General features: G+C 42.1%; 3 protein-coding genes across 3 annotated transcripts in view; 1 reads left to right on the forward strand and 2 right to left on the reverse strand.

Moving 5' to 3' along the window:
* Positions 1–3,080, reverse strand: part of LOC104263610 (interferon alpha-inducible protein 6-like) — a 5,735-nt gene extending 2,655 nt beyond the window's left edge. The window contains exon 1 of the mRNA XM_059815642.1: positions 2,933–3,080. Coding sequence (XP_059671625.1) covers positions 2,933–3,080 — 148 coding nt within the window. The remainder of the gene's footprint in view (positions 1–2,932) is intronic.
* A 25,432-nt stretch (positions 3,081–28,512) lies between these two features.
* Positions 28,513–29,997, reverse strand: ALG2 (ALG2 alpha-1,3/1,6-mannosyltransferase). Its single transcript, XM_059815610.1, has 2 exons — positions 29,901–29,997; positions 28,513–29,433 (listed from the first exon to the last, which is right to left on the reverse strand). The coding sequence occupies exons 1-2, from the start codon at positions 29,967–29,969 to the stop codon at positions 28,531–28,533; spliced, it is 972 nt and encodes a 323-aa protein (XP_059671593.1). The 5' UTR covers positions 29,970–29,997; the 3' UTR covers positions 28,513–28,530.
* Positions 29,998–30,644: 647 nt separating this feature from the next.
* Positions 30,645–35,730, forward strand: SEC61B (SEC61 translocon subunit beta). The gene is made up of 4 exons (XM_059815717.1): positions 30,645–30,662; positions 30,763–30,860; positions 31,243–31,344; positions 35,403–35,730. Exons 1-4 carry the CDS (start codon positions 30,660–30,662, stop codon positions 35,488–35,490), a joined length of 291 nt encoding a protein of 96 aa, XP_059671700.1. The 5' UTR covers positions 30,645–30,659; the 3' UTR covers positions 35,491–35,730.
* The last annotated feature ends 36,130 nt before the right edge of the window (positions 35,731–71,860 follow it).

Raw genomic sequence — 71,860 nt, forward strand, 5'->3', positions numbered from 1 at the left:
ATTATGGAGCAGATCGTCTTGAGTGCCATCATGCGGCACGTACAGGACAACCAGGCGATCAGGCCCAGTCAGCATGGGTTTATGAAAGGCAGGTCCTGCTTGACTAACCTGATCTCCTTCTATGACAAAGTGACCCACTTAGTGGATGAGGGAAAGGCTGGGGATATAGTCTACCTAGACTTCAGTAAAGCCTTTCACACCATTTCCCACAGCATTCTCCTGGAGAAACTGACTGCTCATGGCTTGGACGGGTGCACTCTTCGCTGGGTAAAAAACTGGCTGGATGGCCGAGCCCAGAGAGTTGTGGTGAATGGAGTTAAATCCAGTTGGCGGCCGCTCACAAGTGGTGTCCCCCAGGGCTCGGTACTGGGGCCAGTTCTGTTCAATATTTTTATCAATGATCTAGATGAGGGGATTGAGTGCTCCCTCAGCAAGTTTGCAGATGACACCAAGTTGGGAGGGAGTGTTGATCTGCTCGAGGGTTGGAAGGCTCTACAGAGGGATCTGGACAGGCTGGATCGATGGGCCGAGGCCAATTGGATGAGGTTCAACAAGGCCAAGTGCCGGGTCCTGCACTTTGGCCACAACAACCCCATGCAACGCTACAGGCTTGGGGAAGAGTGGCTGGAAAGCTGCCCGGCAGAGAAGGACCTGGGGGTGCTGGTTGACAGCCAGCTGAATATGAGCCAGCAGTGAGCCCAGGTGGCCAAGAAGGCCAACGGCATCCTGGCCTGTACCAGAAATAGTGTGGCCAGCAGGAGTAGGGAGGTGATCGTGCCCCTGTACTCGGCGCTGGTGAGGCCGCACCTCGAATCCTGTGTTCAGTTTTGGGCCCCTCACTACAAGAAAGACATTGAGGTGCTGGAGCGTGTCCAGAGAAGGGCGATGAAGCTGGTGAGGGGTCAGGAGCACAAGTCTTATGAGGAGCGGCTGAGGGAACTGGGGTTGTTTAGCCTGGAGAAGAGGAGGCTGAGGGGAGACGTTATCACTCTCTACAACTACCTGAAAGGAAGTTGTAGAGAGGTGGGTGTTGGTCTCTTCTCCCAAGTGATGAGTGATAGGACAAGATGAAATGGCCTCAAGTTGTGCCAGGGGAGGTTTATACTGGATATTAGGAAAAATTTCTTCACCAAAAGTGTTGTCAGACACTGGAACAGGCTGCCCAGGGAGGTGGTTGAGTCACCATCCCTGGAGGTATTTAAAAGACGTGTGCATAAGGCGCTTAGGGACATGGTTTAGTGGTGGACTTAGCAGGATTAGGTTTGCGGTTGGACTTGATGATCTTGAAGGTCTTTTCCAACCTAAATGAGTCTATAATTCTATGATTCTAAGTCTTTACTCTTTTAGAACTGCAACTTCATCTCTATAGGGCATCACTAATGAAGATATGGGTGTGCTGAGTACTGCTGTACCACCCTTATCTATAACAGAAGGCAAGATTTTGCAGCTGACTCTCTCTAATGTACGATTAGCCTAAGTAACTGGCATCTCCTGTGTACCAGGATCTCTGCTGCTAATGCAGCTTGGTGCCTGAGAGCAGCTCTTCCTGCTATTCACTCTCTTGGTCCTCCTTCTCTCCTGACTGTCTCTCATATTCTGTCCCTCTGCTGCTACCATCCCTTAAGCTCTTTGCTATTGAATATTCAATAAACACTCTATTCAGTAACCTAAACTGACTGATCAAATCACAGAGAGTAAAAACTAAAAAATGCCTCACAGGGGTCACAAGCAGTATCTCTCTAAATGACCCTATGTCACTTCTTCCCTCACTGTCTAGAGAGACTCATGCTATGAATAATATTGGCAGCAATGTAAAATATATCTTAAAAAAAACAACTTACTTCCTCTCAACCAAGCTTATTGCATTTTTTTACTATTAAAAGATGTCCCAAATCTGGACCCTGGCCAGCTCACCTGCTGAGCCACCCATTTTATGGCTGGGAGTCAGGTTCAGCTCCATCCTTCAGTAGACTTCTAGCTGCTTACTACGAAAGGAGTAGACCAGCAGTTGACCAGTATGGAAGAGAGCCCCACCTGTAACCTGCCTGCAGCCTGCTGCTCAGCACACTCCTGACACATGGGAGATGTGGGTGCAAGACTCCTAAGGGTTTTGAAGCCTTTTTCCAAGGTCAGCCTGCTAACTACTGTGCTGTTGGGTAAAGCAGGATTACATGGGGCACTCTTCTGTGGGGTTATGCCTGCTTAGAGGATGCCTGCTGAATCAGGTCACATAGGCAGGACTGTCAGGGAGAATATCTTGTGCAGGAAACCCATGGGATCTGGGGTTAAACAAGTGCCAAGCTGCTTAGAGTCGTCAGGTCAGGGATTGCTCTGTGCATGCAACAGAAAAGCAAGCACCTGCAGTGTTAGCTCATGTGAAAGCCAGATATGCCTAATTTTAGTACTTAGATAGGTGCTGTCAGGGATGTGTATATATTACCTTCGTGAATTCAGCTCTTGGACTGCAGCTGATTTCCCTCTGCTATAGCATTTGCATAAGGTTTTATGGGTTCCCTCTGTATGTATGTGTGTGAGAAAAGAGCAAGGGAAATCCGATAATTGATATGAAATATAGGTACACAGATCATGTTCTTGCATAAGTGTATTGTTGCTTATTGCTACCATGACTTTCCACATTATTGATGACTCCTAGCGGAATGGAAAGATAGCACAAACTTCAAAGAAACACTGTCTTGAATCTCATGAATACCACATATGTATATGTATATTCATGCATACGTACATACACAGAAAACACCCTTAATACCATCCCACTCATAACAAGCAGTTAAATATAGGAATCTTTTGTTTTGAGTGCAATATGGGAATGTAGGAGAGAAGAGATTACTTGGCAAGCTTATTTTCAAGGAAAAAAGTTCTTTGACTCTATGCACTAAACCACAAAACCACACACACACAAAATTGTTCATACCCATTTCTTGGAGAGTAGCAGTAGGGCCTCCAGCACGCACGCCTCCCCCAGACGCTCTTGCTTCCTGGGACATCAATGAAGAAGCAAGCGACCCTCCTGTGATCCCGGAGGAAGTGAAACCAGCGTTGCGGACATTTTGGTCAGACATTTCTCTTTCTGATGGTGTGGAATCCACTGAAGCATTGCGAGGCTCAGCCAGTCTTTTTATACACTGCTTAGCTAACAGTCTTTCCAGCAAAGAAATGAAACTGCTACCACGATAAGAAAGAAAAGAAACCAAAACTTATCCTCATCCAGGAAATATAAACTGAACTTTATGAAGATGACTTTTTATTGCTGTTGTAAGGGTGAAGTTTAGGCAAACCAACTAATTTCCTCTGATGATACTAAACCAAATTAGTAGCATATGAATCATTGATTGGCAACTGATGGGGCTGAGAGCTTTGCTCCTTCTTTCTTTTGCATTGCACTCTATTGTACTGAATTGCAACTGTAGAAGATAGCTCCTTGTTTTAAGAATTAATACAACTCTGCGTAAAGACAATAGGCAGCAAAGTGGTGGTCATGTGGAAACCGCATCTTGAGTTGGTTGTAGCACCCAGAATTCCGCTGTGGTACAGCTACCCACAAAAAAACTGGTTTACAGAGAGCTGGAAATCAGAACTCAATTAACAATGGATCATTGAAATTAATTTCTTTATGGAAGGAACTGTTAGGGCACCTTGCATCATACAAGCAGATTGACACAGGTGTTTTGTTCTTCTGCATGCAAATCCTGCTAAAGCAGAGCCTCCATCTTTAATGAACAGGCCTTTGCAAATGGCACACACCGCTTTATCGCAGTTTTTCTTAGCCAGTAGTTTATATAAGGCTGTTTAAAAATCCATCGGCCTCCTCCCTTAGGTAAAGAGGAATATCTGATTAGGTCACACTGCCACAGGCATGGGTCTCAAAGTAGAAATACACAGAATAAAAATATAGCATTTTCACGGTTGTATAACATCTATACCTTGTACGTGGTGGGTTACAGAACAAAGGATACAAAGTCCATTCCTCTCTTCTTACATGTGCTATTTATCTGAGCAGTGGGATATCTGGCCCATGTACCCCTGGGCAGCACTGCTCTTTTAACTCTTTTCTTTCATTCAATTTTTCTTTAATTAATATATGTTAGTTTTCTTTAATTCTAATGTTTGTTATTTCTATTTTTCATTCTGCTTGCATTAGGGCTTCTGTAATTATGATGCATCTTTATCCCCATAATTTCTCCAGTCTCTCATTTATAATTTTGAATTACTCAATGTTATAAAACATCTAAAGTTGCAGCTTAAATGCAAGTAAAATTCCATGTAAGAATAGGACAATTAATGCTATAGGACCTCTTCAAAGTGACAATAAAACCAAAAATGTCACTTTCTTTGCACATATTGCTACAGATCCCTCCTTCAAAACTGATAAAATCTTTTGGTGCTTTGTTAGTATCATTTATTTAGTATTCCAAACAGCCCATCAGGAAGTGATGATAAAGTCTGGCAAAGCCACAGGGAATGAAGGCTTCACAAAGTTGCAGAGACTCTCTATGTGATGACCTTTTACTCAATCCTAAAACACAATCCATAATGGAGACACACAAAGTAGTTTAATGAAAAATAGTTAAAATTAGATAAAATAAAAGTTTTATTGCAAGCAAAATGCCTCAAGGCAATACATGATTGGCAGAGACATCAGTGAATAAACAGGGAGAGGAGAAATTAATAGTAGTTTATCAAAATAAGGTGAAGAAACCCAATGTAATAAGGAGAGGGAAGCCACCAAAGGGATTCAAGGGAAGCCTCTGTTTACAAGTGTGGGATGGACCTAGTCAGCCAGGAGGTGGCTCTAAAATCTGCTATGTGGTTGTAGTGAGTTGGATGAGGAACATGTGAGTACGGTACAGATGACACGTTGCTAAAAACAGCTGAGCTTTGCCTACCTTCATGCTCTTGTTACTGTAGTGGCATGGGAAATGTAAGTTATGGAGAAGTTCTGACCTGGAAGAGGTTTGCTTTTACTTGTTTTCAGCTTATTATGAAAACTTGGGACAATCTCTTGTATGAAAATGAATGAAAACAAGGTTGATCTCTTGGACCTGTGTCAGGGCTGAGTCCACTATTAGTTCTTAACAGCCCTGACCACTCTCCCCTGGGCCTTCAGTCCCTGCCTGAGCGATGCTGTAGGTGCACCTCTCTGCAGCTCCATCACAGCCATACCTCATTGATCCAGACTGAGCTGCAGCCTGTCTTCATGGCTTGACCTTGGACCTGCCTGGTTAGCAAGCATAGGCTTGCCCAGCAATCACTGGGACTGTGTTCACACGGACTGTGACTGACCCTGGCTACCATCACCTGACCTGAACCTGATTTGTTGACTTATGTTTCTGGCTTGAGCTTGGACTTGCCTTATCACTACAAACTTCCCTGATGATTTGGACTCTTGGTTCAATCTACCTATCATCTCTGGGTCTGCTGTGTTCACCTTGCTTGGGCTGGTGGGACAGGGCCTTGTTGTGCCCTGGCAACATATGACATGACCAACATCACAGCCTCCATTTAAAAAAGACCCTGTGTCACTGCTGAAGTGGCATTGGGAACAAGAACTCAGTCGCTGAGCCCACTGCTTCCAGAGGTCCTCTCCCTCCACTGATCCATCCAGAAAGATGTGCTTCTCCTCTCACCTGCCAGCTTTGTGCGAGACATTTTCCTACCTTTTTTGCTTTGTTTTACTGGTATTTCTGGTTAGAAAGTGTATCTTCCAAGATGTTAGGCAACCGTAGTTGATGTCCAGCTGAGTTTGCAGGGATGCTGACACAGAAGCACTAAGGCAGTTGTAAGTCTTTGTGGACTGTTTGCCAAAAATCCAAGCAGTGATAATTTAAGAGCCAAACTGATGCAACTTCTAGTTAAAGTATGGAATGAAAGAGAAAATAACTCATTTGTATCACCGAGCCTGACATTATAACAGTAAATTGGATCTGGGAGAATATCTGAGTAATTTTCCTACTCCGGAAGCGAAAAATCTGAGGAGAGGAGATGGGTGGTGTCAGCTGACCTGAAAAGCATCCAGTGGCACTTCTAAGCCTCAGAGAAGAGAGAGTCAAAGCCATGAATACCAAGAGTATGACTGCCTTTATTTTCAGCGTCACTACAATTTCAGTAGCCTTAGGTGCTGAAGCATTTATACATGTAGCTAACATAGTTTGATGTTTTAACTCTCTGGGTTTCAGGTTCAAATGAAATCCTTAAGTGTCAAAAATCATGTGCTGTCTGGACTGTGTGCTCTCTGAAAGGAACTGGAAAACTAGAAGCTTGAGAAAATTTGAGCCGTGGGCATCCTTTCCTTCTTCAGTTAAAAAAAAAAAGAAAAAAGCATGCTAAGCTGAAAACACCAAACAAATCAACACAAACAGATGTGCATGCAACTCTTCTATATTTTGCTTGGGAATGACCTTACTCACTTACGTCTGTGGATATAAACTGCTGTGTCTCTTCCGTATGTTTTCCTTGAAATCCTCACTAGTGTGCCACTTAGAGATATTTTCCTCAGGGTGAAGCTGGGCAGCTGATCACAGACATTAATCTCTGCATAGCCTGCTTTTGGTAGTCACCTTTTTCATTCCAATAACATGTTCATTGAAGTCACTTTTTCATAAACATTTTCCCATAAACCTCTGTTTCAAAAGAGATTATTCAAACAGCTTTTAAACAATTACTCTTTTGAAGGGTCTAATTGAAGGAAATAAACCTGTAGAGAATCTGACTGAACCAAAGATCTCCAGCATCCAAGATTATCTATCTGTCACCCTGTGACCTATTTCCTTCACACTACTTTTTAATTTTTGTAGCAATTATAGTGTATATGGATAATACCTATTAGCATATTTATGGTCATTGCTTCATATTTATTGTCTGCACAACTCATTAATCTTCATCTAGTGTGTGAGGCTGACAGCTCAATCTATTTTGCAATCTCTGGGCAGCAGCCATATCCAGAAAGCTTTTGTTTCGCTGTAAATAAACTGTGTTCAGGACCAGAGGACAATGGTACATCATGCAGTGATTGACACAAGCCATGGCTGCTAATCAAAAGTAGATTTTATTACCAGCTGAGTCAAGTGCATTATGGGGCCATTGTTCTAGTGCTGTCAGGGCAAGAGCATACGTAGTCAGTCACCTTCTCAAGATGGGTTGATTGTTCTCCAAGATTAGACAGAGTTGCCTTATTATCCATCCTAGACAACAAGGCATCTCACCCAAACAGACGCCTTTACAGAAACTGCCTGTACATTGAATTGATTTGAATTGCTAATGCATAATCTGTCCAGCACAGATGTGCAATGAATATTTGGATGTTGTTTTGCATGTCAGTTGAGAAGGCTGAATGATGAGGTGATGATCATTCCGTGATGGGTACTGGACATTTGCCAACAATTGAGTTTGAGCACTTTCCCTGACAGTAATCAGATCAGCTTCCAAAACGTCTTTTCTTCAATTCACTGACAATTTATGTTAGAAGATAATGCAACTCTCTCACAGTTAACACAGTTGGCAGCAATTTGCATTTTTTTCATATAATTAAATTTTTCATTTCACCCAAGAAGAAATACATACAAGCCGCATATAACTGATATACATATTCCAAGACACTTCCAAAGTAACTCCAGTTGAATAAGAGGCCACCTAGATAAGTGAAAAACATTGAAACTCTCCATAATACAGGTGGCACTAGTTTTATTATTTATAAAGCTACATTTGCTGTGAAAAATTAGGAACCTTGTTATGAAGCTGTATTAGGTAAGCTCTCCAAAAAAATCAATTAATGTAATAAGTATTTAACATATGACCATGGTCATGCTTACAGTAGGTCAGCAAACACAATGTTCTGATTTAAAAATTTTCAGTCTCTGTCAGGTTTGACAAAGTATAAAATAGGAACAGAAATTAACTCCACAAGACTAATATTATGACATCAAGGGACTGATATGAGCTCACACAATGATATCATATGATTCATGTGAATGTGAAAGCGGTCTTTATGTAGTCATAATCATAGAATCATACGAAAATTTAGGTTGGAAGGAAGCTCCGGAGATCATCCAGTCTAGCCAGGGACTTACCCTGTAACTTGCTCAGAGATACACTTGGTTGAGTTCGAAGTATCTCCAAGGATGGAGATTCCACATCCTCTCTCGGCAACTTGCTCCAGTATTTGACCACCCCTACAGCGATTTTTGTTCCCTGTATATCTAGTCAGAATTCTGCAACTTACGTCTGTTGTCTGTTGTCCTTTCTCTGTGCACCTCTGAGGAGATTATCCATCTTCTTTATATCCCTCATTATTTCAGATCTAAAAAGCACTGTTAAAACCCTACCTTTAGGACATAAGTAGTGAAAGAGCTACTGATAGCTTAGAAAATCAGGGGCTCATGGGGACACTTCTGATACCTAAAAAATTTTACCTTCTAACTTTATTTAGGTATGTGTCTAGTGTATCTCTAATCATATAGTGAAAAATTTTCCCTCAGAAATAAATAATAATGCTCCTCAATAACTTCTAAAGCTCTTTTGAGAGTAGACACTAATTAGTGCAGGTTTGTTATCTGTCTTTCTAAGGTGAAGATGAGTACTCATGAGCGTGTGATAGAGGGAAGAATCACTTCCTTTAACGTTCCAGTCTTCCTACTAGTGAAATTTACTATAGCTAGGAAAACAGTGGGAAGTGATTGAGCCAGAAGTTTTACAACCAAGGTCAAGAAGGAGCTTACAGGTAAGTCTGATTTTTCCATATGTCAGCCTTGTTCAGGGTTAGGCCAAGTGGGTCTCATTTGGATTTTTATTATCATTTTCTTCTGTCAAAAGAAAGTCATCATTATCCCTGCATTACAGATGAAACAAATCACAAAGTTGCACTGCTGGCTTTTGGGGAGAAGACAATTCCAATTTTGGATGCTTTAATTTTGTGTGCTATTAAAAAGAGATCTACAGACGTGTAACATCTGTACGCACTGCATAGTCATAGTATCAGCTGAAATTCCATGGATTTTCCAGCTAGAAATCCAGAAAAAAAGCCTTTGAATAAGTGGCCTGAGAAGACTAAATTTAGACTTCGAATGGAGTTAGATAGCAAAATCTTACCAGATGTCCACTTCACACATCTGAATTCCAGCCTGCACTCCTCAGAGCTCCCCCCAGCTGGATCCTACCCCACACTGACACCTCTGCTTTTGACCTTAATATTATGGTGGTGAGCATAGTCAGTCTTGATGTTGTAGTTTATGCCAGGACTTTGCTCCATAATCCAAATATATCAGATGAGGTCCTGCTCAAAACAGACTCTGCAAAAGAGGGAGTGGTCCTGCCTTGAATGCTCAAGCTCAGAGGATTCACTCAGATTAGGACTCAGCCCTTTGAGAGCGGCACCGTAGGAACTGGGAGTAGAAGCACCACTCAGCCATGGAGTCATGTTCCCATTTGTTCTCTGTCTCCAAGGAAGTCTTTGTTATTTCATTGGGCTTCCAACTGATCCTTTCATTTCCCATCCTGAGCTAGCACATGTTTTTCAGACACTGAAATGAAAGCCTGGGCATCATTCTCAAGGCTGTTAGTTTCTGCTCCAAGGAGAGTGGTACTTGAAAGATGTTGTGGAATAGCCAGTGCTTAATGTTATGGTTAATTTTTTATCCCAAAGACATTTAACACAAGCCATTATTCCTGCACTGAAGGATCCTTTCCTTAGGGCTAAAAGTCTTATTTTCCAAAGCATGGAAAGTTACTTCAGCTGACAAATAAATGTCAGCAGCGTGGTCTTTTATTCTTTGAGCCTGAAAATGGAGGTAAAGATAAAGACGAATTGTTCCCTTATATATTATTCTGTTAAAGAAACACATAGATAAGTGGTAAAACTGTGTCATCTGCTGAGTAAAAGTTCCATTTGATCTTGAGGCTGCAGTCTTCCCATGTACGGTTATATTAACAAAGCCTCAGAACACAGGAATACAGACTATTCTAGACTGTAGGAAGGAAAAGAGTATTAATCATTCCATGCAGTCTTCAAGATGTGTAGACGTGAGGGAGAATTGTAAGTCTTTCTGGAACTTAGGAAGCAGATTCATGAAGGCAATAGACCAAGTATATAAGGCACTAATTGGTTATACCTCTCCCTTAAGAGAATATAAGGTGCTTTTTTTTTTCTGAAAGAAATATGGTGAAAACAAAAATAAAAGGTGAAGAAATGGAATTAATGGTCCAAGTACTATTTTTAACAACACTGAGCTCCCACTGCTATTCAAATGTAATCACAATTGCTGGCTTAATAAAGCCATTTCAAAATACACCATCTACAAACATTAGGTAAGCATATATAAGCGTAGGAACCTTTTCTAGTTCATGGGCACCACATGGATAAGCCCATGCATGGCACAGTATGTACTCCGGGGTAAGTGCTAAGCAGTTCAGAATGGCTCCGGTCCCTCAGGGCAGCTGCTTCCTCAGCCAGGGAACCTGATCCAGCAGATGCTCCTAGGGCAGGCCTGGTAGGTCCAGTTCCACCTAGAAGCAGCTCACAGAAAAGGAGGCTGTGATGCCTCCTGTCTACAGCTCGAGTCAGAGGACATGAGTTCACTTGTGGTCTCTGCTATGCGGCTTGTCAGCTCTCTTCCTCATCTCCCATACTGCAGTTTCTGTGTCCAAGGAGTCCACTCTAATCACGTGTGTCTGCAATCAGCGTTGCAGGGTCCAAGGGACTGAAATGAAGCCCTGTTGTCAGAAATGAAAGGGCAAGTCTTGTCAGAAGACGAAAGCTGAGCACAGAGAGCTTAAAACATATGAACCTCTCCTTGCCCGTAAATTGAAGGTAATATTATTTTCCTATTCCCAGGAGATTTCTGAGGCCACATACATTATGCTACACAGGTATTATGGTAATAAGCATAGTATAAACATTTAATGTAGAAAAGGAGGTTTCAAATGCTAATACAAGTGAGTATCTATGAAAGCATAAGTGGTGGAAGTGCCTTTATGAGTGCTTTGAAAAGCTACTAATGATGAAGTGGCTAATCTGTTACATGGGCAAGGGGTCTGAAGACCAGATGGCCTGATTTACTTCTCAGCTCCACCTGCAAGATGTGTGGATAGGTTTCAGGTCAGGTTTACAAAGAACTGAGAGGTTTCCTTGGAAGAGCAGTAAGAGTGGCTGGTTCTTTTAGACTCTTCTAGGCCCTAACAGCCTGTTTCAATGAGGAGAAACCTCTTATTTTATGTTTCTTGGCAAGTGTTCGCATCTGAAGGATGTTTGGATTTGGCATTAGTCTTTTCTGTTTTGAGAATGCAGGCTACATGTTTATATGACTTACACTGTTATGCTGGAGATTGAGCACCATCTGATTGAAGGTGGTGGGTGTGCTTACTGTCATTGTTACAAATAAATGTAATATAGCATCTGATATATTGTAAAGGGTAGACAATTATAGCAGCATGAATAAGGATGAAGTACAGTGAGAAAAGCACACAGTGAAAGTCCTCCCTGGAAAGATTATGGAGCATGTCCTCTTGGCACCCATACCTGAGCATCTGAAGGATGACAAAGCAATCAGGAATACTCAACACAGATTTGCCAAGGGCACATCGTGTATGGCCAACCTGACTGCCCTCTGTGTCAAAATGCCTGATATCCCAAGTGCTGTGGAAGCTTCCGTAACAGAAAAAAAAAATTCTCAGCAAAAGCTGTTTGTAAAGACGGTTGCAACTGTAAACAAAAGAAACAACTTCCTCATCTCTACAGTATTTAGGGAAACATGTCTGCCTGTGAAGGCTGGACATGGATAGATGCCTTGAATCAATAGTGCCTTCAGCAATTAGGTAACTTTCCTCAAACCAGAGGTGCCTGTAAACTTATGAACATCACCCATTTATGACAACAGAACGCAAGCCATACAAAAAGGTTCATCAAGCAGATGTGAATTCTTGTGGCTAGTTCTTAAATGGGAAAGTGCTTCTCTATTTATAATGCTAACGCTGCTGGGCAAGACACAGTGGAAGACTTAAATTAAATGTCAGCTCATGAGGTACTAACAATAAATAATGGAGGGAGTTCTGTTGCCTTTGGTGGCTGCAGATAAGCCACTGGATAAACTATTTACTGCAGGTAGGTTGTGCAGTCCTAGATGGATCATTCTGTCCTAGATGGATCATCTATGTGTTTTGTTGCTTGGATGAGAGAGCAGACTGGTGTGATCCTGTGCTGCCCACATCTCTACTGTCCTGAAACGCTTCACTGCTTGCTAAGTCTGATAATCCATGCTGGAGCCTGTCCTGAGGAAGGCTGTGCCTGGTTTGGGGTAGCTGTCAGAGCATGGTTAGAGATGTGGAAAAACCTTTCCAGGAAAAGGGTGACTGAGCAGAAGGAGACTTTCACCTCCACACAAGGAGCAAGGCATTGACAGAGGAAAAGGCACAACACGGATGCTTGTGTAACACGTGTTACTTCTTGAGAAATAATAACTACAGTCCTTCCAGGTCATAGTGGTTCTGCTTTCTGAGACTGTCTCCCCCACTCCCTCAGCCACACTCAGTTTGCAGACCTGGTGCCTGTCATAGCACCTGGGCTGAGTGGCAGGGATGAGAGCTGTCAGGAGGCACCACCCATGGCTGCAGTTGCAGTGAGTGGCTATGAGGAAACCACTCTGTGGTGTGGTTTGTCTCTACGCAGCAGCATCAGGAAGACACTATTCTGGAAAAAAATAGGCTATAGGACCTCATTAGTTGCAAGAGGTCACTATATGTCCTGGTGTATACTTATTATGTGACTGCAAGGGGAAAGAAGCTGCTGGAAATTTCACAGAATCACTGAATCGTTAAGGTTGGCAAAGACCTGTAAGATCATCAAGTCCAATCATCAACCCAACACCACCATGCCCACTAAACCATGTCCCACAATGCCTCGTCCACACATTTTTTGAACACCTCCAGTGATGGTGACTCCACCACCTCCCTGGGCAGCCTGTTCCAATGCTTCACCACTCACAGTAAAGAAAGTTTTCCTAATATCCAGTCTAAACCTCCCCTGCCACAACTTGAGGCCATTTCCTCTTGTCCTATCACTCGTCACTTGGGAGAAGAGACCAACACCCACCTCTCTGCAACCTCCTGTCAGGGAATTGTAGAGAGCAATAAGGTCTCCCCTCAGCCTCCTCTTCTCCAGACTGAACAACCCCAGTTCCCTCAGCCGCTCCTCATAAGACTTGTGCTCCAGACCCCTCACCAGATTTGTCACCCTTCTCTGGACACACTCCAGCACCTCAATGTCCTTCTTGTAGTGAAGGGCCCAAAACTGAACACAGGATTCGAGGTGCGGCCTCACCAGCGCCGAGTACAGGGGCACGATCACCTCCCTGCTCCTGCTGGCCACACTGTTTCTGATACAGGCCAGGATGCCATTGGCCTTCTTGGCCACCTGGGCACACTGCTGGCTCATATTCAGCTGGCTGTCGATCAACACCCCCAGGTCCTTTTCTGCGGGGGAGCTTTCCAGCCACTCGTCCCCAAACCTGTAGCGTTGCATGGGGTTGTGGTGGCCAAAGTGCAGGACCCGGCACTTGGCCTTGTTGAACCTCATCCAATTGGCCTCAGCCCATCGATCCAGCCTGTCCAGATCCCTCTGCAGAGCCTTCCGACCCTCGAGCAGATCAACACTCCCGCCCAACTTGGTGTCATCTGCAGACTTGCTGAGGGAGCACTCAATCCCCTCATCCAGATCATCGATAAATCTATTAAACAAGACCGGCCCCAAAACTGAGCCCTGGGGGACTCCACTTGTGTCTGGCCGCCAACTGGATTTAACTCCTTTCACCACAACTCTCTGGCCTAGGCCGTACCCCTGTTTGCACCCAGACACCATGATCTATTGACACCTAGATCTATCTGTTTCTTACCAGTATCTGTCCTTTGTGCTCAGGTCCACACTTGTTGGTCTGTTCCATTGTCATTGTCTGTTCCATCATCACACACTGTGGTGTGTGATGAGAGCATTGGAAAAAGGGAATGAGAGATGTTCTGGCCTGTGAAGAAAATCATTCCTTGGTCTCCTGGTCAACACAAGGGGTTGCTTCTTGGGCTCAAGAATCTGCACAGAAACCCCAATCCTGATGGCAGAGCATCCAGTAACTCTTTATTCCCCACAGTAGAGTGATACTTAGAAACGTGTCCCACACCAATGGGAAAGCCATGAAAAGTTCCGTTTAAATATCAGCAGCTACTCTAAGTGAAAGCATCAATTGGACATGCTTATAGAGTGCCAATGAAGCCGCTGAGAGGAGTTAGTGCCATGGGAAAAAGCAGAATAAATGTGTAATATTTGCTGGCTTTTCTTCAGTACAGAGGGATAGGACTTGAAATCTTATTTGTTCGGCAAGATTTTGACACTTGTCAGTTCCTGCCATGGTTATGTCACAACTCATGTGAAAGTGAGTTTCATCAGCTTAAATGAGATGTCGTCTGAAAGTCTATGGATAACTTTCTGGCTGCAGGCCCACCTCCATCCATTTCTCCTGCTCTTTCCCACTGTAGGGGTTGGAATATTCTTTGCAATTAGCAAAGGAAGTCTGTTACTGGGAGAATGCAAACAACATTGCAAAGGGGAAAAACTATTTTTATCCTTCCTGACGCTGTCCACTAAGACCAGCACCACAGTCTAACGGGCAATTTGACTTGGGGAGCTGAGAGTTTCAAATCTGAACTTAGTTACTTTGCTCAGCTTGTAAAGGCCTGGCACGAGCGTGGCATAGCCTGTCATTTTGCAAGCACCTTAGCAATCAATTGCTTGGCCTTTTGTGCATTAGTTCCCAACAGCACAGTTCTAGGGTGAACTTTGAGCCTACAATCACTATGGTGGAGGGAACATGTAGAGTCCTATGAAAAGGAAACACTTGTCTTGAAACGCACTGTGGGAGTCTATTGACATAATAGGACATCCTGCCTGAGTTTCATCTGTTTAATGCTCATGAAGTTTTTTTAACTCACTGAAACTACAGCCTTTGTTATTTGTTCTAATCAACTTTCTATTGCCATTGTAAATGACCTTGCTCTTTGCCTGGGTGAGAGAATCTGATATAAAAGGGTCCTAAAGAAGGAAGGTGAAAACTAGAAGTCCTGCAGGCAAGAGAAAGGAGATTTGAATTAAGTTGTAAAAGGAGTTGATCTTCTTGCCTGTTTATCATCTGCTTATTATCCAGAGGAGTTTCTGTCCAAGCAGCTGCAATATCGCAGCGACTGTGTACCGCTATCTGAGCACCACAGATCTTTTTTTCCACATTCATACCATGGTCATTGGAAGAGTCTCACAGATCCCAGTGTGTTGTAGATTTAATCTTTCTTTCACTCTTCTATACAGCTTTCACATGCTCCTAAGAGAATAGCATCTCTGTGCCACGTACAATTACATGAAGCATTAATCACAATAGGCAGCACTTCTGTTCCTTTCTTCTTTCATGTGGTAACCATGCAGGCCATTCTAGGATGAAACTGTCTGAGATGAGAACAGCTTCCTGAGTATTTTGTAATAAGCAGGTGCCTCTTGTATCATAATAATAAAGAGATAAAGAGATGGAGGAAATGAAACTTGATAAAAGCAAACAGTACGTGTATTGCACAGAAGGGGAGAGAGCAAGAAAGAGGGAACACAGGGTATCGATGTCAATATAACCACTGCTTATCACAGTGTGACTCTGGACTTGAGGTGTGGCTGCTCGCAGCACAATACAGCTTGTTTGCAGTCAGGTTCTTCCTCTCTTCTGGACCACTCTTCAACGGGCACAAAACACTTACAATGTTGCTCCCACATAAAAATTATTTCATGGTTGGCAATTGAAGTGATGTTATATCAGGTTCTAGATGAAGATATGAAGAATATTACTGTATCCATCTGAGTTCATAAGAAGATCTTATCTTAAATATTTTATTAAATCAGAACATATTTATCTACTTGGAATTTAGGTGAAGAGGCTGTGCCTTCCTCCAGTTCATTAAAATAAATCAAATGTATGTGCACACATGTATATAAATTCTGATTTGTATTACTGTGAGGAAAATTATATGTAATTTCTTAGATATGTAAACTCACTGCTGTTACTCTAAGTTTTGTTCTTTAAGAAATGCATGTAGTTAGGGCCTATTTTATGTCTGATTGAGAAAAATGCCCTTCAGGAGACTGGTTCAAGGAGGAAGCCACCTACTATGAGAAAAGCACATTTGTTGCTGAAAATCCTGCCATTGTTATGATCTCCTGTGGAAGTCTTGGTTTCCCCTGAGTCTCAGTTCGAAGAAGATCCTGGCACAGAGTGTTTTATCTCAGGCCATTCCACATCTTTCCAATCCTTTTTATTAACCATTTATTTTAATACTTTTTGTGATCGCTTTGTGCTCAGTGGATCCTCTTCTTCAAAATGAACCTTTACTCTTCAAAATCTGCTGCTCTTCTGTGTATAGTGGTCTCAGGATTCACTCTCTCTTGCCCTTTTATAAAGATTAGCAGAACAATGAATAATTTCTTGGTAACTGCAATATCGGGAGCATATGAAACAGCCTCCTTTGCTCAACTACAGAATTTTTCTTTAAGTTACTTTTGGGGACAATATTCATGCTTGGAACCAAATAAAAATCAAGGAATCTTCTACAAATCTAGGTACCAGCTTCTTTGCACTTTAAAGGAAGGAATGTTAATGCTTAATCATTCCTATCAGATTGATGCATGTTCTCTAATCCTAAGAGGTTGCCATCTATTAAACTTTAAAATCTGCCTCTACAATCCTTGTTGAGGTGCTTTGTTTGAGATGACCACAGTTGGTATTTTTCAAATTATATTTTAGGGAGCTTGTTCCCCTGCATGAGTCAGAGTTTGTTTTGCCTAATTTTGGTTAAACTGATACATATCAAAATTTAGTTAAACTGGTACATAATCAAAATCTCTTTCCCTTGTCAAATACAGAAGTTTGTTAGAGCTGTAGGGTTAGACTACCATGTTAGATTGATGGCAAGTGCCTTTACTCCCTACAGAGAATATTTTAAATTTAATTCTAATTAATATCTGTTTCAGTCTCTAGAAATGTAGTCTCACTAATAACCCCACAACCCCCAAGTTCTAAGAACTGACTTCCCTTTAAGAATATATAGGCAGAAAGAAAACTTACATGAGCATTTTTATCTCTGTGGGGGACAGCCTGGACTGGGCCTCTCTCACTGAAAAGATCAGAACTCCACAGTGGGTTTGTATATATACGAAGTATTTTGAGACTTGAGCATCCCAGATTATTTATGAAATATAGCAGGGAATTTTACCCTGTCACCTACCATGAACCTTCATATAGCTTTAGTGATCAAAAATTCATTGATGATGTTTTGCAATACTATTCACTTTATTCACAGTGAGTCACAGCTTAATTTAGAAGTGCCAATTTCTTGTCTTGAATTCATGCTGAAGTGTTAGAAAAATACCTCTGTGCAAAAAATTAGATGCTGCTGAAATAGGTGACAAAGCATCCTCTCCTTTAAGTATTATTAAAGCAGACACTAGCACTGGATGAATTAAACATCCCCTCTCAGCAGAATTCTTTCGGTGTATTGCTGTTTATGACAATGCATAGATTCTTCCTGGGACAGGAACAGTTTCAGGAAGGGAGTTGTCTATTTTCATGTCCTTTAAGCACTGCGTGTGCTTTTTGGGTACCTTCTTAATCCATTTTTCCATGGTTTGGGATACTTACTTAGAGAGTTAGAGAGTTTTAAGAACAGAAGAGGTCCGAATACATATCAAAGATCAGATTGGATTTATATTCTGTTTTCAGCAGTGCCTGAAAGCAGATGCTTATGTCTAGTATTATTTGTGCATTATCTAATATAGTTTCCAGCTCCTAATCACCAGTTATTGATGGACTTTCTAAGCAATGACTGTATTTGGACCGTCACTTTTTAACTCGACCTATTTGCCTAACTCTTTTCTGAATCTATTTTTGGCTCTTAGTGTTATTTTTGGAAAAGAGTTCCCACAATGTAACTGTGCTGTGAGGAAAAAGGCTATGGTTTTGGTTTTACTCTGCAGTAAGCCTGTAGAACCCGCAGTCTAGTACTAATATTAAACCAGTGTCATCATGCAGAGGAGAAAGCAGCATAATCAACAGAACCAGAAAAAATATTTTGTATTTTCCTATTTAGCATTTCTTTTTTTGCAGCTAGGTATCTGCACAAGCACAAGATTAACACAGAAGTGTGACACTGGGTTTGCTACATCTAAAGCTAAGGAACAGACTGAAACCTGGGAAGCAGTAGCAAATAATTTCCATTCATACAGTGACATCCAGTGGGTCCCTCCAGAGGCTTTCCTTCACATTTTGTTCCCATCCTTCAAGCAGGAATAAATAGTCCTGTGAGTATCACTTTCAGATCACAATTTCTGACCACTGGGACTTCTCACAGTGTCAGAATATAACCCTCATAGATAAATGGAATTAACTGGTTGCTCAATAGCTGTGGACAGTGCACATGGAAGAGGTGTTTAGGTTTTTTTAAAATTCACTAGACAGCTCCTCCCAAGCCAGTCAGACCCCAGCCTGTACTGCTGCTTGGGATTATTCTGTCCCTAGTGTGGGGCTTTACATTTATCTTTGCTATCTTCAATTCTTCTTGTCTCAGTCTTCCAGACTGTCCAGACTTCTGTGTATGATGTCTCTACTTTCCAGCATATATAACTCTCTTCCCAGCCTGGTGTCACATGCAAACTTGGTGACGGCGCTTTCAATACCATCATCCAGATGTTGTTCACAAAGATGTTGAATACTATTGGACCCAATAGTGACTTCTGAGGTACTCCAGTCATACTCTCTAGCCAGAGTCCAACCTCCTGCTCAAAGAAGGGACAGCTATGAGATCAGACCAGGCTGCTCAAGACTTAATTATTGAGTCAGGTCATGAAAACCTCCAAAGATGGAGACTGTGCTACCTGTCTGGGCAGCTGGTTTCATGGCTTGTCTGTTCTCACAGTGACCAGAAGTTTTTCCTTATATCCAATTGGAACCTTCCTTGATTTGATATATGCCCTTTGTCTCTTGTCATCCCACTAGGTACCAGGGTGAAGAGCCTTGCTCCTTCTCTCCAGCAACCCCTTACAAGAACTGGAAGGCTGCTGTTAATAAGCCCGCTTCCCTCAGCCTCCCCTCACAGAGCAAATGCTACTCTGACCAGGTTCTTTATGTATTCCATGCATGAAAGATTTAATGTTTAACACCAAGCCTACTGTTCTTTTAAGTTAGCTTATGTTACATGGGATTTTGATCTATCAGAGTGATACAGCAATGTACTTAAATCACAATACAGGTACAAATCATACTTAGGAGAGTATCACAACTGTAATATGCAGTTGAGTCACAATACAAATGTGATTTCCATTACTAATCTCTGTAATATATTCACTGTCATGATGCTGAGTGTTCCCAGCCTCTGGGAAGGAATATGTGGGTTGAAACCCACTCAAACCCAAAGGTCTCTTCAGAGTTCTTCCTGTTTGTTGTTTGTATTTTATACTCTACATTGGGCTGAGCCGTGCTGGTATATTTGCATTATTTTGATTAATTCTGGGACCAACAGCTACACAGCCAGTTCATTCACTCAGCTGATACAGCTGTTTGCCTAGAGCAAAGGTTACCTTCTGGTCCCATTTCTGCTGAGGTATGTTCACAGCTGCACAACAGCTATGCTCGGTAATTCACACATCCTGCCATCCGCAGGCCTGCCCTGCTCACCTTGCCTGCATACTGTGGGATGCCCACCCTGTTATTACACACTGCTCCTGGCTCCCCACCACTTAGTGACCAAATGGCCCTTGCTGCTCCCTGGCAGCCTAACTCTATCCTGACTGGATCTGGACAGGTGGTGAGAGGTAAGAGAAAGGGTTGGCTGGAGGGAAACTGAGATAGCTGGGGATTGAGGTGGTCCTGGATTTCTTCCTGCCCTATTTGAATGCTGTTTTCTTTGTTAGCACCAAAGATGGCTTCATTCTTCCTGACCACTGATAAGCCCCCACTAGAACATAGGCATCTTCATTCAGCTGCTGCATTACTTGTGCTGCTCCTGCAGGAGCTCTGCTTGGACCTCTCTCACCTTGGTGGAAGGTCAAATGCCCTGCTAGGCTCCAGTCACTAGGTCCCTCTGAGCATTCCTTTGCCATGTTCATCTTCTTGGGTTTCACTTTGTTAAGAAAAGTTTTTTCAAAAGGGGGATGCAGGAGGCAAATGATCTGTCTCATGTGCCAGGTGCTAGAAGAGGGGTGCCAATGAGAGATAACATTCCTACTAGGTTTTATGCTTCCCTAGTTCTCTGTCCTCTTGTCCTAGAGGAGGTGATGGTCAGGATCTCTTCCTGCAATCAATCATTACAAGGTTTAATGTTTGTTACTACACATAGTAGCTTGTTCAGCTGTAGGTTTGTTTACAGGGCTAATCCTAGGCCAGGATCAAGATTAAAAAAGAGTAAATCAGACAAGGTGTGATGCTCCTATGATTTGTTTTGCACACTTGTAAATACTTAGTGACAGAATCAAGAATTATGCTTCTTTTTTTTTCACTTTTGCCTGGGAATAACTGAAGAGGGCTTCTTAATTTTTTGTCTGTTACAAATCTTGCTATACAGTGCAGGAGTTCTATGTGTAATTGTGAGGGGAAAAGTTCCTTAAATTAATATATGGTATGTGCCTGTAGTTGTAGGGTAGGTTGTTTGAAGGCTAATTTCCCTGTGATTGATTACCTTATGCAAGACTTTTAAAACTTAGCAACTCTTGTTCCCTTTCTCCATGTAAAACAACTCCAGATGATTTCTATTTTCATTTTCTCAGTCATTAAATTTTTCTTCTCTTCCAGTGCACAGGAATTTGAGTCATAAAGATACCATAATGTTGATAGTTTTGTCTCAGAGTTCATGAAGTCAGACTTGTTGGCCTTCCCATATGACTAACAGTGCAAAAACCTGGAATCAACTCAGTTAATCTTGGGCATAAAATAACCAGCACTGAAGAATTGCACATCCATAAATCAATAGAGACTAACCTCTGATTTATTTCTTTCTGGGTCACACATTCTACTTTCATCATAAAAGTAGATAAAGGTAACTATATTTAAAATGTCTATTTGCTTCTCTACTATTCGTGTTACCATTCATGCTATTGAATATACCCCTTTCATAATACTATATTTTTTCAGTATTCTATGGTTATTGTTTCATTAAAAATACCCCTGTGATATTAACTGTATAATAAATTACAATTCAAAATAAAATATCAGCCATTTCATCCATGAGAGAGAATAATAAAGCTATAATAAAAAGGAATAAAGTTTAGCAATATGATAATGTAGCATGAGGTTTTTATAGACTCCATGTAAATGTTAAAATCTATAAATTTTTTATATTGTGTAAAATTGTAAAAAATAGTAATGAAGGGAGTGGGGAGAAGGGAAAAATGCCAACATTAGCAGGCTGGTTTACTGAAATTGCTGTTATTCCAATTTCTTTTTATAGTCTAAAAAGAGTGTACAAAAATTATGTGTATGAAATTATTTGTTTGTGGCTTATCTTATTTACTGTAGGTATTAAAGGTAAATTGCAGAAGGAAAACTATGGGTTTACACTTTCCAGCCCACAGTATTGGCAAGTGAAGAAACTCTAAAGCCTAATCACCTCTCTTCTTGCCTTTCTTTGTTCACATCTAGTATCCCTGTACATACTCTGCCCTTATTTTTCCAACTATGCTTTAAAAAAATTCTGTATTTGGCTTCTTTTTATATATTTGGGTTCTAACTGAAGGTAGAAGGATGTGCCAGTATAGGAAGGAGCGGATAGGACACGAATTCCTCCTTGCAACCATTTTCTTCTTGTTGCATCATCCTTCACACCACACAGGTGGGATATGAATTTAAAACCTTCAATTTCTTGTAGGCTAATGATAATTTATTTAATTGTACTAGTCCAATACTTAATATTTCTTTTGACAGCAGATTGCACAAGGCATTTGCAATTTGATTTAAACAAAACTCTCTTAAATAAATTTTTGTTTAAATAAAGGAGAAAGGAGGAAAGATATACACGCACAGAGTATGGATTTCTAAAACAGGTTCAATGCAGGTACAAATAATTATTGCTTTAAAGACCTGCCATTTTGGAGACTCAACACTGCTCAGCTTTGTTTTCTTGTATTGTGTTGGTCTAAAGACAGCACAACAAAATGTACTTGATATCCCCTAGAACGTGCTGACTTGTAAAATATGGGGGCACTTACTGTCCTCTCATGATGGAGATGCTTCTATTTAATTGACAGGTGGCTCGTCACTGACAAGGACATCATGCATTCTACTTGCATAATCAAGATTCTTGTTGGATTTCCAAAAAGGAGGAGAGTAAGTAGAGAGGAAACAAAGCTACACTGGCATAAAATAAGGAACTGACTGAGCGCTTGGACTTCCGAAACAAAAAGTTTCTTTCTTCTGTAAACCTAAAACTTTGTTTGCATTGTGGGTCTTTAGAACAGCAGTAGTGAAAGGACAGTATGGGACTAGATGAAGACGTGCTCAAGAGAACATATCAATATGAGACACTGCATAATCCGAAAACATTTAAGGACAACCACAGCTTTAATCTCAAAGGTTACAGCTCTGAGACACTGTGTAGTATTAGAACATAGTTAGCTTTCCTCACACACAGCAGTAACACTCAACAGTTTAAGACAGAAAATTAAGATAAATACTGGACACAGCAAAAAGTCCTGAGGCAATTTTTACAGACGTAATGTTATTCTTCAAGCTGCAATCCACCCAGGATTACTGAGGATTACTGAACCTAAACCACAAAGAGCCAAAGAGGAGTTGATTTGTGCCTCCCCTGTCAAAAGGTAACCTAGGGCAGATTAATTAAACAAGAAAAAACCCCATCGTCTTTATAGCTCCTGCCTTACCAAGGAGGTGGGCTCTGGGGGAGGCAGCATAGAGTTCCCCTCCAGCAGGAGAAAGTGAGAAGGGATAGCAAAGAGGAAGGCCTTTGCAACTATACTGCAGTTATGAACGGTGTGGAGAAGAGGGATAGGGTTTAGTTGTTCACTGTTTCTTCTAAAGGAAAAATTAAGAGGCCTAAAATGAAGCAAGTAGGAGGTACGTTCAAAACAGTCGAAGAAGGTTGTCTTCATGCAATGGGGAGTTAAACTGTGGAAGTCCTTGTAGTTGGGTGTTAGGAATTTGAACGTTTCCATGAATTTCAAGGGAAAATGGAAAAAGTAATGGAGGAGAAAGCCATTCAAAGAACACAAAGAAACCACAACTGGCTCAAGAAGTCCCTCAGCTGTCAGGGAGCCACAAGAGTGAGGGTGCTCCACAAGGGCACGTAAGTCAGGAGCCGAGGGTTATCCCAGCACACGGGGCAGTGACCTCTCCAACTGGGGTACAGTTCTGCTGTACCCAAGCAGCTTGGTGGCAGTGACAGGGTCTCTCAACAGTCCAGCAACCATTAAACCAACAGGCCTTACTGGCCCTGACCAGCCCCACCTGGGGCCTCCACCCACACCCACTGCTCATGGGTGCAAAGGCTCAATTTATGCTCAGGCCAAGGCCTTCAGTTTCTGCGTGAACTGTGTTGTAGGGGTGCCTCTTTCTAGTCCTGTCCTTGAGCTGTTTGGCTTTCCTGGTTTGAATCTGGACCTGACATGTTACCCTGTTTCTGCCTGATGACCAATGAACTGTTGATAGGACCTTCTTTTGATACCACCCCTTCTCTAGTTGCCCAGTCCAAGAGCTGTGGGACTGCACCTTCTCAGTGAGACCATTGCCCAGCCTTTGCTGTGGTCATCCTTGGCTCCTGGCTTGTGCTCTGTTGTAGTGGAGTCTTGCTCTTGCTGCTTCCTGGCTGTTAGCTCAGACCTTCTCAGGCCCTGTGCCGAGTATCATGAGTCTGGCCTTCAGGTTAAGCCATGGCTTGCCCCCATAGCCTCCCTGCACGTAGGTGTCATGAGATTTGACCCCATGGCCACCCTGCAGTTTCTGTTTTGACCCCAAGCCCCACAGGGAACTGTGATCAGTATGCAAAGGCAGATCACAGCCCTGTAGGCTTCTCTAACCTCCCCTGCACCCAGTGACACCCCCAGCCCACCAACTCCTTCAGTGCCTTTTGGGAGCATCTAGGCTTTGTCATGCTCCAAATCAGCAGCCCTCAAGGAGCATCTCAAGGACAATCTGGTATGTGGGTTGTTCTGCCCCTCTACCTCCACTGCCAGTGCCCCATATTTTTTGTCAAAAAGAAGCATGGGGGTTTCTGACCCTTCATAGAAGGAGCCTGCTAACTGAAGGTGGCTTCAGCCTACCTGGGATCCACATGCCAGCAGTTGGGGTTCACCAGGTACCCCAGGAACTCCACCCTGTGCTGTTGAAAAGAGCTAATCTCTGGGGTTTGACATGGAGCCACTACTGCGCAAGTGACTGAGGACTTCCCTGGCATAGTCTGTGTGCCTGTTGAGCATCAGAGAACATGAAGATGTCAAGAATGCCACTATATAGTTATCAAGCAGGCTGTGCAGGACACCACTTACAAAACGATGAAAGCTGGTCAGAGCACAAAAGAGACCAAATGGTATCGCAAGATCCTCATAGTGTCTGTATCTGGTTCAGAATGCAGTTTTCCACTCCTTCCCTTCTAGCAAGCAGGGACTGCAGAGTTTCTTAGAATTTGCCAACTTCTTTTGATGACTTGTAACAGGGTTTTCCAGTATCACGGCTCCTATAACAGCACCTACTTGAAGGGACCTCACTTTCTATGGGCATAAGAAGCACATGCAGCTTCTGAGGAACTGGAACAGGCATTCCCATAGCCTGCCTCACAGTCTTGCCCAGGCTCTGGCTGGCATTTCATTGTGGAAGCAGATGCTTCTGTGTCATAGGGGCCATACTCTCCCAGAAGCTGGCCCAAAGCAGGACCCAGGACCCTAAGTCTATTTCTCTAGACAGCTCACCCCCACTGAGAGGAATTATGACATCTGGGACAAGCAGCACCTGAAAATCAAAGCTGCCTCTGAGGAGTGGTAGCACGTTCTTGAGGTAGCAGAAGAACCAACAGAGGTGCTGACCTACCACCAGAACCTGCAATACAATTGAGGGATGAGTTGCTTCTCTCCCCACCTTGTCTGCCAGGCTTCTCTCTCTCCACACTTCACTAACCGTGTATTTGTCACTGACTTCTGTATTTGTCACTGACTTCTGTACTTCAGTTTCCAACCCAAAAGTCTGCCAGCCACACCAGCTGCCTCACATGTACCTGCACCAAGTGACTGTCAGAGGAGGGGGTTTGTTGGTGCAACTGACAACACGGTTGCCATTCCTACCACAGTAAAAGCAATCTCCTTTTCTCCATCTGTGTTCTCATTCTTGGGATGAGGGGTAAGGTAGATGGCACCTATGTCCATGGGCTCTTCCTCTGGGGATAGTAAGGAAGGTGAGCAAAACATGGTGGAGGTCTGCGTATGCTCTTCCTGGCAGAGCCAGGTTCTTCTCCAGTGATAGGCCTATCTGACAGGCTGCCCCAGGCTCTGGGGTAAGCCAGTCCTGGCCATCTCATTTTTGAGGGCCTCAGACAGCCCTAGACTTTAGAGGGCCATAAGGGCTTGGCTCTTCACACTCCGTTTCCCCAATAAACTCCATGAATTGAATTGCGTAGTTAGTGGCCAACTACTCCCCCTGCTGGAGCTCCAGCAAGACAGCCTTGGTCACTGCAACAGCTGCAATCCCCCCAAAACTGCTCCAAATCAATGAACAAGTCACCAGGTTTTTGGAGCATAGGGCCATTGTCTTCCACATGGTCCAAATCCACTCTTAGGTTGCCCTGAGAGCTGGGAGATTATTACTCCTGAGCATCTAATGTCCCTTAGGATATACAGCCCCTGGATAGGCTGTAAAGATTAGCCACAGCTAACTAATAAATCCTAATACCATTGTCCAAGTCCCCACTGAATGGCTTTAGAAGCTGGGGAGCAAGAGATGCTGAAGCAGTCTGAAAGGCTGTGCCGTGCCTCTCCATGCTGATCAGAGCTTACCGCAGGATTCTGAAGTTAACCTGCAGCTGATGGGCAGCCTGAAGGCCAGGCTCTGTGACAGCTCAGGGCCTGAGATGGCCTGAGCTACCTGTCAGGAAGCAGCAAGACGGAGGCTGCTCTGCAAAGGATGACTGTCAAAAGCTGAGGGAGACCATATCACAGAGGGACACTGATCTCACCAACCAGGGCACAGCACCCAAGCAGGGCAGCCTAGTAACAGTAACAAATTCTGTTGACAGTCCAGTGATCACCAGGTAAATGTGAGATGGCAGGTCAAGTCCAAGTGCAATTCACAAAATCCTGTCAAAAGGAGCTGCAGGGCACAGGGCTAGGCACACACCTGCCATCAGCACAGCTCAGGAAAGGGCTGGAGTCCAAGGTTTGAGCATAAATGGAGCTAACCCCACAGCTATGCTGGCAAGTGCACGCTGGTGTGTACCTTAGGCTCCAGGTTAACTCCAGTGCTACCTGGAGAGGAGAATGTAACATGAACTAAGCAGCCACAGGAATTGGCTCCAACCATCTTGCACCTTCTAACTGCAGCTTAAAACCCAAGCCAAATACGTCTTGAAGGTGTTTACATCAATCACTACAGATTATTTTCACGCTCTCTCTCCAGGCCCTTCAGTCACTCATCGCTACACCCATCCTGAAAAAGTTGCACAAAGATTTAGGAAAACTTTTTAAGTGGCGGGGAAGGAGAACAAATGCAGGAAGAGGCAAGAGAGACGATAGATTCAGGCTTACCAGTTCTTCTGACACAAACAGAAATCTTGCAAATAGGGCCTGTGAGACCACCCACTCCCAATCCACAATGAATAAACATTATAGCATCCCAACTTCCTGATTAAAGACAAGGACAGGATTTGTTTGGGGATTTTCGTTTGTTTTACTTTAAATAAAAGCCTTATACTGAGACCTAGGTTGCAATTCTAAGCAACAGAAAGACTGGTCTCTGTGTTGTGAAGTACTAAATGCGAAAATGCCTGAAACTTTATCTTAAATACAAATTGCAGAATTTGGACTACAAAATTGTATTTTATAGATAAAACTGGATTTCAGTGAATGAGGAAATTGTATAGTTACTCAATCCATTTTCAGACTTAAAATGCAACTGTACACATTGTGTGTTATTGGAAAACAAACAGAACAACCAACTAATAAAGATGCGCTAGAAAGAGAGGTAAATAAGAAAACCAGATATTCCTTGACCAAAACCAGGTATTACACTTGAAAAAAAAGTCAAATCACTGTCACATGTGCAGTCACTGCATCAGGAGAAAAGTATCCCCCAGCTAAACTATTCAGAAAAATTATACTGAAAAGTTACCACTAAAACAGGCAAAATAAAATGTCTTTATCGCCTGTTCCAGAATATCACCTTTTTTGAAAGTGTGCTGTCATTTAGAATGAAATGTTAAATAAAGGGCGATATCATTTAAGTCTCTACAAACCAGAAACTCTTAAAAGTAAAATTACATCCTTAAGCACTGCAGGTATCTGCATAGACACTGAATTTCAGGACTAACATGTTTGCCTGAGGTAGTCCCCTGTCCTTGGTTTTACTGCTCAGTCTTTTCTCCCACGTAACAAGTGATAGGACAAGAGGAAGTGGCCTCAAATTGCGCCGGGGAGGTTTAGATTGGATATTAGGAAAAATTTCTTCACTGAAAGGGTTGTCAAGCATTGGAACAGGCTGCCCAGGGAGGTGGTTGAGTCACCATCCCTGGAGGTATTTAAAAGACACTTGGATGAAGTGCTCAGGGACATGGTTTAGTGGGACTTGACAGTCCTAGGTTAACTGTTGGACTTCCATGATCTTAAAGGTCTTTTCCAACCTGAACGATTCTACAATTCTGATTCTAGCCTCAGCTTCCTTCTGTTCACACACCTGTAAGCTTGTTTATGACACCCAGTGTGACTACATGACGCAATTTAAGAAGTACAGTAAAAGGTCCATCATTTTAAAACCATACCATTCGTATCCCCAATGGTGGTGTCTTTTTAAACGTGCAGTTGGTGGGACTGTGCAATTCTCTCCATACTTCAGCTGAGATAGCTCTTTTACTTAAAATTACTGATGAACATTTCAAATACATAAAAATAAAGCTGCACTTGTCTTACCTGTACAAATCCACATTTTATAAATTGAATCAGCTATACCGTACCGTATTGAAGTAAAATGTGCAGTAATTTCCTAGTAAGTTACTGCCATTTTTCTAAGGCACAGTACACAAAAGAACTCCTACAATGGTGGATCAGCCTACCATATGAAAATTTTAACCTTTTAATGAGACAGTGGGACACGTTTTGCTTGTTCTTTGTATCGAGCGACACAAGGCAGAACAAGAAGCATAACAAGGAAATTCAGATGTCTCCAGTTCTTCATCATAGTCACACCGAATACTGGTCCCCTATACAAATGAGAGATACAAAGCTGTAAAATATAAGATAGGAACATAATTTTATTGTGTTAATCTGCATATGTATTGGTACAGCTGTTCTGTGAATGCTTCTGAGGAAAATTTTTCTGTAACTCTGGCTCTCCCAGCTGCTCCCATTGTGTCCTTTAAGAGAGGATCTCTGACAATTTTTTCCATGGCCTCAGAGAATTGCGTTGGCAGAGGATCACACAAAAATCCTGTAACATTATGCAAGATTGATTCTAAAGGACCACCTGAATTAACAGCTATAACTGGACATCTCATATACATTGCCTCCAGAGGAACAATGCCAAAATGTTCATTGCTTGGTGTATAAAGCACACATACAGAGTTACTAAAAAGAGAGATTTTCTGTTCATCAGAGAATGATCTCAGAAAAGTGACATGGTCATTAACACTAAGTTTGGCTGCAAGTCTCTTCAGCTCTTCATAGTGCTCCACATTTTCCAGAACTCGTTTATCATAACCACCTGCCATAACCAGGTGAACTTCATTCCACTCATGAGAATCAAGTCTTCCTCGAAGCTCATGCAAAGCTTCAAGAGCCAGTGCTAGATTCTTTTTTCTCTCATACCTATTAATGGAAAGAAACAAGAACTTTTTTTTTTGGGGTATCAGGTCAGCTATGTCCGTAGGAACTACCGTTTCAAAGCTACTGATATTGAGTGATGGGTAGAGGACATCTGGGTTTATGTGAGATAAGGACTTAAATGTGTCCTTGAACACACTGGCAGTGAACCTGCTGTTCACAACAATACAGTCTGCCATGCCAGTTGTGTACTCTTCCAGCCAGTCGAGCGGTAATCTGTAGATGCGCTTTAGGAGAGATTCTCTCTTGGTCAGAAGCTGATCAGGAAAGTGACAGTAAAACAAAACCTTCTTACGGGTTCTGGCCAGTCTAAGTACAGGAATGCAAGCAGAGACCTAGTGCAACCAGGAAAAACAGGACAGGAAGAAGCATCCGTTATCTGCGTTAACACTACTGGCACGTACATGCGATTTCAAAGCCCTGCCCTGAGAGCCAGTCCCTTGCAAGCCAAATACCTGCTCTCTCTCCCCTCCACAAGCGCAACAAGCTGCACTCCCTCGTCGAGGACCTCTTGCTGCGGCTCTGGGTTTCCTCCCTTACCTCGGCCTGCGAGGCCACCAAGACCCCGTCTCTGCCAAGACTCCTTCCCGCCCAGGCCCCATCAAGCCGCGGGGCTTCCCCATGCGCCTCCTCCTGCCAAGGCCCACCCCCAAGGGAGACCTGCGAAAGGAGCCCAAGCGGCAGCGGCTTCCGCTCCCCCAGCTGCCCCGGAGCCCGCCAGCACCCCGCCTCCCCTCGGGCCTCCCCCCGCAGCAGCAGCGCAGCCCCAAATGGCGGCGGCGCCCCCCGCCCGGCCCCGCACCTGGTCGCAGACGAAGGCGTCCGCCCGCTCGCCGCTGAGCAGCAGGACGTACAGCGCCACGAAGGCCATGCGCAGGGCGGCGCACAGCGCGTGCCCGCGGCCCCACAGGCTGCGCGGCAGCCACCCGCCGGCCCGCCGCACCGACAGCCCCCGCGTCTCCGCAAAGCAGCGCGCCGTGTCATAGTGCGCCGTCCAGATCTGCACCCGGCAGCCCCGCGCCTGCAGCGCCAGCGCCGCGTCCACCACGAGCCGCTCCGCCCCGCCTAGCCCCAGGTCCGGGTGCAGGAACAGGACGGACGGGCCCTCCCCAGCCGCCGCCATGGCTGCCGCGGGGGGAACAGGGGCCCACCCGCCGGCCACGTACCGGGCAGCAGCGCGCATGCGTAGCCCAGTGGCCACCGCAGGACACGTCAGCCTTCCTCCCGGGCCTTCCCTTTCGCCCCACCTACCGGGCGGCCCAGGCGCTGCCCGGGACCGCGTCCGTCGCGTTCCCTGCTCGGCCGCCGTGGCCCGGCCGCTGGTGAGGGAGCGGATGCGACCGAGGCGTCGCGCGGAGTCAGCTCCCTCGGAGAGCGGCCGCTGAGGGAGCGAGGGAGGGAAAAGAGGCCGGCGCTGCTCAGGCATCGTCCCGGGCAGCCGCGAGGCCCCGGGAGGCGCGGAGCGGGGGCGGGGCCTGCTGCGGGCAGGGACGTGGCCGGAGCGGCTGTGCAGGAGCCTGTGTGAGGCCGTGCCGACTCGCGAGCCAGTGCCGCCGTCGCCATGGTGAGGTTCTGCCTGGGGCAGAGGCTGGCTGAGGTGCTCCTTCTCCCCTGGCCGTGTCCGTCGCCTCTCACCCCCTCCCGGTTCTCTTCTCTCTCCGCAGCCCGGGCCCAACCCCAGCGCCACGAGCGTCGGCTCCTCCGGCCGCTCCCCCAGCAAGGCCGTGGCTCCCCGCGCGGCGGGCTCCACCGTCCGGCAGAGGTAGGTGCTCGCGGCGTCTTCGTAGTGGGGGCAACCTTTTCCCCCCGTGTTCTTTGTACTGGGTGGCTGGGCAGCCCTAGCGGGGGGCAGGGGGATGGTGCAGACGGGCTGAGCTGGGCGCTTTCGTGGGGTGTGCGGGCAGGGCTCCTGTGGGTCTAACTCGCCGGCCCTCCGTGCGCCTGGCTGGAGCCCCAGGCGGTGCTGTGCCAGCCGTCGTGCCCTCTGCTTGCCTGGCTGCATAGGCTGATGCCCTCTGCTTGCCTGGCTGTACAGGCTGATGCAAGTGTCTTGCTTGTGCAGAGTCTCTTGGGGTGCTGAGTGCTAGAAGCTGGCGGACTGCTAACATATTTTGGTCTTTGTTTCATTCTGTTATCCCCTAAAGGAAGAATGCCAGCTGTGGGACAAGAAGTGCAGGCCGTGCCACTTCCACAGGTACTGGTGGGATGTGGCGATTCTACACTGAGGACTCTCCAGGGCTCAAAGTGTAAGTTGGATATATGGGTGGTGGCAGGCATGGGGAATATATATTTCACTTGCTTATGTAATCTTTCAGTCTTTGAATTGAGAGATCAATGTTCTGATCTACATGGGAAAACATGCTGAATTGATGGCTGCTGAGATAGTTTTGGCACAAGATATTTTATTTTATCTGTAAATCTGGAGAGATAATGTTTCAAGTTACAGTGGCTTAAAACAGGTAGGTATAAGTTATATTTTGTAATTGCCTGGACTTACCTTAAGTGGTCTTTGAAGACTGCAAGCAATCCCTCTGAAGTTGAGAAAGATTACTTCTCACAGTGAACTTAAGCATCTACATGCATGTTTTTGTTCTCTTTAATTAAACTTTTGTTTTTTCTTTATTAATAGATATGTTGTGATCCTGCATGTGCCCCCCCCCCCCCCACCTTGAAAACATAATATAACTGATAGAACATGCTTGCAGAATCTCAGGTGTTTTTCTTAAAAAAAATTATTAAAAATTATTTTAGCTAAGCTTGCAAAGCGAATAGCATTCCGATACCTTGTATATCTCTGTTTTTACAAGGTAAATATTCTAAGATTATGGTCAAATACCTGGTGGCAGTATCCCTTAAGCTGTAAATAGAGCCTAAGTTTTTACTTTTTGGCCAGTTTGAGTCATTCAGATCAGTTTCCCAAACAAGCTTTGTAGCCTAATACTTGGGTAACAAAAGTGGAAGGTGTATTTCAGCTGATTGGTGCATGCTAAGTCATACCTTGAGTGCGAGTTTGTGCTTCTTGTGGAGTTAAACTTCATAGTCTCTTGGTCTTACTGGGTTGAAGAGACTCAAGACACTCATTCCCTATTGCTTTTTTCTAGAATCCATTAGTATTTTATTTTGGAGCCTTTTAAGAGGGCTGCTGCTGGCTGCACAAACAGAACATTTGGGGAAGGGCTCATGATAGTCTAGTTAGTGATTGTTCCATGAGTAATCCTTCCTCTGAAGTTGTCTTACGTGTTTTTATTTTCATATGTGTTTGACACCTTAAAAACAAAAACTATACAGCAAACCGTCAAAGTAGTGGTGTTCTGCTACTGCAGGTCTTGCTTTCTCGATTCTGAATCCAGAGAGGAGACAAGGCAAAGAAAAGAAAAAGGCAATGAGCAACAATAGTGTTCTAGAGCAAATCTATGCAGATAAGCAAGGCAACTATTTTCAGTGTAGTTTCGTTTCCTAAAGCTCAATTAAAAAAATTAATAAAACCAAACTGAGGAAAAACAGAAGTGTGTTCTACCATTAGGTTACTTCTTTTTCAATAGACTTGCAATACAAGCTGTCAAAACAGCTTTACCAATTTCAGTAAGTTTCCTCATGAATCCTTTGGTTTCACTTTTGATGTTGAATGGCCAACTCAATTGTTCTAATCTTCAATACAAGCAGGTCAGTAGATAGATTTTTCCCCTCTATTTATGTTACAACAACACTGGAAGTGGGTGAGTTTTTTTGGTTTTTTTGCAAGCTACTGTGGGTAGCTGTATGGTCAGGCTTTTAATGGGAGAAGCAAATCTGTAAAAGTGAGTTGGTTTTACAAATCACCGGCATGCTAGACCTAACATGTTCTGGACCATGGCTTGGGAGCAACTTACTTGCTTACAGCTTTCCATGTGTTTTTGTATGCATGTTTTTTTTCCATAACAACCAGTTGTTATGATCTCTGTCCTGTTCAGTAGGCTTAAAAATGAAAATGGGTTATAGGGGGGTTGTGGTTGCCTCAGTAAAGTGCTTCAGCCAAAGTTGTTTTTAAAAATGGTTGTGATCACTACTGCATAATGCAGTGTGAAAGTTTAGCCTGGTGGTTGGGGTTTCTTTCTGTTTTCTCACGTTGTTTAAAATATGAGCTTTTAAAATGACTATGAAAAAATACATGAAAACACCTAAGAACAAGTTATTTCATGCTAGCTATGATCAGGAGAATTCCGCTCTAGATCAAAAGTTTTGTATTTTATATTGTGCATAATTATACCTCTTATGCTTCAGGTATTTAGTATTTGTACTCAACATCAGAAATAATAAGTATGTTGGATAAGCAAGTTTGGTTCGTCTCAGGAAAGTACATTTATCTGTAGTATGGGATGCTACAAAATATATGTCTTTAAAAACAACATTAGCAAAAGGAAGCTGTGGGGGATCTGGTTGAGAGTGGGATGTGATATTTTTCTCTTTAAAACTCAGATCAAGCATCGCATACTTTGAAAAGAAGACTAAACCCAAACTTGTTGCTCTTCCTGTGGCACTTGGTACCTGTGGTTCTGTATCTTGTCTTGAGCTTTCTTGCTTAAAGAGCTATAGGCGGTGTTTCCTGTGGAGCCGTGAGAGAATAGAGAATCAAATTGGTATAATGTGGTATAATATGTAGCCTTATAAAAGACATTCTGAGAATGCACAGTACCAAATCTGTAGAGGTGCCTGAATCATTTTTTAAATTTATTTATTTAAACTGGTGGTGGGCTGAGAAGATTCAGGTGTATGGAGGAGAATTGCAGGGTTTCAGCAGGTTGTCTTTGGGACTGGAGGAAATGAGATCCACATGTCAGTATTGGAAAGCTGATTATTCTGTAGAGGGATCAATGTCATCTGCATGTTTAAAAAAAACCACCAAACACGCAAACAATCCCCCCCTGTTTATTTCCATGTTGCTCTGTTCTGGTTAGTGGTGCTCCTCTATTCCTCTGTGCCTTTGTCAAAGAGTAGCTTACATATTACTACTAAAGGCTCAAATGAATTAAATAGTAATTCAGATACAGTGTAAGGACTTTGTGCATCTGATATCACTACGATTTATATTATGGAGGACATAAACTTCACATACGTATAAAACACTGGGTATTGAGAAGTACATTCTGTTGCTGTGTGAAAGATATCCCATGATAGGGGTTGCTTATGTAGTCAATGTGTGTGTGGACGACTTTTATTTTGCACATTTTGTCATTAGTTTATTTGCTAAACGCTTTATGTCTGTCTTCAGGGTTCTCCATACCCAAGTAAGTCCAAGTATGATAGATAATAATTGAGTTTTAAAACTCAATGTAAGATTATAGTTACGAATATTTGAAGTACATGAACGATGATCTCGTAGAAAAATGTTAGTAAATTGTTTCAATCTTTTTTTTTTTTTACTTTGTATTCAAGTAACATTTACCTGCTTATAAACAGTAAACTGGAGGGTAATCCAGGGATGGGTAACAGAATGCATGGTGTTTCTCCCAACAGCAGGCTGAAAACCAGAAATGAGATTGTGTGAAGTGAGTGGTATGAAGCAGTGTTGAGTGTGTGTAATTATGTAATAGTGTGCGTAATTGTTGTGTCTTGGAACAGTGTGAAACAGCTGATGTAGTCTCTCAACATGCACCCTAAGATTAAACTGTTTTTTAAAAAAATCACTATACAATTTCTAAACAATGTATAAAAGTTGGAAGGAAAAAAAGTTAAGAAATTTGTTAGTTTGTACATTTTAGGTAGTGATTTAATGATGGAGTTAACTTTGACGTTGTGTATCTTTTTCAAGAAGACAGAAGTCCCTGTCTCTCACCCACTGCTGCCATTGTTTTCAAATGGAATAAAACCTCTGAAAAAACAGCTAATGCAAATTTTATGCCAAAATTTTACTAGCCGCTAGAGGACTCTCTTGGGTTTTGTATTTTATTACATCTCTGATGAGGTGGCTATCTGAGTAGTAAATACCGATGATAATTTTCCGGAGATTGTTTTCACAACAATGAGTAATAACGAACCGTTAATTACTTTTTAAATAAATGGGGGGGGTTTGTTATTATATTCTGCTTTATAGTTACTTAACATTTAGGGTGTGTAAAACTGTATCTTTAAAAAACTTAGGGGCAGCAGCAGTTTTTGATAGAGATGGCTATCTCATTTCTGTGTACTTTAAGGTATTTCTATGGGAATGGAGTAAGAGTTTTCTTGTACAATTGCTTGTGAACTGATGAGTTCACTTGGCTGATAATGACTGGCCTTTGGACAAAGCAAACTTTTTTTGTTAATGCATTTTTTTCTTTATTTTTAGTGGGCCCGTTCCAGTTTTGGTCATGAGTCTTCTTTTTATTGCTTCTGTGTTTATGCTGCACATCTGGGGTAAATATACTCGTTCATAGACTCAGCTGCCAACTTAAAGCATACATCTTGGACCAAAAATGTGGTGGATCCTGATTGTTCTTGGAGAGAGACTGGGGAAGCTTCCTATGACCTGTTGAAGTCCTGTCAACTTTGGCTCTAATACCGAATGAATTTCTCAGTTCGCTATTTGGGCAGGTTTAAAGTCTGTCATGGGTCATTTTATATTTGTATCTGTACTCTTAGAATACAGGTATTGCAATAAAAGTTGTATATGGAAATAGAAACAGTCCTAACTGTATTTTTTCCTCCTATTCCAACATACTACAACTAAAAGATTATACTTGTGGTTTTCATATATAACCATGTTTCTGAGTAAATGCCATTTGACAGTTCAAACCAGATTCTAATATACTGTACATTGCTATATAATTTTATGCAAGAAGATTTTTTTTGTGAATGGGAGAGGCAAAATCAGGTGCACAAACATGTGAAGGTAACAAACATGTTTGTTGAAATAAAGCTGAGGTACTCTAGCTGAGCTGCTGATGTTCTTCTGTTAACTCCAGAAAAATAGCTGAATTTATTTAATTTATTTCCTAAATGCAAGTTAAACATTACTCAGTGCTCATTATACATAAAAGTATGTAAGTATGCTTGTTTTTCAGACTGTACTTGAGGAACAACATGAACTGGTACGTAACTGATTTTAAAAATAATAATTGCATGGCTGTCAAAGACGTGTTTCTTCTGCAGGTCCAGTTTCTTTCAAGGAGACTTAGGGAGGAAAATGGAATGGGAGGACTGGAAAAGCAATGGCTGCATTTTAAATAACAGGATATGCAAATAGGCTGAGATACAGCTAAGTACCTCTTCAGATAATCACTCCAGTTTCCTTCTGGGTGTTGTTCTTTATTTTCCTTTTGAACAGTCAGACAGCTCTTCCGACTAATTTTAAAGGTACATACATATTGGTGCATTAGCGTTTCAGTTGTTTCTCACTGCTGATGTGGTCTTGAGATTCAGGTAATCAAATCAGGCCTTTCCACGCAGTTGGATAGAATTATTTTAGCCTGTTGTTCATGTTACGATTCCTGTTTCAGTATCGGCTTGTAGTGGGAGAACAATATTCTTGGTTATGCAGCCTTGATACAAGTGTTGACTGCTGACATGTTGTAGAAGCAGCCTCTGTTATGAACCACATTCCTTTAAAGCATTTCTTAAAGTAGGATTACTTCTGAAAAGAAGAAACTGTTCAGAACAAAAACAAGAATAAGGAATGTGGTCTCAGGATTATAAGGATAATTGCTTTGAGCTGTGCTTATGCCATAATACCTAGTGTAAATGTAAAGATAGAAGACTTGGAGCAGAAACTGAAAATTGTCTTACAAAATGTAATGGTAGGATGATTATGTTTTCAGAGGATTGAAATCTGAGGAACAGGGAATTCTGGTGACTCAAAGGCAGTAGGGTAGCAGAATAGACTAAAGCGGTGGAAACTGAGGCAAATAAATCATGTATCAAAGGGAAAAGGATCCACAAAGCACTTACCGCTATGCATATGGAAGGGAACTAAAAACACAAGGGAAAATAAAACAAATGGGGGGAATTAGCTCACCACTTCAAAAAGCAGAGATAAGGATTTCTTACTTAAATGCTTTGCCTAGCAAGAAAATAAAATCTGTACAGTCAGTGATTTCATTTTAAGGCAAGAAAGAAAATGCTAAGAAAAGACCAAATGCCAAGTCAGTTGTTCTACTGACCGTGTGGGCAGACTGTGCCACTGACTTTGTTTGTGGTACTCAAAGGGATGGAATAATGTAATTTGAAACAGTGTAAGGGAAAGGAATAATGGATAACAGTATTATTTAAGTAGGTAACCTCTTCTTTACTCTTGATACAGTTTTCTAACAGCAGGAAACAATTTTCTTCGAAACACTTCCAGTCCCTAAAAGCTGTTTTGCCATGTCAAATAATTCTATTTAAAGCCTTCCATGTTTTTGCTTGTCTGGTATTTTGCTGCTTCTAAAGACCAAAATCAGCTATGAACTCAGAAAAAGAAAAGGGGTGGGGGGAAAGCTTACTGTTGTACAGCCTACATTTAATTCAACCGAGTATAAAAACGTTGACTATTTTGGCAGTGCTGTCCTTGATTAAATATTTTTTTTTCTAGAATGGCCTGTAGCATAGTTTCTTGCATACATTCTCAAAGAGTCTAATGTCTCTAGTTTTGCACAAATTACTTCCTACCCCTTCTTGGCTTTGTATTTCAGAAGTGTGAGCTTTCCTATGGTTTAAAAAAACCTTGCTGCTTTAATTAATGAAAGAAGTGATACTTTAGTTGGATGCAGCTCGCTGAAACATCCATGGCTTTGTTTGGCGTTCCTTGTATGTGATAAAAAGACAGACTTCTCTATCGTATGTTTTCAATTTGTGATCATTTTAATGATTAGCATAAAAGTGTTAGATATTCATGCTTATATTTTTAGCATTTTGTGTACATGAGCCATAGTGGATTCTTGCATTTGATGTTTATCAAAACTTCAGCTCCACAGAAGTACAGATAAAGAAATGCAGTTGCAAAGACTTACCAGAAGTTTGGATAATATTGAATGTGAAATTCTGTTTGGCCTTGGTGAATAAATTATGACCATGCTGATAAACAGTAGCTAATCTGTAATACAGAAAACTAGTCTTTCAGTAATAGGTGGAAAAGAAGAAAGGATGGTAATTTGCAAAGCTTCGTATCAGACAACTAAGAATTAGTAAGGCTTTGGATTTTTATGCCTACTTGTATGTGATTGAAATACAAGCTTGACTGAGCTGACTTAGAAATTGTAAATATCTTTACAGTTTACTTAAGTGCTGCAGAAGGCTCTAGGTCCACAAAGATCTTTACTTTGTCTCCTTAATCATAAAGGTTCAGAAATCTGGAAGAACTTGTATTTCCGTAGAAGGTATGACAAAGTACTAGAATATTTTATTCTTTACTTAAAAAAAAAAAAAAATTGCAACCTTAGGCTCCATTATTCTTCAAGTGAAGAAAGGGTTTTATAAGGAAACGGTCCTTTTGTACATGAGTATGCCTGTATCACTTAAGCTTTCCCTCCCTCCCCCAGCAATAGATCTGTTTATGTGAGCCAACTTCAGTCAAATTGAGCAGAGGAGTAGAAGCTGAAAGACACTATTCTTGAGGGTTGGATGGAACAGGTAGCTGGTGGAAGAGGAAGCCTGTAGAAGTTCCCTCTGAGCAAAAGACTTTCACTTTTAACTTGTTACCTAGGGAGAACAGGGGGAGAGCTGGACTTCTTAAATGCCTTTATGATAGGAAAAGCTTTAATCTTCACTCTTGCACCTTTTTGCACATTGAAGTCAATCACCCACAAGCTATGGATCTGTAGGTATGTGGGATTCATTAGTTCTGATGTTTCAGAAGTACCTTTTACTTTTGCTGTCTGTATGGAAGCCAGCTCTACTACCCAAAAACAACCTTTTTTTTTTTTTTTTCCCCTCCCTCTCTAGGCTTCACTGTTTGCTGGTATCCAGTTGGTTACATCCAGGCCAACCTTTCTAGCAGTGTGCAGATAGCATGTGAACTCCTCCCATCTTTTGCCTTCTGTCATGATAAATACAATGTTTCTCATTCTTGAAGGGACCAAGGGGAAGGGCAGTTGTTCAAGTGCGTAATTCATGACAGTCCCATACTTACACAGCTCTTTTGCAGCAGCAGGATTTTTTTTTTTCCTTTTATCACATCAGACTCTGAATTTACCCTCCAAGAAGAAACTGTGAGCTCTTTCCAAGGTCTCATCTATCTCCACCTATTTCTTAAGCTCTCTGAGCCTATCAGGCATAACATCAACTAACGTAAACTCTCTTCAGTACTGTTCACAGTAAGTTATAATGCCTTTACTACAGGCATATATATATATGTATCTGTAAAGATACATGCATACACATGTGTATGGTCACTTTATCAGTTTAGAACTGCAAAAGGATGTGTCTGAAAATGTAAGATGGTACGCCCTTATTAGACTGCACTGTGACAGCAGTGTGAAGAAGCAAACAGAACAGCTTGTGTTCTCTTCCTCATCTGTGTTAGCTAGAGGTGAGTGGATGCTGTACTGAGATGTGGTCAGGGCTAAATGATTTTGTAAATATATTAATGGATTCTGTGCGGGGCTTGGTAGAAATTTTTTAATTTTTTTTGTCTGGAAAAAGAGATGCCTCTTGTTTCTTCAAAGGCTAACTTGTTATATACTTCCAGCTTTGATAATAAGGCTGCATTGGCATCCTCGTATTAGCTGTTTATCTAAATGTGTTTCATAGAAGGCTGTTTTGTGGACTTGGCACTGTTAGTAATATATTAAGAGTATTAATGATTCTTAACTGGAGATGTGAGCTATAAGAGGTGACTGTCTGCCTTTTGGCTTTTTTTTTGAGGGGAAAATTGTATAGCATTTCTGATTCCTGCTTTGATTTCAGAAGTTGGTGAAAAGAAAGGCAGGCAAAACCAGAGCAGGCGTGAAGTTACTGAGTACACCTCATCCCTGACATGTATTGTGACCTTCTCTTCATCCTTCTATGTCCTAGTTGTCTCTTTTTTCTCTGGAGACTGCTGATTATACTGAATTGTGCCATGCAGTAGGATAATGCTCTGATGCAGAGATGTGGCAGGTAGTAACAATAGTGAACAGAACAGACCTGTTTCACTTACGATAAAATCCAAGTTTAGATGTGGATCACCACAGATTTGACACCTTTATCTCACATTTGGCTGCAGGTTGCAAATAATTATCCTTGTTTCTTATTTTGAAGGATTTTTCATACAACTGCCTTCCAGAATAGTGTGTGCGATTTTTTTGAGCAACGAGAAATGGAGGAATTCTTTGAGGTTACACTATCATTTCATAAAACAGAACTGAACAAAACTTGTGATGCATTGCCTTCTCCAAAGAACTGTTTGTCTTAATAGTAAGAAAGTGAAATTTTAGGTAGTTTAATGTGATTTTTTTTTTTTTTTTAGTTTAAGTATTTATCACTGAGTAAATACACTGACCTGTTTTCCTCCTCTGATACTACAGAGGGATACCAAATATATTTACAAATACTGCAGAGATAAGACATTATCTCAGTGAAATGCTTCCAAAATAAAATCAGAACTAAATTTTCAGTCAGTATGCTCCAGTTTCAGAGGGGCTGCATCCCCAACATCTATTAAATATCAAACACCATTCTGTGAGACCTTTTTCCAAGTTTATTAGCTACTGTTCTGATTGTTTTTCTGGTAAGGTAATATGAAAAGAACCTGAAGCGCGATGTTGCCTTACATTCCCAAATTTGGCTGGTAGGTAATGTTACTCCTTTCTTGCATGAAAGTACCATGCAGTTAGAGTACGGTATATGTTGTAATCAGTGGAGGAGAGCATATGTGTTCCTCACCTCAGGAAGACATATGTGAGGGAAAAAACGTAACAGCGTGATACAAACTACTGAGAAGTTTGCGAAGGACCAAGCTATTGCTATTGAGTATGAATCTGAACCTGCTGCAGTTGTGGGGCTTGGTAGCCCTAGCTTTCCCATTTTGTTCCATTGTTGTTTCCATGCTCCTTGCTGAAAAGCTTTTTTAAATTGCCTTTTGTGGCATTTGGACATGATTTAAAAAACAAACAAAAACTTTATGGAAGGTTGAAGACTCATGCATGGAGGAACTCACAGTGGTGGATAGTAGAATTAGAGCCTTTCTCTCCTCTGTTCCAGGTGGAATTAAATAATACTAATCTCCCTGGTGTCTGCAGGCAAAATTACATAATAATAGAATTGCCTTCACTGAATGAAAGAATTTGTGGAGTGAGATTATCTCCCTGTTTCTGAACAGAGAAAGAACCTCACAACACCTGTGGGAAGAAGAAAAATGTTTTGGCCAGTTCGGTTTGCAAGAATATTTTCCACCTCCAGGCTGAAATTATTTCTAACCACTTTCTGCCCCATGGCAAACTCAAGAACAGAAGAGCATCAGATAGGGCCTTCTGTTTTGGAACACTGCATAAAGATTGACCACTTTGGGGGAAAATTTTTCAGCAAAATAACTTCTTGCAGCAAACCAAGACACCAACCTGTATCTCAGTTGTTTAGGCTGTTGTGGCTATGGCAGTGTAGCTTCTCTGAAAAAGCATCTGTGTTCTGCAGAAAGTGGAGGTCTTTTATTTGTCCTGGTGTCCGAGCAAGGTAGTTCACCTGCAGCTGTTTCTTCCTGATATTTACGGAATGCCACTACTTCATCCAGTGATAGGCCTTTCTCTCCACTTTTTCCTGGCTTTTCTTGAGGATGGGTAACTTGAACTCCTTTTCTCTGTGTGAATGACACAGAAATCTCGTTTCTCTAAGGTAAGATTTAACTTTAGATAAGTTAACTTTCGATTTCCACAATGCAGCTGCTAGTAGTTTCGTGCCTTTTGTAGTCACTGGTGACGAACCTGCATTTCTAGGGGTTAGTTCTGCTAACCTATTCTAGCGTCAGGTGAAAAGGTGCTGTGTTGCTCCAGGCAGTTGAAGAACTGTGGACAGCAACGCAGAGTAGTGGGAGCATTTGTCAACTTTGTGTGTGCCAGATTGTTAGAGATGAAATCCGACCCTGCATCCCAGCTGCTGCTCACAGAGCTACTGATCTTTAACTTCATTTTGGTGAGGAAATAATCTGAGAGTGTACAGTGGTGATGAAAGGCAAAAACCCCATGAAGTCATACTTGGCAGGTCACAGTCATCAACAAAGACTTTCTAAAGAGCAAAAATTTTAGCAGCACTGTGATCCTTGAAGAAAAAATAATTGGCAATTCAGGAAAGCACTTAAAAAAGACAGTACGTCAGTAGGTGCTGCTGGAGCGTTGTTTTTCCACAAGGGTATCACTGAACCATTTAATTTTAACTTGCTTCATGTTGGTTGTGCCAACACAGAGTTAGAGACTTTCTGCTAGTGCCTTGCCATTGCTAGGCAGCATTTTGTGCTACTTATGGCAACTGAGTCACCCCTATGCACTGAGAAAAACCAAATTGAATGGACATAAATTTTGACTAGTTTTAGTCTTGTATCAAAATAATTGTGTAACCAATGAGGAATAAAAAGAAAACCTCTTAGAGAAATGTTAGGAAACTTTTGTGTGTGTGTGATGGGCTTCACTGTCTCATAGTGAAGCTAATGGGAAGGCTGCTAAGCATCTGTGTGAGGAAGATGAGGCAGTTGTGGGTTTGTGTCAAAAAGGAAATTTAAGACTTTTTCTGTTCACTTTCTAAGCTTGTTCTTTACTGTAAACCTGAAATGAATACGCAGGAGCAATACTGATGATGAAATTCAATTTGATTAGAAAAATAGACCCTCCTTGTATTTAAGGTTAGGAATGAGCTGTAAAACTATGTGCTTCCTCCAAAAGATTGCCTTTTTAATTTTTTAATTTTTTATTTTTTTATATTTGGAGCATTACAGAGACTAGGAGCAAGAATATATTTGGTTGAAGTTGCAGGCACTGGGCATATTGTGACAAGAGTTTATGGTATGTGTGGTCTTAATGCTGTAACACTGTCAAAGCTGGGTCCCAGACAAAATTGTGATCCTACACTTTTGAAATATGCCACAAGTGACCTGGTAGAAAGGTTCACTTCAGAAGTTACATGATACTTGTACCTGATGACATCAGAAAGTTTTTAGAAATGTGAGTGCTTTGGGAGCTTAAGACGTGACCTTGACATTCAGAAATATTGGAGTATTTCTAAAACTCTCACAGCCTTTCTTAGCATGTCCTGTGATGTTTTCACTCTTTTTTTTCACAGACCAGTAAAAAAAATGCCATACCATAACGTTTGGAAATATATCTGTAGCTTGCCTGTGGGGTGGACTTCTGCCCAAATACCAGAGGTAGGTGAGTAGACCACAGGTCACCAGCGTGGCCATGCATGGAAAGGGTAGGCAGTGCAGCTTTGGGTAGGTGTGCTGGCAACCCTGTGGGATGGAAGGAGGAGGAAATCAAATGATGGAAGCAGAAGTCACTGCTCTACCTCCTCCATACTCCATTGATAGCAGAGATGTTGTTTGTGTGCTTTTGTTGTCAGCAGACTTCAGCAAATGTATCTAGCAAGTAGTTCCATTCTAGAAGCTCAGCACTGGTTTCTTCTGACCACATGTACTAGCATTTTGACTTTTTAGTTAGCTGTGTTCAAATATATGGATGTGTATTTGTCTGTATGGCATTAGACTATTTGAGGAACTAGTAAATTCTCTAACTAGGCAATTCCTCTCGCCTCCATATACCATCAGGAGGAAGAAATTGTGAATGCTGCCGATTTGCCCCTGCGCAGCAGGTCAAAATCTGCCCTGTTAAGTCAGCTTAAGTACTGTCTTCAGTGAAGCTGGTGTTTCAGCACTATGACCTCTTCTTTAGCTCAGTTCCTTGCAGCCCTTCTTTTCCAGCTGTTCATAGAATCATTTAGGTTGGAAAAGACCCTTAAGATCATCTAGTCCAACCCTAAACCTAACACTGCCAAGTCCACCACTAAACCATGTCCCTGAGCACCACATCTACACATCTTTTAAGTATCTCCAGGGATGGTGACTCAACCACTTCTCTGGGCAGCCTGTTCCAATGCTTGATAACCCTTTCAGTAAAGAAATTTTTCCTAATATCCAACCTAAACCTTCCTTCAGGCTGTGGAAGAACTGGGTTCCAGCGTAGTTTTATGCTTTGGGGTAATGGATCTTGAGACGCAAATGGAGCAATGGCCATAAGCTGTGGTGCATCACACCAGATCTGGCTGCAGTGCAGTATGGCTCTCTCCTTGACTTCTAAGGTCTGCCAGCAAGGCAACAGAATAAGCTCTGCAGACCTCAAGAACAGTTTTGGTGAAACCAGGCAGCTTTCAGAAGTGACTTGGCAGGAAAAGAAAGATGGCGGTAGGTGTCCCTTTCTGCTTTCTGAGGGTGTAAATAAAGACTGAAAGCTGGTTTTTTTCTTAACCTCCCCCCACCCCTTTCAACCTCTGGAATCTGCTTTTCATCTGCATTAGAAACTAAGGCCTCTTTAGCCAGGCCTTTTCACTGGAGAAGTAGAGAAATTATGAAATCACAAAGAGTTGAGGGAAAATGGAGCAGTTCTGTCCAGAAGGATAACGAGAAGATGTTTTCTTCCTTAAAAAAAAGCTATTTAAATCAACAGCTAATTAACATCTTGATGAAGGATGTTTTCATGTTCAATAGCCTCAGCTTTTCATGTCTCTACTACATTCTCAATAAGTAGCCATGAAAACATAGAAGGTAGTTTGCTGCAACTTACAGTATATGGTAGATAGAAATAAAATAAGCCACATCTTCCCCCAGAGCATGTTCACATATAAAAAAAACCCCAAGTCTTCGTCCTAAACAACAAAGTTACCATTTATGAAGATCTGATGCTGTTATAAATTCATGATCTTTTCAAAAAGTAATCTATGAATAAAAATCATTACATTTAATATTAAAAATACATTTTAAAATCAATATGCATAACTTTCTATAATCTCAAAACAATTATTTTTTAACATTATTTTTTAAAAAAAATTTTTGTTTTGGTCAAAATTAAACTGAAAAGTAATTACAAAATGTCAACATTTTCCATGAACTGGAAATTCAAATTGGAACGAGAACTTAACACTAGGTAGCTATGGCAATGTGAAATAATATTGGAAATATTACTTATTTGACCATCCTTACAAAAAACTGGTATGTCTGGGCTTGTTTGCAAGGCTGGCATTGAGATACTCGATTTCACATAAGAGCAGGCTCTAGCCCCATGCTCTACTTTGCATGGAGGATGTGAGTGAAAACTCAGACGTGCTTGAGAGTGCCTTCCCAAAATTCACTAGGCACTGTTCCCAGGCCTTCTGCTTGTTCATTTCTCACTCACCACCTGTGCATTCAGATCTATTTGTTGGCTCATAAACCGATTTATATAAAGTTCTTACTTCTCAATAGCCTACACCATTTCTGTTATGTGTAGGTCTCACACAGACCATCCTAGAAGGTGCCTACAACATGCAATAGGTGGCCAGAGCAACACACGGAAGTTAATTCCTGGTATGATTTCAGTAAAAAAAGTGTGCTTTTCTGAATTTCTCCTCAGCATTCCCAGTGATCCCAGTAGAAGGGAGAAAACTTCTAAATATATACTCACCCTTTATTCTTTCTTCCCTTGAACTAATTCTCTGAAAGGAAAAGGGGCTCTAGGAATACAACTGTAACGATTCTGTCAGGCGTTTCTTTGCCAATGAAAAAGGGTTCAGTCTCTAGGATATCTCCCTAAAATGAGTTAAAGCCACTACAAGCTGATATCTGTGTGTCTAAGTGCTCTGTTTGGTGGACAGCTACTCTTCCCTTTGTCTCCACAGAAACAGATTTTTAGATAACTTCACCAGTGGCCCTGTCCCCTATCCCTCTTGCCTGCTCTCTGGCTTAAGAGCCTCTGGCAGGTTCATTGTCTTTTGGGATGAAAATCCCGGTTCTTTCTCTTGGGAGCATTTGTCCATCCAGAGTCTCAGGGCTAGGTAGTCTTCCCCCCATTCTCAAGTAGACAAGATGCTAAAAGCTTTGAGGAAGAACCATATTCATGTAATCCCATGTAATTGCCAGTGCTGACCAGCCAGGTCCTAAGTAGTGGCTGAAGTATGGATGTTTTCCAGAGAGTTTGGGTACAGATGTCTGGATGTTTAAACCTGGCTCGTCTTTGCCATATAGACATCAAAGCCTAGAGGGAGAAAATAACACCGATGCCACAAAGTGCAGTTTCCCTGCTCTTGCAGGCAATGCAACATAAAAGCATTTTATAAACTGATCAAACTCCGTAATTTCAGATATATGAACTTGCCATGTCTTGTCTGAGAAGTTACACTGGGATAAGTGCGACAGTTAGCTATCTCCTTATGTAAAAAGACACATTTTAGCAGTGAGGTTGTAGGCATAGTCATGCCAGGCTTAGTAAAATCTGTAGCTGATTCACAGGCCATGTAAATATGCTTGTACTTTAGGAAGATGGTATTGATGTAAGGAAGTGTATTGCCTTGCCCCTACAATCATAGAATCATAGAATTGTTTAGGTTGGAAAAGACCTTTAAGATCTCATCAAGTCCAACCATTAACTTAGCGCTGCCAAGTCCACCACTAAACCATGTCCCTAAGCGCCTCATCCACGCGTCTTTTAAATACCTCCAGGGATGGTGACTCAACCACCTCCCTGGGCAGCCTGTTCCAATGTCTGACAACCCTTTCAGTGAAGAAATTTTTCCTAATACCCAGTCTAAACCTCCCCTGGCACAACTTGAGGCCATTTCCTCTTGTCCTATCACTTGTCACTTGGGAGAAGAGACATACATGAGCATCAGGTAATGGAAAGCTGATACAATAAGAAAAATCTAATCACCATATTTAGTAGAAAAGTGCTGTGAGACAATTGTATTAATGCTCCAGAACCTGTTCCCCCCACCATCTGCTATAAGACAGTGGCTTTCAGATAATGCTAAAATTGGGAACAATACTGCTATTGGTAATTCATGGATCAGATGACAAGGAACCTTGTTATAAAAACTGGCATACATTCCCAACACAGCATCCTATCTTACCGCAAGTCTCTTTGTGAAGTACCCAGCTGTGAAAAAGCTGCAAAGGCAGATCAAAGTGGTAAGGTGATGGCACCACAGGTTCTGGCATTCCAGGTGTATCTCGATTGTTCTATTGTAAACCAGCAAATGCATGGAGTCAAAGCAATACTTCCACATACAAAGTCTCATTTTTTCACTGTGCATTCAACACCATCAGATCCCAGGCTTCAAAGCATTACTGTAATGCCTAATTAGCATACCCATGCTAAATATTTCCAGCACCGGCCATGACAGAAGAGCTTTCATGCAGTGTTCACTTCTCACCCTCGCTTGATGCTGCCGGGTAAAACCTCTGTAGCACAGTCTCCCTGGAAGACTGTTAAGGTGCATGAGAAGACAACAGCCTCTCATTCAGAGCTGGAAGTAAATTTAAAATAAAAGCATACCTACATTTTGTCTTGAAATAAGATAGTAAAGAAAACATAATACTCTGAGATATTATTAATGTCTAAGAACCACTAATACTTACTAGCTATTAGTAACAAGCAATACCACTATCATTTCTTTATTCCCCTGGTTTGCTGTCTTCAAGATCTGGCAAGACTAATCCCTCAACTTCGTTTCTGCTTTAAACGATCGTATGGCTTCTGCTCACCCCTCTGATATCCTGACTGATTGCAGTTGCTACTTTGTAGGAGATACGTCATTCATATGTAACTCCAGTTCATAAATGGGATATAGTTCATTGAAGAACTGACTTGGTCTTGGTTGTGGTTGGTCTTGCACAGGCACTGTCTCTTTTTGCTTGCTGAGAAGGGCATTAATTACAGGTCCTGCTCTTTGCTGCTGTGTGTGGGATAAAGCCATTTACATCTGAGCAAAGCCAGTGCTTTGCCCCTGCTTTTATTTCTGCACTGCATCCATGCCACTCCCAATTTCTTTGTGTATGTGCCCACCTTTGTTAATTGCCAGAAAGCACTACTTGGGTTTCTGCTGAGGAGATCTAGCATCATCCTGCCTTTTCCAGGAAAAATACAGCTTGAGAAGAAAGCATTGGGTAGGTCCCACTCTATCACACCTGCTTCTGAAACTGATCCCAGGGCATTATGAGGTGTGTTCTTTCATCACATTAATGAAGAAAGAATAGTGTCTGTCTCAAGTCAGACTTGCCAAATTGGGCTGAACTTTGTATATATGTTTCCTGGAGATGTATGCTGTCCTTGCATGGAAGCAGTGTGGAAACTGGAGAATTTAATCCTCTCCTCACAGCAATTCAGTGACACAGGCCAGGCTAGAATTCAGGATTTCTGGGGTCCTTAAGTTCCAAATATTTCTCTACATAATGCTGTGCACTTGACCTAAAAGTATAAAGTCCATCTAATAGGAGTTAGCCCATGCATGAGCTGTCAATACTAGGAAGTACAGAAGAGTGGCAGCACAACGCATCAGTTTACAGCAGAGATTGGCTATGTCCAGTTTTGAGCACCCTCAATATAGGAAGACAGTGATAAACTGGAGCAAATCCAGCACAGGTGGTCAGGGGCTGGAGTACTTTCTCCGTAAGGGGAGGCTGAGGGAACTGGACCTGTGTAGCCTGGAGAAGGGGAAGCTTAATAGCAGCCTTCCTATACCTACACAGAGGTCATGAAGAAGTTGAAGGCAGGCTTTTCACAGCAGTACATGGCAGGAGGATGAGAAACAATGGGCATAAGTTGAAACAGGAGAGGTTGGATATAAGGAGAAACCTTTTCACCATGAGGACCGTCAAGCATTGGAGCAGGTTTCCCAGAGAGATTGTGCAGTCTCCTCCCTTGGACGTTTTCAAGACCCGATGGATAAAGCCCTGGGAAGCCTGATCTGATCTCATAGGTGACCCACCTTTGAGTTGTAGGTAACAAGGGGCTGCACTAGATGACCTTTCAAGGTCTCTTCCAACCTGAATTATCCAATGATTCTTGCGGAGCATTTCTGCAACTGACTTGAATGTCTGCATTCTCTGAAACTTGGGATATTTCTGCTGGACAGTAGTTAAGGTAAAGAGCTGAGGGTGAGCAGGACCTCAATAAAAGCCTACTTCAGATTATCAAAGGTCCTGGAGAGTTGTGGAGAGAAGAAGATTCTCAGTTTTATCTATGATTTTATTCAGTCTTTGGAGGTTGAATTTTGATTTATTGAACTGAGTAGAGATAGTTCCATGATATTAGCTAAGAATACAGAATGCACTCCAAGTAAATAAATCACGTGTCTGCAGGAATCATCAAAACTGTACGTGCTACTCCATCTGGTGGGGAAATCAATAACAACTTCCAGTGTTTAAAGGTGCACACATTCTCCAATCACAAAGGCAGGTTTTTTTCAATCTGTTTTGTATCTGTAAGTAAGTGTCCTTGTTTTTGCAATACTTACACTATACAGAACAGACAGGAAATCTTAACTTGTTTGGGGAATTTTGGGTTTCGAAAAATTCTGCAGGTATAATAACTATATTTTGTCCTGTCCCCTTTTTTTCCAAGATGAGTAGCTCAAATCAATGTAGTTGATGGGTTGCAAACAAAAGACACAGTTCTGAAAAAATTGACCTCCTCTTTTCTACACGTTGTATACTCAGAATATGAGAATGTTTGGCTCACAGATATGTTAAAATATCTAGAGCAGATCTTGGAAGTCAGACTTTGTGATCCAGGATTGCATTCTGTCTATTTGTAGAGGGCTTAGCTCAGCGGTCCCTGAATAACGCCTCTCTACACAAAGACATCAGCTGGAAGTTTCTTCACCAAATTCCTGAATGAATCTGCACCGAGGTAAATGAGAATGATGGTGTTGAGGGTGCCTGGAAATAACACGAAACATGTTAGGATGGAATTCAAATCTCATATATTTTTGGAAGATAATAAGAATAAAGGTCACATTGCTTGTTCCATGCGCTATGAGATTCCGTGTCTGATAGTAATTTCTCTCTTGAAGTAAGAGAACCTCACAAGAAAAACACATGAAAAAAGTAAAAGCTAAGCTAAGACTTATATGGATTTCAGAGACGCCTTTTTATTATCACTACATAATCAGTAACAACCATTTTTTTCAAAGTAACACACACATTGAAATGGAGAGAGAAGTCAGAGAGAGTAAGCCTCAGTCAAAATCTACATTTGTGTTTGGATATGCAGTCAGAGGCTGAGGATTATGTTGACTCTCCTGGAGACTCACATATGCTGTTTGTTCCTATATTTTGAGCTAGAGAGGGAGCAGTGAGCACCTTTCAGGAATACGATCACTTCATTTTGGTGAGAAGTAAGCTTTCATTTGTACCAAAGAGGGTGTTACAGTGCTCTTCACAGCCATGAAATCTTCAGTTTTGCTCTTCTTTTGCAATGAATGAAAATGCCTGTTTGTTTCCTGTACGATGGCAAATTTGTAATTCAGACATTTGTCGTAGAGACTGACTGGTATGTAATGAAATATCTAGTCCCTTCTAATCTAATCTGAATTGAATATCTGATCTCAAAGAGAAAGAGTTTGCATCACAGTCCTCACTACTTGCCAGCGGTCCTCTTCTGATCTGAAGACATACAAATTCTTGAGAGGTTTTTTTCAAACTCAGGATTTGACTAGACGCTTTTCTGCTGTAGACTTTCAGATGTCTATCATAAGGCCAGTGTTCAAGGAAAAGCTGTGGCCTTGTAGCCCAGCAGATATGGTGTTGCCATTTACTGTAAGAGACCAGAGGCTTTGTCTGAAGTTAACAACGGAGGCCGTTGTATGGACTTGTCTTGGCCTGCCTGCAGATTTCTTTAGTTTGTTTAGCTGTAATAGTGATTGTCTAATGGCCAGGTAACTATTACTTACTTTGTTTTAGCTTCTGATTACCTTCATACAACAATAGGTATTACACCTATTCTTACATATTTTTTGTAACTAGAAGATATTAACAACAAGTACTTACTCTCTGTAGAGTGAGCTATGTATGACTGATCTAGAATAAAACATCTTGAGAGTAAAGGGTCAGGATGATACCAGAGGCCCCACGGCTATGAAAAGCTCACAGGAGTCACTTACTAGTGATCGAAGGAAGGCAATCTTTAGAGCTGGGTAAAACCAGTTAGGGATATCGAAGAGAACAAATATTAAGTATCCAACACATGTAATACACACCATATGTAGTAAGTACGTGTGTAACATGGAGTTGGAGATGAGTGTAGAGCGTGTTAGAAAACATGTAAAAAGCACCCACAGCAGATCCTAAGTTGAGAAAGAAACCATCAACATCATACTGGCAAAAGACTTGACTGGTAACTCACTATTCCCCTCCACCTGTACTGAAGCTGTCATTGTTGAGACCTAGAGGGGTAGTGGAAAGGAAAGAACAGCACCAGAGAAATGAGTAAATATTAAAATGTTCATGTATATGCAATTTTAACTGACTATAATTTGAATTGTGAAGTGTTAGCATCACTGTAACTGGGCAGATAATTCTTTCATTAGACTGTTAAGACTTTAGCCAGACTCACAATAAGTTGATGGCTTTGCATATAGTGTGTGTTCCTTTTGTCCTTAACATTTCAACTGTATCAGACTGATGGGAATTCAAGCAGTCTATAATGTAACCTGAATGCAATGATTTGGTAGCAAAGATGAGGAAACAGTCATAAACAGTTGTGTATCCCTGGCTGATATAGCAAAAGTAGCTAGGGATGACTTGTCATGGGTGGGTACATACTCAGCTTTTGTCATGCTTAGCTGGAGCAGATTAATCTGTTTCCAGAGGTTTTTTTCAGAAGAGAGTAAAGGGGAAAGCTCTGTTCAATGAAGATGTGTGATTATGTTATGAGTTGCTCTCACCCTACAGAGGCGAGATGTGTGACTTTTTTGAGTCTTTAGGAAAAGACAGCTTGCACGCTACTTAAGATGAATCTACTGGATTTGGCCTTCACGCACTTGACCCAAATATAGTGAATATGTGGATTACTTAATAAGATATTATTTGGTGATGATTCAAGCAGTCATCATCCTCTGATACCAGGATCTGCCATCTTTCAAGGAAACTTTTAAATGCTTCTAGAGTTAATCTAGTTAGACCTTGTAAGTGCTGTTGAGACTTCTCAGGAAGCAGGAGGAAAACCACCACATTTAGAGCTTATTTACTTTGTCTAGCAGCAGGTACAGTGATTTGGGTAGGACAACCATTACATTTCAGAAGTTGTACCAACAGAGCTTAGCTTGGGAGCAGGTCTGTGAAGGAGAAGGGTTTGTGATAGTGTTTAACGGAGAGCATCGAAGACAGAGGAAATGAAGCTGCTACTGTGTCTTTTTAAAAGACTGGAGAACAAACCACACTGATATTAAAAGGAAATATTGTAAGCCATAGGCTGTTTCCTTTGAGGCCGAAATGCAGTCCCTACAATTCAAATTGCTCTTCATATGTGTGAAGGACAGATTTAGACCCACGAGGGAAAGAAAAGCTGTGAAGAAGAGGAGGAGGGCTAACAGCTTACTTCTTGGCTCTTAACATTGAATAATTAAACACTAACAGGCAAAAGGAAAAGCTGTTGTTTTCCTAGTCCAAATACCCAGCCAGGAATAAAACATTAAGCAGCTATACAAATGATGTCTTTCATTTTCTTTTCATAAAACAAACCACTGAGTTAAACAACATATACATTGGACACATGGAATATAACTGCATTTCATATAGCCAGAAGTGCAATTTCTGGAATTTGTGTTTTGCATGTCACAGGTAAACTGAACATTACTTAGTGTGCTGAGTTTTTTCCCTTAAAATTCATTTTGCATCTCTGGAAATTAAGGCTAATATCTAGAATACTGAAGCTTTAAACTGTGAATACCTTATGGTAAAGAACCCCCTAAAGGGCTTGTGTGCTCAAAATCTTACCTATTTTTCTTCCCAGCTATGTTATTTCACCCAAAAATTTTATTATTTACTAACCTTGTGCTGCTTCTGGAAAGTGAGACATTAGTCTGTGCTTTTACTGATGGAGGGTCTTGAGGTGTTGTGGCATTAGACTCTGGCCCCTGCTCCTTTTCTAGTCTTTTTACAAAGGCTGAACTTTCAAGAAGTTTGCAACCTGCAGCTTAAGTTTACCAGCGAGGAGAATAAACCAAGTTGTTTTACTGGTAGTTTTTGTTGTGTGTAAAGCAGGGATTGTAAAAATTACAGTGAAACAGAGACACCACATTCATTATTTCAGACTACAACCCATACCCATTCACACGTTTTATACTGTAAGAAAACTCAGAGGAGAAGAAAAAAAAAACCTAAGAGGAAAAAAAAGACATATGAAATGAAGGAGAGATGGCACTCAAAATCCAGTGTGTCTGACAGAAGAAATACCCCCCAGAGCCAGAAAATTGTCATCAGGTAGCAATGATACCAGTATAGAGCTCCTTCCAGCTTTGGATCACGAGGCCCATCAGCAGAGCTCCCCATACACAGCACCCCTTCACAGTCACTCGTCAATCAAACAACTCTGAAAATAAAGTCCACATGTCATCAAATTTGTGGAATTCTTCCCTTCCTGTTTATGCAAGAACTGCCAGATCACTTATGTTGCTGCACCAGCTTTCTGTCCTCGGAGAGGCGTGTGATTTTCTTTTCCTAGTGTCAGAGTAGATAAGTCCTTTCGCGTCTGGTGTGAGACTTAAATGTTGTTGTTATAAAAGAATTTCACACTGAACAGGACACCCAGGACCTTTGTAGGAATGCAAAGGTAATAGCTTTGAAAGTTTATTTATTCACCTCTGTAAAGCTTCTCTGCCACCTCGGATGGGGAGATTCAAAAGGGTGGGGCCAAAATACCATGTTTGCCGATGCAAAAGCCTTCATACTTGCGCATATTGGTTGGATTCAAGTGCTGGAACTGGCATATCAGTCCAAAGAGGGCAGTGTGTCATTGTGTGAGGGCCGTAGGAGCAAAGTATAGAGGCACATATGAATAGATGGAGTCAGGACACAAAGGCTGTATCTGCATTGCTAAATAAAGTGGGCTAGGGACTGCTCTCTGATCCTGGGTCCAACAGGCATGGCTGAGGTCGTGTTCATAAAGCCAGACTCTCTTAACCCATCCTCCCCATCAGAGAGGCTGGGTGCATCGGACATGGCTGTTAGCCTGTATTAGCTCTTGAAGTGTTCCTAGAGATCAGCAATGACATTTGGCCAGGGCCAAAACTGTGCTAGAAACAGTGCTGATGCTTTCATGGTAAGGCTGATTGCTTGTCAGTGCTCAGGCCTGTGCCCACACCCTCTTCAGTTTACTTGGATAGGTGCAGTCAAGAGGTTCCCATGCCCATGTCATGCTGGAATATCAGGTTCAGGACAAAACAATTGTATTTCAGTGAATTGTCACCTGTATGTAGCTCACTTTTACTCGGACTCAACCTACATGTTCAGAGGAGCCCTAAGAAGTAGAAATCACTCCTTGTAGTAACCAGCACACTTTTCTTTAATAGAGCTGCATAGATAAGGAAAAGGTTGAAATTTATATTAAAAACATTCAAAAAATAGCAGTACTTCTGCTGGCAGTTTTCCCAGCACACCATATGTTGACCTTTTCTGGTCAATGTAAAAACCACGATCAACTGTTACGGGATTAGTGTTTCACTTCAGATGTATTACCCCACGCTTTGCTTTCTCACTGATGCCACCCTGCCATCCTTTCCAAGTGACTTCAGGCTCTTTTCATGTGACCTTTTGCTCGAGGCTGTTTCCAGCGTTCCCAGAGAAGCCGTCACAGGTTCATGAAGCATAGCCTGCATGTTCCCCAAAGCCAGGATTTCATTCATTCTTATGTATGCCTGGGCCCTGTTTCTCCAGTGTTGCTTGTCCAACCTTAAAATGTTCTCTGCAAACCTTTTTTTGTTTCTTTGATTAGCAGAGGACTATCCCTTTCTTCTTCCACACCTGTCTGTATTTTCATTCTCTTTTACCCACAAGACGAATTTCTGAGGGTTCTCCACCCTCTTGGCCCATGGGGACAACCTGATGCCTGTTCTTCGCTGGTCTTTGCTCCATATGCTGAAGATGAAGGCTTTGTATATGTTTAATGTTCTCCCATAGCATTATTTCTTTATATCCAATATGAGTTATTGGCAGATTAACAGCAATCTGGAAAAGCAGATGGTGATTTCTAGACCTCCCTCCTCCTTCCCTGTCATGGTTGAAAGGACACTAACATTAATGCAGCCCCAACCTTCAGTGAGAGCACAGGCCTACTCAGTGTGTCAGGCTGCCAGGTCTTTACGTACAGCTTTAACTTGTGTATGTATTACCTATTTCTTCTGAATATAGAAAGAAACCTCCAATATATATCAGTATTTTTATACTGTGCCAAAATTTTATCTATAGTTACAGATGCAAATATAAAACCACCATATAACTACATCCATGTATAATCACATAAATATATATTGGTGACTATGCATTTGTACTCCTAAATATATTGATGTGTGTTCACAGAAATACATATGTATACGGGCATACATGATACATCAGGTATTTATGTGTACTTCCTAAATCCATTGGGCATCATTATTGACATGTTTCTCTGTGGAAACTCTGAAATCTAGGTCTGATTGAAAGTTGTTAGCATGGCTTGGAATGGCAAATGTCCACCAACTACTAATTAATCACAGACATCTCCCCCAGCTAGAAACAGACCCTTGTATCACTGTCTCTACACAGTTGCACTGTGTCCTGCCTTTATGCTTGCATCATGTGTGGCACCTTTTCAGTCCTTCTCTGCTGGACAACTTTCTTCAACGATTTCATGTCAAGAAAATTCATCGTGCTAGGTACGTGTGCCTTTTCCTGTAATGGCACTATTATTTGGCACCATTTATACTCTTAACAATGGATAAGAACTAGTTTGGACGTGCACCAATACACCTCAAGCTCTTTCCTCAAGCTTCTTCCAGGAAAACATTTGTATTTTAACAATTCTTTTGTTCCTTGGAAGGTAAGGGTAGTATGAAATTCACTGAAAACATCAGAAATTGGTAGCAAATAATATATATGCACCAACACACAGAGGTTTCAGTCTGAGACTTACAACCTCCTTTTTGGCAGATGCTTTCCCTTTGTCTTTAGTAGTCTATTTTTGACCATCTTTCTTCCCAGCCTACAATTACTAAAGTCAGGCACCAGCGGCAGTGAAATTGTTTATTATTTATCCTTTTGTATAGTGATAGCCTGTGCTGTTCCTTATTGCGCTACCTGTAAGAAGGGTTTTGATGGAAACCTTTTCAAGACAGAGAGGATCCCACAGCACTGGGGGTTAATGAAGCTCGTGGTGCCCTCTTAAATTCTGCACTTCTGCACCACTTAACATATTTACTTTTTCAGGTTTTTTTGAAGAATAGTGTTTAGTCACTTGCTCACAGCTTGCCTACATCGAATGGCAAGAGGCCACCTTGACAATGAATATAGCGTCAATGAGTACTGCGTCTTTGGTGTCAAGCACTGTAGGGAGAGAACATCGACTGGGACATGATGGAATTTTGTAAGGTTTTGTTGTGTTTTACTTTGGTTTCATTTCTCTGTTTGTTTCGTTTGTGACATTTTGTACGTTTGTGAAGTAACAAGTGTACTTCAGGCAAATCTTGAAAAATAACTGTGTTTTTCCCCATCCATGCCCAAGTACCATCTCATTTAAGATCAAGCGGATTAATGCAAAGTTTGCCAAGAGAATTTGGAGCCCCATGATGGAAAGCAAAATTTATTTATTACTACTGGCTTCTGGTGTCATTTCAGACTGTTTCATGCTCATCATATAAACATCCCCCTGCATTTACTCAGCTATATACTTATATGCCAAAAGGAGTAGCATATGGTGTGAAAACCAGATGCCCCTGCCCACATAAAAGCTCTATACATTTGTTTGAATGTAATCAGGAAACAGTCACGATCTTCTTCCCACTCTCAGAGGAGTCAGCTGAATTCAGCTGAGCCCCTGCTTAGCTCCCAGTAACTGCTGGTGTTGCCTAGGCTCTCCTGGGGGGGAGTGAGACAGACTGCCTCGTCTCATGGGAACGTTTCACCATGCTCCTCTGAACTTCCCATGCTTTGTGTGTTAATTCTCTCTACTGACATAGTCTTCCTCTTCCCCACAAAGGCTGTCTGGGTTCCTCCACAGAAACGTTCTGCTTCATTATTCTCCAGCTTCTGGCTCTGTATCTCATTCTTTGCATCTGTGGAGCAGTTAGCATAATCAAGGACCTCCTTCCCAATTGTACCCTAGACTCAGTTTTGGCCTCTGCTTCCAGAGGTCAAGTTTGCATCCTGTCAAAAAACTGCCTTTAATTCCTCATCTTTTTAAATCAGTACTCTAAATGAGAACATCACAAAGTCTATAGTAAGTCACAACTTTCACTTTTGTTTCATCTTCACTTCTGACCATTCTTTGTTCGGAGGTCAATATTTATGTCAGCCATTAATTTTTTTATGGACTCCCTTTAGCTGCCTTGCTCCTGCAGTTTTCTGGCATGTGCAGTTGTAACAGAGTACGATGCTCTGAACACCAGCACAGGTCCCTTCCATGTGGCATAAAATCTTCGGCATGCTTTGCAATGAGATGATGGGTTTGTCTGTGTGAAGCAGAGGTCTGGTTCCATGCTCTGCTAGTGACCTGCCATGCGGGGGCAGAACAGCTCCACCGAGGAACATGGAATGAGTTCCTTCTCCCAAAGCGAGCCGGTGGCTCTGCAGCTCATCTCTCCACAAGGGCAGGTATTCCACTGAGGAAACCTGCAGGATAAGCTGAGTTCCCCAGAAGCCCCTTGGGTTCAAGAGAATCTCATCAGGCTTGTGTTGTCCATCTGCACATTTGCAATAGCTGACTCAGCTGCTCTTGCTATAGCCTCAAGACATAGGAAGAAGCCCACCGTCATAAGAAATTTCATACCTTCTGCTGCACCTGAATCGTCAAACAAGCCAAATTCAGTTCCAAATATTTAGTGAAAATCAGAACAAGCCAACAGTACACATGCCTACTGTGTGGTGGAAGCGTGTGGTGTAGCCTGGGTGAAGTGTGACACCAGTGGGAATTGCATTCGCAGAGAAACTGCATGGCGTGCAGAAAGGGTCTCCAGTGTATGGACCTCTGCATCTCCCGTGTACACTCCAGCTGTAAGATTTGTAGATGCATGGCTTTCTGGTAGGATCTATATTATTTTAATATTCCACTTTTTCCAAGAATTCTTCAAGACAGTAAGTCTTTAAAGGCATTGGGGTATTTTTAGTGATGCTATTCTGAAAGTCTTCCCTGAAGAAATTGCAAATACTATTTTAAAAAGTCTCTACAGCTCTAAGTCATATGAGTCACTAAAAAGGGTTTATATCTTCCTTTTTTGATTTAAAAAGAGTTTCTTTCTCCAGTAGATTCTTACTTTGCTCTTCCAGGAAAACTGATGGGTTTGTTCTTTCAGTCAGGCTAAAAGGTGTTGTTGAAGGCCCTTTGATATGCTTTTCTCATGTACATCAGATGAATGGACAGCACTGTGACTTATGTTTGCTTCAAAATACCATTTAATACTGGGCTTGGACTGTCATTTCCATCCTGTTGGCAAAGCCGCACTTATTTCATGCCACTTGATTTTTCTTTGTTGTATGGGACATGCCATTAAAGGCCAGAATTCAAGCAAAGAATCTTTGTATTTTTGATCTTTTATAAAAAATGAAGGTATAAGCAAAAAGGCTTGTGGGGGAGGGAGGCGAGGACCCCTACTCTCCCCTCTACTTTCACCTATAAGGGAGCTTCCTTTCTGAACTGAGTTAACAGTATATTTCTGGTAACACCTGAATTTCAGTCCTCTGTGTCCTGGTCTGGAAAACCTTCCCACTGAAATCGATGAAAACTGCTAAAAAATTATTTTTTCCAAAACCTTCAAGAAATAGTGCAAAGCCTTTAAAAAAATCTGAGTTAAATCTAATTCCTTAAATCCCTGGTGGAAGAAATCTTATTACCTTCAACACTGTTATATACAGGACAAAGCCTGTAAGGCTTTGCCGAGTGATTGAAAAAGGCAAATTAAAGACAACACTTGAAATTACCTGTAATTATCAGTGACACCAGGTCAGCATCATTGCAATGACAGTTTCATAGAGTGGTGACTCTGACTGGTTCGGAATTTATACAAAACTGCAAAACAAAACATGACCTCCACAATCAGTATTGAGGTATCTCTGGAGCATTTAAGCATCTCAATTCACAATCTACTGTGTAGCTGCTTTCATCTTTTGAAGAGCAGTTAAATTCTGAAGCAAAGGGTCCCAAGCGTTTTCCTGGTCAAAATCACCTCTCTTTTCCCATTCATATTTACTTAGGCCTCTCCCTTCACTGTCACCGTCACACAATGTCTCTCCAGCAGCTTTAACAACTGCTTATATGGAAAGTAATAATAGGAAGGCGTTTAATGAATTTTAAGCTAACTTTAATGTAATCTAGCAGCTGGAAACAAGGAGAAGAGCCAGCACTGTGTGACCTGCCAGGTCTCTATGGATTGTCAGTGGTCAATGTAGCACATATTTCAGCACTGCTCTCCAGGGTATGCTGGCGATGATTCTTTTCTCCAGCTACATTCCTGATTTCAATTAAATCAGAGTCTGAAGTACTCTTTCTGATACAGTTAATACCTTCCAATAAATGCTCTTGGATTCATTTTTCCCCAGATGCTGTCCTTCCTCGCACTTCTTCGCTCGGTGAGCGAAGCAGACATCACCTGAAAACCAAAGACGTTATTTTTGGAGGGACTAGAACCAAAGTTTTGTCTTGAGAAAGCAAGGAAGAAAAAATAGTCCTTTGATTACATAGCAATAATTCCTCCATCCCTGTGGAACCTCTCCAAATCTTTCTTTTGTTCCTTCACTGTTACTATTTCAGTATTAGGTCTGCAGTGTTGTTGGTTTTTTTTACTCTTTCTATAACTATAAAGGAATTTCCAACATAAAGGCACTCATCAAACTATACAGCTGAAGTTTTTAGTTTGCAAGGAACAAGCATACCTTGAAGTTCTTTTCTCTTTATTTTCCACTAAGTATATGAACCAAATTGTTAACACATTGACCCAGTGCCTTTGAGGCATTATAAAGCTTTTTATGACAGCCTACAATTAGTATTATATAGTTTCTTTTGAAGGAGGCTTGCAACAGGTGTCTTAGCTTTCTGCTCCTTGCTTCCGTCCCCTCCAGTTCAATGAAAAATATGCAGTTTAACACCATTTATTAAGATCAGCCCTGTTTCCAGTTCAGATGTGTCGGTACTAGGACACAGTAGGAAACTACAGTTGTATACCAAGCTGGGCAAAGTACTGCATTTGCCTTCATTTTTGCAAAACTTCATTTTGATACAAATTCATTTTTGTGGTTTTCAGCTGTTTTGACCTTTAAAGAAACCACAGAAACAACCAGCCACAAAACCCCTCTGTCACACTATTGTGATGAGCTCCACAAGCAGCTCTTTGTGGTGGTCCCACTACTGAGATCCAGAACAGCACAGATTGTTGTGCTGGTGGTTTCTGGAGCTGTTCAGCTGCTTAGAGCTTTGCAGGAACCATCCCAAAGAAGATGGTGGCCTTCTGACGGTTTCCTTTGCTTGTTATGGAAGGGTTGTGTAGACCACTTCAGGTTCATTTGGCTGGATTCCAGTATAGTCCTTCATTGCTCTTTGACATTCTCATTTTGCCTGTTTGGGTTGATGACCACCTGTGATAACCTGTGGCTGCTGAACCACAATAACCAATATGTCCACGGCCATGTGCAGCAGACAGCTGTAGTTCTAGGGACCTGACTGCTGATGACTACCATCTCTCCAAAGGCGTTCAAGCAACTGTGGATTGTACTAGGTGAACATTTAAGGTAGGGTGAGGACACCTGTACCTCCTGGCCTTGGCAGATTTGTGCGTTGTATGAATCACAAGTGCCGGCAGCTGTTCTGTGCGGTTGGGCTACTCACAGCCATATGGCAAAGATTGCTCAGGGCTTCTTAGCACTGTAAACCAAACTCAGTGCTGCTACCTCCAAAGTGAGATGCTGGGGTAGGACCCATGCTGTGAGAGAGGAGAAGGGAGGAAAAGGAGCTAGCTCAGAGGGAGAGGAGACAGCCTGGGGGATGCAACTTGTGCTGCTGTTAAATGGGATGAGGGAGAGTGAAGACCTCAGTTGAAACCTGTTTCCATCCCCTCACTGGTGTCAGCAGCTGCCTTGATATGCCTCTCTGCAGCTCCGGCGTATTCAGAGCAGGCATCAGGGCTGTTTATCAACCTGCTGCCCAAGGCAGCTGCATCATCTGTGCTTAGGATTGGCCCTGCTGTGCATGAAGGGGGAAGGCAAGCGGGCAGGGGTGCCCCAGTCCCCAAAGACAAGATATGTAAAGGCCATGGAGCACTGACCTCTCACTTCTATCCCTTCACTGCACTTTCCTGGGTAATTTCACAAGCTGTAAAGTCTCAGGCTGCAGATAAACAACATTAAAGTTGGGATCACTGCTGAATATCCCTCCCCAGTTACACATTTCTGTCACATCTCTTGTAGTGTCTCTGGCACCCCTACACAGTGAGCAGATCAGAAAACTGACCATGTAACAGAAGTGAACCCTTTTGGATCACCAGTAAAGCAGAGGAATGTGAGAGCTAATGCCAGGGAGGAGACTGGGACGTACAGCTGGGGTGAGACCAGGCAAGACTGTGGTGCAGAACAGCAGGCTCAGATCAGCAAGAGTATTTGGTCTGCTAACTTCTGTTCAGGCAGCTCTTTTTGGGGTCTGGACCTAGCTTTGCTTTGGAGATTGTGGGCACAAAATGGATTATTTCTGGTAGAGAATTTCTTGTTTCCAAATCAGACCACTGTCATCGTAGAACAAATGCATTTATAGTTATTGTCACTGAAACAAAAAGGGTTATTTGTGATGAAGAGCAATGGTATGACACTTGTCTGAAAAAAAAAACCAACAAAAAGCCAAAACCCCAAACCATAACATTTCCATTCCCTTTGCCCTTTTCAAATCGATCCTGTCTCCCCTGACATTTCCCTTAAGCATCAGCTTTAGAGATCATTCCGGTTTTCAAAAAAAACCACCCAGGCATGTTGACAAATTCAGTGATCAGTATAATTAGTAGCTATAGCTGGAAAAGAGCTTGATGCATACAAAAATCCTTGTGATTCCGATAAAGATACATGCACATACAAGTTCCCTGAGACATTGAAAACCCCACATGCAGATTTTGAGAACAATTGATTTCAAAGTCTCTAAACACATATGTGCTTACACTGTCTTGTACTATTACCACAGTTTTGAAATACTCAGTTAATATATGGGTTCTTTTCTTAACTATATATAGAATTGCGAGCATCGTGTTCTAAAAGTAGTTCTTATTAATATGAAATATGAAAAAAGAGAATGTTTGACTGAGCCTGAGGGTTCCTGAGGAATGGTGTCTGTAATTGTCAGGGCTAGAAGAGCCTAAAAACATCGCTCAAAGCCCAGAGCTGAGGTGTGAAACACATCGCTAAGTGCTGGGGGATTCATAGTTACTTGCAGACCGCAATGTGAGTGGGCAGGCTTGTGAGCCTTTCTGAAGGGAGGCATGATGCTTTGATGTTCCCAGTAATTACATTATGAGTTCTAATTGATGTAAGCAGTAAAGAGAGAGTGCCTCATGGCATGGAAAAAAATACTGGCAGATACCTCTAGTCGTCTGCTGTGCTTTGGTAAGAGATTGTCCAAGTGAACATCTCTCCATTCAATCACATTTTCCACTGGAAATTCCTCTTTCCTTCACATATCTTTTAACATACAAGACTCTCTGTGGGCTCATTTGAATAGGTTGCCGCACAGGTACATCAGATAAAACCACAGGCTGTAGCCTCAAAAGGAGCGGAAATACTATTTTAAAGATCTTGTCTCTCTCTGAGAGTCAGGCTGGCACTGTCTGTTGCTTTCCTGCTTTTACGTGTACTTGCCAAAAAGAAGCTCTACTCTTTAAGGACTTACTTAAAAAAGCAACTAAATAAATAAAAATTGCTCTCAAGGCCTGAAAATGCTTCAAACCAAAATGTGCCATGGTTGGGCTGCACCTTCAGAAAATCCAAAGTAATTTCCTGAAATCCTGCATGCAAGGAGGCTGGAGCAATATTTAAACCCTGAGGTGTGTCATAGGTCTAATTACTGTATCTGTCTCTGCATAACGGTGCCAACTCTGTGTGAGTAATTGGGGCAGGAGCTGGTGTCTAAAATCCCCTTTCAGACCCCCGTTTAGCAGCATCACACAGGTGAGGAATTCATGACAGCGTGGGAAACATGACTCATATTGGTAGTGATCACTGAGATTAGACTAGAGAACAAACCTTCTTCTAGCTAGAGTGCTGGATGGTGACAGCGGGATCTATATAGCATTTGGCTCTGTCATTTGTCAGCTCAATAAATCACCTTTTGGAGCCTCTGGTTCCCCACCTGTAAAATGCTGGGCAGGAAAGAGTGGGACAGAACTGTTCACCTTGGCAAGAGCAAAGGAGAAGAGCTCTGCACAGAAGCCACCTACTACCAAAATTGTGTCCTTGATTATTTTCCCTCATGATGAAGACTAAGAAGAAAAACTGAGGTGAAAAGATGCTTCTTTTAGGCAACGTAGGGAGGAAAGAGGGCTTAAGAGACAGACAGATGAGAGTCAACCTGGGCGTGACAGTGAATTCATTCACCAGGTTTGCTTTAATGTTGCTCCTTGAAGAACTGTGTTTTAATAGACATTTTACAGTGGGGATACCAGTTGCAACTTGACAAAAAATCTGAAATGTGCCATACTTACAGTGGAAGCTTGTAAGAAGTGAATTAAAATCTCAGTATTGCTTTACTGCTTATTGGGTCTCAGAAATGCCCTTCATAAAAATAATGACCCAGCATGTGGTGATTCAGGTAGATGGGCATGATTCCTTCCTCACCACCTGAATCCAGCACAGCAGCCAGCTGGACAAGCAGATGTGACTGCTGGCATAAGCAGGCACCAGTATATGTGAGTAGCGCAGCTGGAGAAGACATTCAGTCTGGAGTTGCATGCACCATCCTGTAATTCAGGCATTTTGTCGTGACAGGCTATTTCTGGCCATGGCGGGTCATTACTGGCTTAATAAGAGCTTCCTCCGAAGCTGGCAAATGCCGTCTTCTGTCCCTGACTCAGGCGCTATTGGCAGGGAGAAAGACTTGGAGTAAAAGGCGAAGGCAAGCATGGGAGGATGGGTGCAAGAAAAGCCGTTACTTCATGAACCCTGCAGGCCTTCTGGAGGGCATGCTTATGGTCTATGGCCTCCTAAATCTTGAAAAGCAAGCCTTGCAAGTGGCACAGGATAGGGAGAGGTCAGTATGCAGCATCTGCTTTCACCCTCTGGAGACCACAGAGTTGTTAATTCCTTTGAATATTCTTTAGGGGGCATTAATTGCTATTCATCAAGAACTACTAGGGTATTCTGTTGGAAGATTAATACAAAACCTTCGGTGTCTTTATCTGGTTTTGTCTTCTTATGTCTCAGAGAAAGGATTGTAGAATGTAATCAGTGTAAGTAAAGGATATTTTTAAGTCATTTTTGGCTTCGGTACAACAGTGGCATAATTATTGCACATAATTTTGCAATGAATTTTCAGGTAAAAGTAGTATAATTACAGTCTATTCACTCTTCTTGATCACCTACAGGTCTATCTCCAATTCATCTGAATGGATTCAAAATGAACTGGTTTTCCTGCTCCTAATAATGATAAATGACCATAACTAGATCACAGACTGTTGCTTACATTTGTAAATGATGCCAAATCATTTTGAGTGTTTTAAGGTGGTTCATCTTTTTTGAGTTTGATGAATTGCAAATTATGAGTACTGGGAACCTGTTACTCCTCTTTTCCTGCCCTCCAGCCCCAACACTCATCTCAGTTACGTTATGTTACACTTTTAAAAAGATGATTGTTACACTAATGCCAGTGAGGATAGGAACTCAAGTATGTGAAATACAAATGTAGAAGGAAAGCTTAGCCCTAAAGAGCTGAAATACTAGTTAACAGGATGATGGGAAGAGATAATGTAGAAAAGATGGAGAATAAAGTGAAAACAGAGCAGTAATATTTTGTGTAACACTGTCTTAGACAAAATGTGTGATATGAAGACTTTTGGTCAGAGGTCTACTGAAACATATATAAACTATGTGTTAGATCCTGACTGGAGTGCTGTCATGACTGGGCACAGGTTGTTCAGGGAAGATCAGTGGGGTTGCTCTGCTCTCTATAAAGGTGCTCCTTAACTTTGCAGAGCTCTAACAGAAATCCAAGTATGTGTCTGTCAAGAGTAAAGGTCTAAGGGCAGAGTGACACTGCAGATGCTGTGGTGGGGTCTGACCAAAACCCCTGAACAAGGGGTAGAGGGTGAGGCTTTCTACAGACAATTACAGAAGTCTCCTGATTACAAGCCTTTGTCTTCATGGGAGTTTTTCAGCTATCCAGATAGGTATTGCTAGGCTTGCACCATGTAAGCAACCCAGAAAGTCCCTACACTATGTTGCTGACAGTTTATAATGCAAATGGTAGAGAGGCTGTACTTTACCTGCTGCTTGCAAAGTGGGAAGATCTGGAAGAAAGTATGGCATAAATGGCAACTTGGGCTGCAGTGACCATGAGATGACTGAGTTCAAGGTACAGAGGAAGGCTGGGAAGAGAAGCAGCATAATTAGGACCCTGGACTTTATAGAGCAGAGTTTGGCTTAGTTAGGGAATTTGTATGCAAAATTCCTAGGGAAGCTGCCACAGGGGAAAGGGGCACAGGAGGGCTGGCTGATTTAAAAAAAAACAACACAAACAAACAAAAAAAAAAACAACAGGCAAAAACAAGCAAAAAAAACCCCCAACTTACTGAGAGGTGAGGAACAATCTGCCTCATTGCGCAGGATGGGCTTGCAGCAGAAGGCTCTCCTGACTAAGCATGGAGTTGCATGGTGAGCCAGTAATGCAACCAAATAGCACGCAAGAATTTAAAAGATGAATGTACAACAAAGGAAGAGTATAAAGATATTGTTTGAGCAGTTTTTGACAAAAATGAGTAAGGTCAAGGCCCAGCTGGAACTAAGATGAGGTGAGGGCATTAAGGGTAACAAGAAGGGATTCTACAGGAACACTAATTACAAAAGAAGTTCAAAGAACATGTAGGCCTGCCAATGAATGGAGGAAATCAACAGTGGCAAACATTACAAAACAGGGTCTCCAATGTCTTTTTAGCATCAGACAAAGCCTACTCCCAGCTTTATACATACCAGCACTATTTGTTACCGAGGGTAGCCTACAGGGAAGGAGCAATGAGTTAGAGACAACTACAAGTGGATGTATTCAGATCCATAGGGTTTGATGAGATTCATCTGGTGGTACTGCAAGAGTTACCTGCTGTCTATCATCTGTGAAAAATCAGGATGATCTGCAGAGGTCCACGAAGACTGGAAAAATGCTAAAGGCTAAAAGGCCTGTCTTTCATAAAGGCAAAAAGGAGAATCCAGGGAACAATATGATAGTTACTGTCACCTCAGTCACTGAAAAAGAACATCTTCTTGAAATTCATTTTCAAAGATAGCAAAGGCAAGAAGGCAGTGGCCTGTATGAGGAGGCAGATGGCACCGTTAGCAAATTTGCAGACTGTGTTAAGTGGGGGGGAGTGATTGACACATAGAATGAGCTTTAGTCCAGAGGAATCTTCAGAAAGTTGAAGATTGGGACAACAGAAATTTGATGAGATTAAGCAAGAAGAAATGCAAGTTTCTGCATTCAGGGCAGAATAACTCCAGCATTGGTACAAAGTGCTAATTGGATAAGCAGCAGCCTGTCTGGAAAGGACTTCAGGGTTATGATGGACTGGTTGAACCACATATGGTTGAGCGAGAAGCCATTGTAAGGTACACCACACACTGGGCTAGAAGGAGCATACCCAGCAGATCAAGCAAAGTTGTTGTTCTCATCCACCTATACTTGGCACCAGTAAGGCCATACCTGGAATCATGTGTCCCGTATTGGCCCTTCCTCCTCCCCCCAGTTCAAAGAAGGCTGTAAAGAAGCTGGAGGGAGTCCAGCAGAGCGGTGCCAGGACAGTGAAGGACCAAGAGCACAAGCAGAGGTTGAGGGATTAGTCTGGTGAAGAGGATGCTGTAGGGTGATCTTAGCAACAGCCTGCAGCAACTGGAGGGGAAATAGCAAAGACAACAGAGCTAAACTCTACCATTTAGTAGCAGACAATATGACAAGGAGCAACAGCCAAGAACTGCAGTTGGGAGGTTCAGATTGGATGTTTGGGAAGCCCCATGAGAGGGGTAGTGCAGCCCTGGAACATGTTGCTGAGAGAGACTGTGCAATCTCCACGCTGGGAAATTGTCAAGAGTTGGCCAGACAAACCACAGGTGATGGGAGCTAGTGTGGGTGATACCCACGGCATCAAGCAGGAGGATGGACTAAATGATCTCCACAGGACCCTTTCAAGCAACTTTTCTATGATTCTATGATAAATATCATCTGTAAGTAATAGGAGATACCTGTGTGATTGCACAGATGCAAAACTAAGTATTATTAGGATGAGATGGGCTTCTGGGTCAGGGCAAGAGCAAAAACCTCTAGGAATGTTTTTGATGTTGTTGCATTTTTCTTTTACATGTGTCCTGACAAAAGAATGATCATGTGTGGATGAGGCGCTTAGGGACATGGTTTAGTGGTGGACTTAGCAGGGTTAGGTTTACGGTTGGACTTGGTGATCTTAAAGGTCTTTTCCAACCTGCATGATTCTATGATTCTATGTTTTTCTGCCTCCAGGAAATGTTCCCTGAAACACTGCTCTTCCTGTTCCTGATAGCCACTGAGCAAAGAGTTCATTCTGTTTCCCAGTATCAGTCTATGTATCTTGTCTGTCTACAGGTTCCTCTCATACTTCTTCAGGGAGTCTGAAGTCACTTCTGCTGAACTTTTCTTTGTTATGCACTTGTAAGGTCATTTGGTACCTGAGTCATGACTCCTGAAACTTTCTCTTGATTTTTGCTCTTAGGTGTCTTTATTGGGTTTGGTTGGGTTTTGTTGCTGTTATTGGTTTTAACAGCCTTTATCCTAGATCATACAACTGCAATGAGCATAACTTTTATAAAAGTTTAATTTGTGGCCTTCTCACAGTTCCAGTCCTTCCACAAAAACAAAAGAAAAGAAAGCCAAGCCAGAGTTTTTTAAGCAAAAACCAACTTGCTTCAGCCAATGTGTTGCTCCTATGAGCTCTCAGAGGAGAGCAGGGTGTAGTGGAGATACCAGGATTGTACATTTTTGAGGGCTGTGAGAGAGGAGGAGCATGGAAGTAGGTACAGGATAGCCATCAAACTCACTGAGATTTTATAAATATTTCCTCCACACTTCAATATAAACCTGAGATGGTTCAATGTAGTTGCAAGTACCTGCTCTGCTGAAACTAGGCTGTGGCCTCCCCAGTCTCCAGACAGTGCCTTTTGCAAGGGAGTGTGTGTGGGACTTTCTCAGGCTTTCCAGTTGCGTCTGTTCTGTCTTGTATTAATAGTCACTGAACCACAGAAAGACTGACTTGGCTTCCTTCATATTCTTGTTGTGAATCAGGCAGAGCTGGGACTTGTGTCAGGTTCTCGCACATGACACATGAATTTCCCTCACAAGCAAATTACTAGCTATCCTGGCAGTCCTTTCTTCCTAGTTTTGACCAAAATTTGTGGCTCTCCTTGTTGATACTGCCTTATTTTTCCCCAAAGTCTGTATTTGACTAATTAACATTTTTTAACTATTACAAAAATTTTCAGCAGACAATTGCTCATCAACCTCTGAAGACAACAAACAAACTGCAATGTAGGGCAACTCCTTCAAGAGATCCAAAGGTTTGTGATTTCAGCTCTTAATTTCACAGTAACTTCTTGAGGTACACTGACTTCTTAAACATCTTTTAGAGTTTGCTGGACTTTCCCTTTAATTAGGTCTTTCTAAGTACATTTCTTCTGTAGCCACACAGCTAGGAATCCTAGCACCTTCACTGGTCTGGTTATTTGTACACAAAAGGAACAAAGACTATAGGAGACCCCAGACAGCTGATGAGTGACAGAATTCAACAGGCTGAAGCAAGGAAAGAAATGGAGTGTGTGTGTGTGTGTGTGCGCACATGAGAGGGGAAAGATGTTCATGCAATGGTGAAATGAACATAAAACCTTGGAAAAGTTGTTCTTTGCTTGTCTGTCTTTCCACCTGTCCCCCTTTCCCCAGTGTGCCTTTGTTAATAAACAAGACTCTTTCTTTTAATTCAAATTCCAAAAGATGTATACAGTTTTCTGGGACTGACTTGGATCTTTGCTGGGTTTATGAATATTATTATATAGATTATTCTGTTATCTTTGGTGGTTTCCGTTCCTTTGTGTCATTGTTACATTATCTTCCTTGTTTTTTCTTCGGTTATGTGCTACTTCATGTTTGAATGCCTGCTCCTCTGTCAGGTGCCATCTGATTCTGCCCTCTCAGATCTTTTTATTTTTATGTATTTCTCCAACTTCACCTCCTTTTGACTGGCTATTAGCCGGATTATTGCTCTCATGAATTAGTTTCTGTTAATGATTCGAGTTTTTACTACCATATTCAGCTTTTTCAGCTGCACATTTTGGTTTTACTTTGATACTACTTCTCCACTTTCCATTACTATCCCTAAACAGTATGATCCTGTAGTGATTTCTGTGGTTCAGCTACAGGACAAATATTGCTGTCACCGAAACCGAAAGCAACCGTAGTGGTGTATTCAGAGGAAAAAGAGCTGACCCTTAGTTTCTGCGTGTATGTCCTGCAGTCTAAGTGGTGGAAGGAGAAGAGGCTGTTAGCAGCTACACAGTAGTAGCTCCCTTCACTGTGTGAGACTGAGCCCAAGTATGACAGTAAGTTCTTACCTACTCAAGCAGTCTCTCATTGCCTCCAGAAGAAAGCAGCAGGACAGAGTTTTAATTGTCTTTGGCTGCTCCTTTGAGGTTGCATGCAGACCGTCGGTGGGCTTTGCACACTACAGATTGGAAATCTCTGGTTTAGAAGAGCTGGCAGAGGAGTACTGTAAATTTTGAACTGAAGTTGCATAAGGAGCTATTCTTGGTTCAGCATTGCTTAAGACCTTTATCAACAACTTGGAAGGAAATGTATAATCATCACATAGATGCAGATGCTATAAATTGTGACCCAGTAGGTGGATGCCAGCATTTAAGACCTTCAGGCGCTGAGTTCAGTCTGTTTTGCTCAGAAGAAGGGGATTGTTCAAACCACTTCTCATACCACTCTTTTAAGTGCAAATGATGAAATACATAGTTTGGCATCTCCCCCTCCATCTATACTGTTCTCCTGGAGATTACTCTACTTCCATACAGTGCTATTTTATGAAGGAAAGGGTTGGGCTCATTTTGTGCCATCTAACAGATTGTAGGTAACAGAAGTTCACTCTCCACAAGTGCCAGCGGGCACTGATATGCAGCCAGTACAGGTGGGGTTGTGGACTCTCCCTTCCCTTCCCTTCCCTACTTTGAGAAAGCTAGTATCGCTCGTGTTTTATCAACACACATGCACACACACACTAATTCTCATGGAGTCAGTGCTGCAACAGTATACAGCAGAGCAGGAGGGCAGGATGCTGTTCACACTCTCTTCTTTCCATTACATATTATAACACACACAGCCAAGTGTGGTTTTAATTCAGTTTCTTCCTAGCAATTAATACCCTCTAGTTCTGGTAACAGCTCCTCTATGGCAAATGTGATTATGGCTGATTCCACATAAGTAAATTAATATTAAATGCTAAGGTATGGAAAGAAAAATGTAGAAGCAATAAAGTTTTGATCCAGCAGTATAGATATAGCCCACAAAGCACTTATTTATCATGTGGATCAAGCAGCTTAGTACATTTTCTAAGATTAGATCTTTCAGAAGGTTCACCTGTGTTTGCTGTCAAGTTTTGTTTGCACAAGCAGAGATTGCCGGTGGCACAGTGGTGTTATCCTACCAGGGAAATATTCGGGTGAGCTCTGCATAGGATTCTTGCATTTCCTCACATAGACTTACACCTAGGGAGTTCTCTAGTTTGGTGGGCAATTTCAGCTACAAGGAGATCTTTATGGGAGTTTGTGTCTTCTTTGGCAAACACAGAAGACAATGTGTTTCTCTGAAGGAAGAGTACAATCTAAACAAATGGATGGGAATTTAAAGCCTTATGAGGACAGAAGAGATAAGTGTAAAGAAGACAGAGGATCCCTTCCCTTCCCTTCCCTTCCCTTCCCTTCCCTTCCCTTCCCTTCCCTTCCCTTCCCTTCCCTTCCCTTCCCTTCCCTTCCCTTCCCTTCCCTTCCCTTCCCTTCCCTTCCCTTCCCTTCCCTTCCCTCCCCTCCCCTCCCCTCCCCTTCCCCTCCCTTCCCCTCCCCTTCCCCTCCCCTTCCCCTTCCCCTTCCCCTTCCTCTTCCCCTTCCCCTTCCCCTTCCCCTTCCCCTCACTGTAGTCAGCCAGACATTCCCTAATAAGATGGGGAAAACATTTCTGCTCTTGTATTGCTACTCCCATCCATTTGCCTGACTGCAACATCCAATGTGACATTCAGAGTTACACCCATAAAAGGGAAAATTTTAATACCTCTTTATGTCAATTTGACTGTGTCTTTGCTAATGTCTGCCTTCATTGCTAAAAAGATGTAAATATGTTAATAAGGTGCTAGTGTGCATCCACACTGGGCACAAATTTGAGTTTTGCTCAAGTTAGTTAAAAAAGATGGGTTACC

This window comes from Gavia stellata, chromosome 3 (assembly GCF_030936135.1).
Source record: "Gavia stellata isolate bGavSte3 chromosome 3, bGavSte3.hap2, whole genome shotgun sequence".
NCBI classification, from domain to species: domain Eukaryota; kingdom Metazoa; phylum Chordata; class Aves; order Gaviiformes; family Gaviidae; genus Gavia; species Gavia stellata.

Excerpts from the sequence above, each read along its gene's own strand:
- ALG2 (XM_059815610.1), bottom strand. The coding sequence starts at position 29,969 with ATGGCCTTCGTGGCGCTGTACGTCCTGCTGCTCAGCGGCGAGCGGGCG. Across the intron at positions 29,434-29,900 it reads ACGCCTTCGTCTGCGACCAG|GTCTCTGCTTGCATTCCTGT; the intron begins GTGCGGGGCCGG and ends TGGTTGCACTAG.
- SEC61B (XM_059815717.1), top strand. Across the intron at positions 30,861-31,242 it reads GGCTCCACCGTCCGGCAGAG|GAAGAATGCCAGCTGTGGGA; the intron begins GTAGGTGCTCGC and ends TATCCCCTAAAG. Across the intron at positions 31,345-35,402 it reads GACTCTCCAGGGCTCAAAGT|TGGGCCCGTTCCAGTTTTGG; the intron begins GTAAGTTGGATA and ends CTTTATTTTTAG.